This window comes from Poecile atricapillus, chromosome 2 (genome assembly GCF_030490865.1).
Source record: "Poecile atricapillus isolate bPoeAtr1 chromosome 2, bPoeAtr1.hap1, whole genome shotgun sequence".
NCBI classification, from domain to species: Eukaryota; Metazoa; Chordata; class Aves; order Passeriformes; family Paridae; genus Poecile; species Poecile atricapillus.
In genome coordinates, this window is record NC_081250.1 from 42,856,263 (window position 1) to 42,912,989 (window position 56,727).

At 44.6% G+C, this 56,727-nt stretch overlaps 1 protein-coding gene across 4 annotated transcripts; it reads right to left on the minus strand.

Annotated features, from left to right (window-relative positions):
- Positions 1-20,661: 20,661 nt before the first annotated feature.
- On the minus strand, positions 20,662-49,927 carry MTURN (maturin, neural progenitor differentiation regulator homolog). Of its 4 annotated transcripts, none has more exons than XM_058832005.1 (4): positions 49,710-49,927; positions 43,786-43,908; positions 24,691-24,739; positions 20,662-21,933 (listed from the first exon to the last, which is right to left on the minus strand). In XM_058832005.1, the coding sequence occupies exons 1-3, from the start codon at positions 49,869-49,871 to the stop codon at positions 24,692-24,694; spliced, it is 333 nt and encodes a 110-aa protein (XP_058687988.1). In that variant the 5' UTR covers positions 49,872-49,927; the 3' UTR covers positions 20,662-21,933; position 24,691. The 4 variants fall into 4 exon arrangements, with proteins under 4 accessions (XP_058687988.1, XP_058687987.1, XP_058687986.1 ...); XM_058832004.1 differs by lacking the exon at positions 20,662-21,933 and adding an exon at positions 37,271-37,425 and having other exon boundaries at positions 24,721-24,739; XM_058832003.1 differs by lacking the exons at positions 20,662-21,933; positions 24,691-24,739 and adding exons at positions 29,956-30,256; positions 37,271-37,425.
- Between the last annotated feature and the right edge of the window lie 6,800 nt (positions 49,928-56,727).

Consider the following 56,727-nt stretch of genomic DNA (forward strand, 5'->3'; position numbering starts at 1 on the left):
TACAGATTTATTTGATTTATGTTTATGGGATGCCTATATCTGACTGGATATGAACTCCATATACACCAGAATAATCTGATTGCACGTGCCATAGGTCTTCCAATTACAAGATGCTACAATCAGATGGAGGCAAAATATGAAATAGGATCAGGCACAGCACCAGTCAATGCTTACTTTTGCCAAAATGCATTTTTTTTTTCTATTTCACCTAATGAAAGGTTTAGCACTTAAAAGAAATGGAAAAAAATATGATAGAAATCCTTAGGTGTGATTTCCTCTTGGTAAAAACAACTGAAAGAAACTGAAATTCAGCTTTTCATTAACACGATAAAACAAAGAAAGAAGTAGGCAAGGTAGACTAACAAGTACATGGCTGAATCTGGAAGGAGCAGAAGTGAAAAGAGGTTATAAGTGAGAAGAGAAAAAAAATTTGTTTTCTGAATGCCTCAGTTAGTCAAAGCCCTGCACAAATGCCCAGCTAGGTGAACTGTGTCCCCTTTACTCTCTGATTTTGGTCTGCAAATGATACAGGACATTCACTGATCCACTACACCAGCTTGCCAGCAGTTATTAGGGAATCACAGCTTTTCCTTTTTGCATTCCATCCTTGCTTTTACTTCATTCAGTTCATCTCTCAGTGGTGTATTTGCAAGTGTGAAAGAAGCAGCAGTGAAATGCAGAAGAACTCTCTCTCCCTCTCTCTCTGTATGGCCCTTCTGCCACCCTGCCTTTGTGTTTAAATGTTTTATCTTGTGTTTGGTTCTTGCTGCTCCTGGTCTTTTAAAATAGATCTCATTTTCTCTAATCATTTTACAAACACAGACTCAACCAAAGGACACCCTCCAGGGAAGAAAAAGTTCTGCTTTATTTGCTCTTAGAGATCACCTACCCTGAATATTCACAATTTATTTTAAAATTGTTGTTTATCCATTCTAAGTGGTTCAACCCATACATAATACCTAAAAAAAAAACAAAAAACCTGACCTTGAAACATTCTGAGCACCACCCAAGAATTGCTGATCACTTTCCACTTGAATGAGAACTGAAGGCTCAAAGTAACCCCCTGTGCTGTGCCTTAACTCTTTTGGCAGAGCAGGATTGCGAGGCTTCACTCTGATGCTTCTGATTCCCACCTTTCCTGTTTGCTAGGGTGACAGGTACCAACCAGTACCCGTGGTTGCATTTCTTCAGGTGTGTCTCAAAGAGAGAAGAGCTCAGCAGCACTTTTTCATGCTTAGAGCAACCTCTTGTAGCTATCCAGTCAAAGGAAATTAGATGTGGGAATATTTGCAAGAAAATTCAGTAGGTGAGCACAAGCCTTTTTGGGAGAACATGTTTTGTATCAATCACAAAGAGTTTTCGGTTTAACTGTGTCATTCTGGTGTATGTGACATCCATAACTTTTCATCCAGTACAGGATGATCCTGTGCCATCACAGGACGATCCCTCTCTGCCCTAAAATGGAAGGCAGACCTTCTTCTCTCAGGAGGTGAATTCCAAAATGGAGCCAATCTACATGTGACTTACAGGAAGTAGTGCATTATTTAGTTTCCCTTTATTATTTATAGTCACCAGGACCCATTAAAGCCGTGAAGCTGCACAAATGTTTGCCAAGCTGGAGCTGTATTCTTTTAACTCATAGTGCACCTGGCAACACATTCTGACATCTCATAATAGATACTTGAGGGTATTGTCAGGGGGAGAAAAGTGATGTTGTGAAGTGATTTCAAAAGGAATCAGAAGTGTTCAGTCATGAAGCCAATATTTGGCAAGGGAAAAGTGACAGCCTATAGAGAACACAAAATATATTTTCAGAGGATAGTGAATGGAGAAGGATATAAGAAAGCTTTGCCAGATGGCAGAACCAACAAATGAGAAAATAAACTGTACCACTCACCAGAATACATTATCTAATGGGCTATAATCTCAGCTAGGTAGGCTGGAATAACTCCATTAAAATCGATGAACTCAGCAAGTCCAGCTGGGGACATGGAGAAAGACAAATCTTTAGCAAACCTTTTTGTTTAAGCCACACTTTGGTACTTTCTATGCTGTTTGTTTTCCTCTTGTAACACACTAAGGGCCAAATTTATTTTCCAAGGCTGTCCAGCACCCAACCCTACGAGCATCATTGCCGCTCCTGTCAGAACCAGCCCATGGAGAAGTGCAGCAGATTGGAGCAACATGCCCATGCTGGGCAATGGTAACAAATGGTAGCCAGACAGGAACAGAGTAGAGCCTCAAAGCAGCCTCTGAGCTGGCCTGGCCTCGCCAGGACTGGCAGGGCCAGGGGTGCTTGGGCAGGCGGTGCTCCCAGGGAGATGTTACGCCTCATCTCCTCTGCAGACCAGCTGCTTCTGCTCCTCCATTGTTTCCAGAGGAGCCAGGAACAGGCAATTACAAACCTGCACACACGCTGGCCAATCTGTTGCCCCATTATGTCCCTTGATCTGCCCTCTTGATGTCTGATGGAGTAGTGAAGTCAGACACAGGGCACTCTGCATTCAAAGCACGTGAGCAATTTTAAAACAAAACCAAAGCTTTTGACAAGAAAGAACTTTGAGGGAGCTAAAAATTTTATTTTATGGCATGTAAAAAACATGCTTGTGATGAAATGACCTAGTCATATGCAACATACAATTTGCAGAAAAACACCAATGCTAAGCACAGAGCAATTCAAAGGGAAACAAGTCTCCTGAGAGTTTTTGCATGTTTTGCTTATATTTTCCTTTGGCAGCATGAATGCAAGAGAGGAAAACCGCCTGATTTGTTTTTCCCTTCAACTTATTTTCCTAGCCCTCTGCAAGTCAGAACCCACCACAGACAAAATACTGGAGCAAAGATCAGCTACATCAGACCTCCTTGGCTCAGAAAGCTCACTGTTCTCAAAATGAGCCACTCTTCTTATTCCCTCCCTCAGACTGCAAATGACATTTATTCAGATTTTCTCTCTATCTTTTACCCATCATCAAATGACCTTTAACTGTGTGGGCAACACCAGATAAATATGACCTTGTCATATTATGGGTTAAGAGGAAAACCCTAGAAGAAAAGCAAGGGTTGACATAAGTACACTGCCAAGCAGCCCATGTATTCATCAAACAATCTCAGGCAAGCCTCCTGAGATGTTTATCAAGTTAAATGCACAGTTCTTTCCTTATTTTCCCATTTTTCCTGTTGCCTTTGGATTTACTACCAATCCAGAATAGTTGTTGTGGTGAATAGGAGTACTTTGGAACCATATGCTGGCTCTTCTGGCTGACTTTTCCAGAACTGTTCCATTCCTGAGCACTGCAGTACAGGAGCAAAGCATTATGAATTGAAGCTTAATGAGTCCATTGTTCAAATCCTCTCTAGATACAAGATGTTCTAATTTATGAAAAATGTGGAACAGTTGCTGAGTTTTTTTGGCATAGTGAGGGCCTCTCTCTGGTCCTCCTCACCATGATTATAACCATAAGGACACAAATATTAAGGACCTGTTAGTTTTCTAACATTTTTCTGCAACACCCTCAGAAGTCAGCTGGAGCATCTTTTCCAATGAAAAGTCACTTCTTGTGACTGTCAGTAGGGAACCAATGAATTGTTTCTCTGACTTGGCAGTGAAGAGAGACACAGGAATAACTTTGAAAGCAATTTTAGGTATTTATTCCATACTTTTTAGGGCAGTATAGATATGTGTCCTAAATGTTCTCTTCAGGTTCGCTATGCCCATCTGTGCTGAAATGGCTAAAGCAGTACAGCTTGTGGGCACAAGCAGTTATTAACCTGAGAGAATGTAGAAGAAGAGCCTGTGATGGCAAGTTGCAGCTGGAACCTCCTGCCACCTGCCTGTGCCTGCTGGACCAGAAGGAACCTCGAGAGAAGGACAGAAGGCATCTGGGTTTCAATAAGTCACTTTCCTGTCACTGTGGAAGTCCTTTTTCAGAGCCTGTAGAGAAGAATAGACTTGAACAGGCTGTGCAGCTCTCCTTCCTCACTCCACAGGTACCTGGGGACCTCATCAAAACTGGGAAGTTTGAGAACAAACCATGGTTCAAGTGATTTTGAAAAGCTCCAGGCAAGGCAGACTCTTTTGCAATGTACTCTGTTTTCTCTGTATTCTCTACATATGCGTTTATCTTGTGGTACAGGCTGGAATTATAAATCTTAGCCAGAAAGGTAGTCTTCTGAATGAAAATCAGTCCTGAGACTAAGGGGGAAAAGGCTGGCATCCTCTACTTACTAATGGTTGATGATAGGTATCTTCCAAAAGCCTTTCAGCCCACCAAGCTTACACTCCTTTTTTAGGATGTCTTAATTGTCCCCAGTGATGGACAGGACTCCAGGCTATAGAAATAAACTCTGTGTCAATGTTTGTGTATATTCTTGGTACTTGGCTAGAAGACTAAATTCGGGTAAAATGAATGTTCTCCTACATGATAAGATTTTGTTAGCACTTTAAACTTGATCACCACAGATTGCACCCAACTTGGTCACTGTAACCCCTCATTTGGTATTGCAGCCCCCATTTTTGGGCATTGCCTTTCTCCAATGACGTTGAAAGAAGCCTAAGGTTGGCCATTTTGGATTACAGAAGTCAAAACCTGTCTTTCCTTTCTCTCCTTCAAATGACCAGGGCTGTCAAACCTTGTGTTGGAGATAGCATTTTAACCCCAAAATCGTTTTCATTTTTCATTTAAACATACATTTCTTTGCCTTCTCTCAAGCTGCCTGTATATCAGATTTTGGCAATCATGACATGAAAAGAGCTGTGTGGGACTTGGACTAGAAGAAGTTGCTGTGCCACAAGAGAACTCATGAGTGTCTCAGGGACAAGTCAAGCTCCTTGGAGGTAACTGGGTTCACCATTTCTGCTGGAACATGGTAAGACAGGAATGGGTGTTACCAGCACTTGGAGCCAGATCTGTGATACATATTTAGTTGCATGACCCCCAGGCTTAATTTGCCACTGAGAGGTATCCTATCCATGCCTACATTATTTGTGAGTTTAATCTTTATAGCCTAATTTCCAAAGATAGCTGTCTCCTCCTGCCCCAGTGACTAAAATTGTACTTTGGGGGATTTACTTCCTGTGAATTCTTAAATAACCGCTCTATTGATTACACAAGGGAGAAATATTGCTGCTGTATGTAAGAGCTGTGGGATTGGACTCTTGAGGGTTGAGATTCTCCTGGCTGTGATCATCTTCCCTGTTTGGTCAGCTCCAACAAATTGAAGACAAGCAGAGCATCAGTACCCACTACACAATTACATTTCTGACACGTTGCATCTTGCTGGGCTGTCTCTTCTTAAATCAGAACCTGTTTTCACTCTTATAATTTAATAGAGCATGATATGCTTGAAAACCTTGAATGGAATGCATTTCTTTAAAATTTGACTAAGAATAGCTTTTCTTCCACAGTGAGCTCGTGTCTTTTTGCTTTGTTTTATGGTCAGTTGACTACCATTTCACGCATACACATATATTTATGAAGTGGATTCATACAAATGAGATCTCTGAATTATTAATTTACTTTTAATAGTTTTCTTATATGAGTTCTCAGAAAAAGAGTTGGCTGTTTGTAAATGGACATTTTGCAGGTATAGAACCTCTTCTTGTATATAAACATAGTCAAGTATATTCTTTTATGCTTTTCATTTGAATAGCAGTAGAGTTGGTGGCTGCTGAGGAAGAGTTTAATTTACATACTTTGTCACCTCTGGGCTTTGTTAATCTCTGTGACTGTAGGTTTGCAAAATAAGATGTATAAATTTTTTTACCAGACATAAGGCCCTGCACAAAGGAAAAAACTGGGTTCTGTTCCTCCTGAGTTAGGTACTTGGAGTGAAGCTGTGGGAAAAACTCTATTTTTAATTTCTTCAGCCATCTAAGACAACAGGGCTTCAAGGCTTAGCTACATTATCTTCTGTTTCCCAAGGTTCTTAACTCTGGGAAATGAACATCTGCTGGGAACTTTCTGTATAATTCCTGGTCAGATGGTTGGCCCCTTCATGCTCCACTTATGTCTGAAATCCCTTTTACTGTGTACAGTGCAATTGGGTTTCCCAACATGGACTGTCCATTTTTATGACCACATTTTGCAGCACAAAACCTGGGCATTCTTGCAGGCAAATGTTCATGATAATATAAAGGTATTTAAAGAGAGCTGTGTCTCTCCAGAGTTTCTCTGCCATATCTGTCAAAAACCAAATTTCTTATGGAGGGTGAGAAGGGAATTTGCATTCCCAAAGTTCAATCAAAGAAAAAAGCCCTGCTCATGCTGCCTCATTAGCTGGGCATTAGTTTGTGGACCAAGTACCAGCAGGGCCCATGTTTGTTCAGGGGAGCTGTGACTGATTATCAACAATGATGAGCCTGATCACTGCTAAGGCCTGAGGAGACCTGCAAGGGGATTAACACTGGAGGACAGAAAATGCTCTTGGCACAAATGATCTCATTAGAGTATTTATTGGTGTAAAGAAGAAAAATTTGAAGGTGTCAGTTATATTCCAAGGAAAACCCCTTTGTGACAGGATGCTTCAAAAGTACAAGACCTTTAATGTATTTACTCTGTTAAGGATATTCAGGACCAATGCATTAAATATGGTGGTGAAAACAAATAAGGAGATTTGAAAAAAAGAAAAGGAGGACTAGGAGCCAAGCTTAGGTTTCATGTGTGTTAGAAGCTGTGCCAATTGACTCAAAAAATTGTAACATCAGTTAAAGGGATTCTGAGCTTGTTTGCAGAAGGATACACTTTCAACAGACTTGCAGAAATATGAAATATTAGAGTGACATTAAGACCACTTGACTACACCTCACTGTATCAATATGACTTTTCATGAAGTATTTGTTAGAATGTCCAGAAATCTGCTGAAAAACAGGGTTCAAATATTTCCTCTCACTATTAGGCCACTATGACTGAAAAAAAAAAAGAAGAAAAAACAAGAGGAAGCAAATCAAATCACAGTGTTCTGTGCAGTTTAGCAGAGTAGCCAAAAGGACATCTGACAAGTGGCAGAAGTTCAGCCATGGGTTCCTTTGTCTCTTAAAGGGAAAACAATGGAAAGAGACATCCCGTTAGTTTTTTTGTACTTTGCACTTGAAAGGAGACCTGATACTGATCTTCACTGTAAATCTAATCTCCAAAGAGACCTCCACAGAAGTTATAGGCACTGAGCACTTCAAAACTCTAAATCCTGCACGACAATTAAGATGCCTGATTTCATCACAGGTGAGAGAGCCAGTCTGTCAGCACTACAGTCAGCAGTATGTAAGTGCCAAAACAAGAGTCTCTGGGAAGCCACCCCTGATCATGGACATAGTCAGAGATACCTCAGGAGGTAGGAACATTCCAGTTGACTCAACAGCTTGACGCTTTCTTCAAGTTCCAGCAGGGACTTCAGAAGGTAAAGTCCTGGGTACATTGAACTTTTGCTAAGAGCGTGGTTCTAGTCTAAAGGAAAACCCTACGGAAACATAACAGAAGAGCAGTATTTCATGGAAACATCCCACCTAACATTGAGAAAATGGTATGGAGCACCATGACTGAGCACTAGAATTGTCAGTGTTACAACCTTAACTCTGTCCCTTGGTCCATCACAGTACCAGTCTGGCAGGGCATACTTTAGGCAGGCTGAAAGGAAATTTCAAACAGTCTGTAGCTTCCATTATTGTGTATCTTAACCTATTTCTCCCAGCATTTCTGAAGTCCCTCCAAAGCCAGTGGTCTTTTGTGTGTCCCATCCCATCATCATTCTCCCCTCCCTCCCAACTGCCTAAAGCAAGGCTCTTTCTTTTCTGATAACTCTTTCCTGTGGAGTCTGAGGGAGAAGAAATTCTGCTCCTTCTCTGTAAATCCCCCATTTACTCTGAGAAAGACTTATCAAATTTGCTATCATCTAAGCATTGCCTGGTTCAGGTGATTCCTGAAGACTATGGGAGGTGACAGTTTAGAGAACAACCATAGCTCTAGCACCATACCTGGATTATATCTTTTACCTGCTCCAACAGGCAGCAGGAATGTGACACAAATGTTCTCTTTTCACTGTTGTTAAATTGTGGCCAAGAAAGCTACAACTGCAAGTTCGTCAGCTTAATCAATATAAACAGTAATCATAAGAAAATTTCTTCAGGTTAAATGAGAAATACTTTCATTTCAAATGAAGACCTTCAACCAGCACTTCAACCATGATGTGCTGGTTGCACATCATTTTGTCTTGTCATATTTTAATTCTCATTTATAACTGGGTTGTGGTTTTTTTGTAAAGAAAAAAAAACAAAACAGAATATAAAATTCTCCAGTTTTTGGTGGTGAATATTTTGCTGTATGGCTCATGACACTGGAACATACAAATATCCTACCTGAACAGAAAAACTATTTCCAGTTCCTCATCATCCATTAATAATATTGTTGTTAACCAATACCCGAGTACTGTATCACAAACTGCGCTGGTTTTTACTCCTTGCAGACTGCAGATCCCCGTTACATGGGTAAAAAAAAGGGGGTTATGTAGGTGACTGTCTCCATTAATTAAGCTATTCAAATCCAATTAGCCTTTTCTAGAGGGTACTTTATCTCATTACAGTTCTCTTAACTTAAACAATAAAACAAACAAGCAGAAACTACAAACGCAATCTCGCTGTTCCCCATGTCACGATCAATTAATGTCCTGCTCGCCAGAAAGTGAGCAGTGATGCTAACACATCCAGTCAGGCATGCTCTTGCCTTCATCTAAGATGGGGAGCAGCTCTGATGTTCATTAGAGACACTCATCACTGTCACAAGAGAACGGCAACTCACACCACAGCAGCAGTGGCCCACCGTGGTCCTCATATTCCAGCAGCAGGAAGCTTTTGGATGTAACTTGCTTTTGTAGGCAATCCAAGCCTGGCTACTGCATTTAAAGCTGAGGCCAAGGTTCTGTTCTTGATTCAAAAGGCACTGCCTGTATGGTGAGAGTGTAGCACGTGTGAGGATTTCCAGGACTAAGGCTCAACATGGCTGTTTCTCACACAGGATTTCACCCAGTCATGTGGAAGTGAAATGCTACCACACACCAAGTTGTTTTGCCATCTGGACACTGCGGGAAGCATTTTGCTTCTCATAAACAGACTGAGATCATCTTTCCTCATTAGCTAGGTCATTCAATGGCTAGTTATCATGCCATGTTATAACATGCACACTCCAATGCCTAATCACTTTAGACCAGAAGCCTCCAAAATACAAAAATAAGGACAGATCCACAATTTTACATTTCTTTGCTGAAAGATACCCCAAACTCATGTTCAGTGCTACTTGGCAGTGTGAATGAGCGCTATTCAGATCTTTTACTCAGCAGTGGCAGTGATTGGCAGCTCTAAGAGAAATACCCAGATGTTCCTGTTCATTTCTTGCCACCTTGCAGGACTCTGGCAGCTGATTGTAATCCAAGCGAGGACTCATAAAAGCAGAAAGAGGGGGTAATAAAGGCCATATATGCTGGGAAGCCCATGAGAACAGGGAACAAGCTGTTCTGTCAGTGACTCAGAAGCAACCTCCTCCCTTAGGAGTCATTTTATAGTTTTTTTGTTAGAGGGCAGAATTCGAATTAATGAGAGACTTGCTGGATATAAGTGATAATATTCTATTTGGGAACTTGCATAGTCAAGAAAAACAATCTAAAAAAATCTGTGAGTGCTCATAAAAATGGGTAGAACTAGAACAATGTAGGCAAGTTGGATCTTTGGCCCATAGCAGGTGCAATTGCTGGCATGCAGGTAGAACTCAGTAGTTGCCAGGGATGGAGCAAACTGAGAATTGGTTTCAACACTGAACATCACCAACAAGCCTGAGAGAGAAAAGAAAAATGCTAAAACAGTTCCAAATTAGTGGATTTCAAAACACTTGTCATTGATATCAAAAAGGACAATTTGGCACACAAATCCTTTCTTCCTCAGTCTCTGAGGCAAAACCTTTGTGTCTGCAGTGCTGTTTTGTACCATATCAGATTCTGCAGTAGTGTAAAATTGCATGTGTTGGCCCTTCCTTTTGTCCTGCCCTTCTTCCCCAAGTGGTGAAATTGCAAAGTATATGGATAAACAGCAATTCAGAGATCAGCTCTCTGTAATCCTAGTTTCCTTCAGCATGGACTCAGAAGGAACAGCATCATAGACCTTGTTACTTTATCAGATGACCTGGGCAGAAGCACAGCAGCATGCTGTGGAGGGCATCACTAGAGGCATATATGGGGAAATAGGACAAAAATTCTGTAAGAATTCAATATCTGTTTGTTCTGCTTTTGACAGAGCAACGTGTTTGTGCAAGACAACACTTGCAGCAAACTTCAGATTTGTAATGCTGGTGAGCCCTAACAGCAGAATTTCCCTGTATGGTTCAACAGGTTTTGTTTCAGAAACTAGAGGAAGTATTACAATTATTACTATGATTAATGGATGGCATTATATTGCCCATTTCCTAGACGTGTTGTAGCTAATTTTAGACTCCTTTGTGGAGTCACAAAGTCATTGGTTGTGAAAACACACCAATCTCTAAGGAATGTGCAGAGCTACAAGATGGGCACATGAACTTAAGATGCTTGAGACAGAGTCTCAGTGTCGATGACATGTCCATGCAAAACATACCTAGAATCCAGTATGGGCAGCATTTGAGAGAGCTGAGTTGGTCATTTCTACAGAGCCCAAAATAACCATCCAGGGAGGAGAGCAGAAATAACATGAATCAGACATGCAGTCATTTTGGCTGAGTCCTGAATCCTTCATCCATTCCAAAGAAAACTTTGTAGATGACCAAATGACAGGTTTGCTTCTGGAATGCAGCATTTACTGCTGATTTGAAGGGATGGTGCCACAACTGATAAACTTGACAACTGCTAGTTAGCTGGCCCCTCAGGGAGATTGTGACACTGGGGGCAGATGGTCTTTCTTGATACTTAGGATTAGGTTGAACTCCTGGGTGATGCTACAGAGGTTGCGTCCTAAGCATGTGATGGTGTTACAGTCACCAACAAACAGGCGTTTCTGGATGATCTCTCCAGTGACCCTTGCATGATCTCAGTTGCTGTGGATAAACCAGTGACCACTGTCACCGTTTGTCACAGTCTGAGGAGGACAAGGCCCAATGACTGAAGACAGGGGGGTTGAAAAAGGGAACAACTACTTGGTCCTGTCTTAATTCTGGAAACCTTTGACATTTGTGTTCCTAAACCATATACTGTGTGAATGTTGGCATGGTTCTTGCAGATGCTCAGACTAAAATTAACCACTACAGCCACCAATTGTTATGTATATCAACAATGGCATAATCTGAGCCACACGTTTAACCCATAACTTGCCTCTCTACTAAACTGATCCGGGAAGTCACTCCTGTAAGGTAGAAGCATAGTAGGAGAGATCTGAGTGGATAGTGACTTTCTTCTCTAGCTGATATACACTGAGGTGAGAAAGCAATCAGACACAAGATTTCTCATCAAGTCCCCAGTTTGGGTAACATAAACCGGTGCTGAGCAGTCTGTGTCTCTTGTTCTTTGTCTAACTTCAGGTTTTGCATCAGTAATGTCCCAAGTCAAGGTGAGAGTCATCTCATCTGACATCAGAAGTCTCCATCTGAGCTGGCCTTTATCATCAATGAAGTAGGTACTTGTAGGCATGAGTCATCTGCCCTCTTTGAAACGTCTGCATTGGGCTGAGATGACTCACTGCTCTTCCCATTTACTACACAGCTATGCCTAGTTAAGTGGGCCTCTCAAACTGGAAATAGCCCAGTTTCAAGTAAAGTGTAAATATCATAGAAATACCTCCTGTCCCTGGCTTCTATATAGCCAGCTGATAGCGATCCAGGGAACTATATTTTTATTGATATTTTTCAGTCACATGTTGCTGTTATATTTTAAATTATATTTCTACAGCCACCTTCTACTCCTGACAAGTTACTACTAAGAGACCAAAGCACACAAAGAGTGGACACAGCAAAGAGAGAAACTAAGACATACAACTAATTCTGCCAGCTGTATGAAAAAAAAAAAATGATTGCCCATAGGATTTTTTCACTCCTGTCCCTTTTCTTTAAAAAAAAAAAAAATTAAAAAAAAAATTGTTACTTATGACAGCAATAGAGACTTCTCCAACAGAGTGAACTTAGTGGGCACTGTCCATTTAAATTAAATTTTTCTAATCAAATAGTTAACTTCATCAAGCAGCCAAAATCAATGCTTTGTATTAGACACGGACTCAAACTCATTAAGGCTTTATTATTCAAGCATGCACCTCCCTTCAGCTTTTATCTTCCCCCAAGGGTTTTCATAGTAAAGCAGGCTTTTTTTTTTTTAATTAGCCCTTCTGCCCTGGAGTCTTCTATTTGATTTTGCAGTATCCAGGGAAGTATTGTTTTTTTTAACTACTCAATCCTTGAATAGAAAATTTTGCCTCTTAGTTCTACATTATCAGTGATAATAAAACTTCGTGGAAGACATTTTGATAATGCAGAGACAGAAGTGCACAAAGGCAAAGCGACACTTCAAAGGAGCATTAGCTCTGATATTGGAATCTCATTTATCTAACTCACTCCTAAAGGACAAGTTAGCAATTCGCGAGGGTGCAGTTCGCACGCACACATGAAGTGGCATGAAAGGCCTTTTGCTTCAGCAGAGCTGCCTGATCCCAGTGCCCTTGAACGTGTGGAGCTTTATGAATGCCGTTGTTGTATTTTTATTTTTCCTCAGCTTTCTTTATTTTCATATGGAGAACCAACTGCTTGCTTAGCTGTTTCTGCATGTCCTGTGTGGGACCCAGAAATGGTTGTATAAGGGTTATGGTTATTGTATGAGGTGTAATCTGCAGGTTTGCTGCTTTCCCATGTATGCTGAGCAGCTTGTGACTGCTCACTGGCCCATGACTATCCATCCAGATACATGTCTCAGTGTCAATGATGCTGTGCCTTTGCTGCTTAACCATGGTGTATCTCATCAACAGGATAACCAATGCACACATAACAGGGCGTTATTAATCAATGTTTGTGTATTCAGTGGGGATGAGTATATGTCTTATCCACTGGAAATACCACATGCACCTATTCAAAAACTATAATTTTATTAATAAGGGCATTAGAGCATGTTGTCCAAGGGACTCCTCAAAGCTCAATCCACATGCTGGACCAGATTGCTGTCAGTGACTGGTGAGACTGTAGGGTGGGTACCACCCTGTAGGAGCATCAGTGAACCTGGAGCTGCTCACAGGGGCGCATGCCAGCATCATCAAGACAGAAGGGCTCATCTGTTGTAGCAGCCAGGGCTCCCAGAAGACAAAGAGGTCTAAAACTGCTGTCATCTTTTCTATTATTTCCATCCTTTGCACAATGCGTGCCAGCCTTGAGTGCCAAGGCAGACATTGCACATCTGTAGCACAAAACAACCTGAGCTGGGTCAGACAGACACACCCCTGGTAAATTTCCATTCTGGCAGGTAGCTAATGCTTCTGTCTCCTTCCCTTTACCAAAGGCTTACACTTACCTTACTTCCATGCTTTAAAACTGCCAACATCTCCATACCTTGCTGAAAAACTGGGATATCAAAACTGAGACCAAGAAGCGAAAGCTTTCAGCAAGAGACAAGCTCAGGAGAAAGTGTGATGGGAAACAAGATATTTGATGAAGTTTTATCTCAGTTATTTTCAAACTAACCATTGTCACATGAAGTAAACTCAATGTGAACTGTCAGCAAATTGTTCTCCAAAGCACAAGACGGTTTCAGGCACTAACTTCGAAAGGAAACTGTTCTCCCCCTTTCAGTGGAAGAAATGTCTGCAAGCAGACATTTAAATGTCTATGCAAATTAATTCATTCCGTGATCATTTTTCTCTTGCTAATGAGTTTATCCATATTCTCCCCAAATCCCCAAGGCCTGGGGAATTTAAGGTTGTGCACTGTTTTGGAGAAAACCACAAAATAGCAGATGAAAAATGGAATTTTTAGAATAGTGTCAAAGAACTGAAATTGGCCTGAAATGGCTGCCAGACTGAAAATTTTTGCCTCACTTTCTTGGTCCAATCAGCTCATTTTCAAAGTCAGTTGCTTCTTAGAGTAAGCTTGTCAGAAGCAAGTCCCAGCCCAGCACAGAGGGCTCTGAACCGTGCATTAATTTTCATATGTACTCTGTATGTTTTCATATTTAAATTGGGTTGCCACAGATTTCATGATCCATCCTGCCAGGACTTTCCCAACAAAAGAAGACTTAAGGCAGAGCTTAGCACCATCCTACTCCCCACATGGGTTTGGAGATAGAGTTTTCTTCATTCTGCATCACCAGTATGGGAGATAATTTCCTCTACGGTTGTACATGCTTCTCTGCCTTGCATTCCTGCAGGATCCACACATGAAGGGAGAGGGCTGGCAGCCGGTGGCTGGCTTTGCTGTGCCCCATGTGTACTTACTTCTCTTTGTTCTTCTGTCTTTTTGTTCTCAATTTTTCCATGGGTGTCAGTTTAGCAGTGGATTTTGGTATGTTGCCCCATCTGAACCTGTGTGATTTTGCTGAGCACAGTAAGCCAAGCCAGGCTAGCTCATGCTCTTCTGGAAAGTTCCATACCGTACTGGACAGTAACTAGAAGTCTCCAGACTGTAGTGTCCCTTGTGCTTGTTCCAGCCTGTGATGGGGATTCCCAGCCCCTCTGACTTGACACATTACTTGGATGTGTAAGAACTTCTAATCCTGGCTGCTTCTTGTCATTAATCACAGATCCTTGGTAACTTAAGGAGCCCATGGAGGCACAGGTTTCATAAATGTGTGACCCAAGGATTTCATGTGCTCCCTGTTCAGAAGGTGGCTGGCTGGAAAACTGAAGAATATGCTGCTTTTAAAATGCATGCCATGAATAGCATTTTTAATACAGAACATTTGCTTGGAACATTGCTAGCTGACTGAAAAGGAAGCTTCTCTTTTTAGCCAGACCATGATTAAGACCATGCCAAATATACCAGCTATGCCTGGTATCAAAAACAAATACTTAGCTCTCAGGAAATCTTTAGATAATTAGCATATCTAAAAGTGCCTCAGGAAACAGGACTGCTTCAGGCCTTTAGTATCCACCTAGTCTACCCTTCTGCTCCATGGTAGAATCAATTAGATGCAAACTAGATTTTTGACAAGAGTTTTTTTAAATCTGCTCTTAGAAACCTTTAGGGACAGAGACTCAATAACACCCCAGTGTCTCACAATGCCCAGAGTTAGGAAACTTAATTCTCTGGTCTAAGTCTCCCTTGCTGAAACTTAAGTTCAATTTTCTTTGTCCTGCCTGTGGTGGAAAGACCATTTCCTGCCCATCAGCAACAGCATGTTTGAGGGCTGCAGTCCTCATTCTAAATCTTCTGTTTTCCTTTCTGGTCTTACTGAGCACTACCCATTTGTACAGTCTTTTCTTACTGGTAGTGTTATTTAGACACTCCTGCTCCCCTGGGTCATTGCTTTCCTTTGAATACTGAAATACATCAAGTGCTTTTGTTTTCGTGTGCTGGTAGATGCCAAATACAGGTTGCCAACAGAGCTGTGGTGCTCCCAGTGTCTTATGGATAACACTTACCTGAGTGAATCAAGTGTCTCCCACACATTTTCACCACAGTGTGTTATCATCCATGCATGTTAAATTGGAAACTGTCACCCTGAGGTCTTTCTGCAGAGCTTCTGGTGGCTAGGAACACCAAGAGCTACAGAAGTAAAATGGCTCAAGCAGTGCCCTCCAGATCAGAGGCAGGTGTGGGAAAAGGCAAGAGGAGGTTGGTTTTAGAGAACTGTGTGAAAAGTAGGGAAAGAACAGGATGTGGGAAAGCAAGTGTCAAGGGTTCACAGGGAAGCCCTCATCAGAGTTGCAGCCAGTTCCCAAACCACTCTCCTGCATTCCAGCCCATCTTGGAGTTTTCTCTGTTTGGTCCAGACAAACCAAAGCACTCACAACCTTAAAGAGGTCCATGAGGTGGTGAAGGTCATTCAATATCAAATTCAGATACACACCTGGAGTCCTCCATGAAGGTTATTCTGCTGTGCCAGAGCAGGGTTCAGAAGTGAAACCAGCCAGCAAAGCGAGCACTCGGTGCTGTAAGGGTGTGCCAGGCTCGTTCACAGTCTTCACAGCACTGTGGCTCCTCTGTGCTGAGCGCAGCCCCCTCCCTCTCTTCCATCTCTGACAGCAGTGGGTCAGGGGGGTACAGTGCTGCATTCAGAGGTCACAGCACAGCGTGGTGACAGCATCAATGCAGGGTCAGAGCACAGTAAGGATGACTGATGGGTCATCCTTAGGTGGGGAGTGAGAACACAGAACCTGCAAAGCTCTGAGCATATTATGCTCTCTTGTTACCAATTTTCATTTGCATTGAGAAGTTAGCTTTTTTTTCTAATCATTGCCAGCACAGAGCATATTTCCTGGCAATTTGGAGTGATCCAGTTAGATAAGATGTTCTCATTGAAAGCTATATTGCTTGGAAATGAGGAAGTCTGTGTTTGAAGAAAGCCACCTTTTTGTTTTTCCTTGATGCCCTATTGTTTGTCAGGCACTGACAATGCTCGATGCCATGTGCGCAGCATCCATGCCTGGAAGGAAGGCGTACACCCGGTGAAGAGCGGCACAAGGCTGTCATCCTGGCTGCAGAGAAACAAAAGCTCCAGGAGGCACTGCTGTCAGGAGCAGAGGGGACAGAGGGCCTCGCAGCTGTTACCCTCCGAGTGAAGCTCCCTATTCACTCACCTCCTGCCATCCATGCTGATCTCGGCTCCAGATATTGCCCCCTCCCTCTACTTGTCACTCATGAGCCCCCAGGGATGCTAGTGCCACACCCTCTCCCCTGCAGCAGCAACAAGAAACTCTGTTCTGAACTCGGTTTAGTAGGAAGCCTCACAGCAATAATTAGAAAAGATTCAGGATTTGGTTGGGGTTTTGTTGTCTGTCTTGTTGTGGGTCTGCAGCAATGAGCCAGCTCCCGTGCCCCCAGCATAATTATTTATGAATGTTCCATAGAGACCAGGTCCTGTCAAGAAGTGATTAAGCCAAATGCTCGCTGGCTGCACCCCTTGGCTGTTGTGGCAGTCATCCTCACTGATCACTGGCAGAACAGGATACTGCCCTTATTAAAACAGACTAGCTAATTGACTCCTCTGGGAAGGAAAGAGTTCCAAATCCTCATCTGCCTGGAAAGCAGCAGACCCAAAATCCCTGTTTGTATCTCTATAAAAATACACGCATAGGTGTTCACATGACTGTAGTTAGTGCATACACACTGGCATGTGCACACAGGCATCAGAGAAAGGTGATAATGACATCTTGAGATCTCCTGCATTGTGTGAGGCAGTGGGCAGCTGATACGGTGGTAGGTGGATCTCACCAGGCATCACAGAGATGACAGCTCAGTACAGCTGTTTAGGGAAAGAGAGACAAATAGCTGAGCCCCTTCACACTGGCCCCTGATGGACAGTCCCTGCCTTGCTGCCCTCTTTGCTATGCCACAGTGTCATAGACCTTCTCCCAGTTTGTGGTCTCACAGGCCATCAGCAGGACAGAGGCTCTGTATTTACAATATTCTGTATTATTTGCACTCTTAGAAAAGCAGGAGCACAGTTTATCCCATGTCTTGGAGCACTGCTATCAGTACTTGGCCCACTGATCCATATTTCTGCAGAGTGCTGGGACTTGTGAGTGATGTGGCCACCTCAAACCTATATCTCCTATCAGTCATATATCCTAGACATCTGGTGTGGTGTGATCAGTGCTCTGATGAGGATATGAGAGGATAAGGATGGATGAGGAGGAGACACTGACCTGTGATTTGTCTTCTGTTGTGCAGTAAGTGCTAACACCAGAAGTTTCAGTATGTGATGGAGATGTGTGTTTTCTCATATGAAACTAAGTTTTGTTTCCCTTTTTTTTTGTTTCCCAGGGGAGGAAGGTTTCTACAGCTATTTCTGGTCCCCTCCATACATGTTCTTCCATAAGTACTAACTAGTTGAGTGAGATTTTGGACATCCACATCCTGTGTTAAGTAACACATTCCAGCACTTGAGTACGTTTTGGTGAAGAACTTAATTGAACTTGCCTTCTGCTACTTTTATTTAATTTTCTCATCCTCTTGTATTGGAGGAGAAAGTTAAAACCTTTTTCCTGTTCTCCACAGTCACATCACTTATGACTTCACAGACCTTTAGTATCTCCCCTCTGCATTTTCTCCTTTACAAGAAAGAGTCCCAGAAACATTTATCAATGTTAAGTTTTAGCTGCCATTTTATTGCCTGCTCCCCTTGCAACTCTTTGCATTTGGTTTTGATTTTATTACACCTATTAATTCATTTTCCTACAGCTATTAACTTGAACTTTCACAGATGAAGAATGGGTATATCCTGGAGCCATGGCTCACGTACATCACAGGTGAGAGTCCTTCTGCTGTGTTGGAAGGACCCTTCAAAGCAGGAAGTCTCGGATCTGATTTATGATGTCTCCAAGGAGAGCTTAATTTGTAACTCCTGAACAGAAATTCCTAAAGATTTCAGGAGCAGTTAGCCCCACTCTTCTGGCTGAGCCTCATGCCTTGAAACAGAGAGGACACACTCCTGGTAGCTGATGCCTTTGGGAGAGGTGCAGGGCACTGATTGATGTAACTGGATATATGTTCTACTCTGCTACAGTGGAAGGATAGAGCTTGCTGAGGCATGCAGGGTCTTGTTTTAACCCAGTTTTCAGAGGGAAGAGGCAGCTTGCTGTTCTGCCACCAGTCTGTGGTTGTTAAAAGCCTTAAAACACTGGTAGCAAAGGGCAGCTGTCCATGGGTTAGATACAAAAATAATTTCTTTTGACCTGGAACGAAGTTCCTCTCTTCCTACTTTCACAGTATCATGTGCCACCAGAGCAAAAGGATTTGTAAAAGCCTATAAATAAAACATTTACCAAAAAAAATTCAAAAATGGGGCAGCTGCACTTCCATAAGCCTCTGCTTCTCTCTGCCATAGACACATCCCTTACGTGCCCAAAAGATGGGTGAGGTGAATGAAGTAAATGCTGAGCTGTGAATTCCTGAGCCACCCAGCCTGTTACTAATTACCATGATTAAATATTGACACAGTGACTGCACACAGGGCTCCCAGGCAGAGATCAGCCTCTGTGGTGGCAGCAGAGAAATCCAGACAAAGAAATAGTTCCCCAAGCACTTATACTGCAAGACCCCATCCTACAATTATCATCCCCTGGGAACTGACAGCATGTGTGAGAGCCTGAAGAGCTCTAGCAAGAGGCAGATGGGGCTCAGGAGGTTTCTGACCCCAAACCATTGCCTTTGGGACTCCCTTTGCTGCAGTCTCCAGCAGCTGGGTAGGGTGAGCAGGATGAGGCAGCACAGAGGGATCTGCTTCCCTGCAGCAAACACAGGCTGTTACTCAAAAGAATAATAGGGCCCTGCTGCTCTGGCTGCCAACCCCAGGGCATCCTCAGGGAAGCTCCCAGACTGACCTCCCAGTCCCACCGGGCTGCCTCCCTGTAGGCCTGCCCAGGCTGGCAAGCCTGGTAATTGCATCCCCCCACAGGCTCCCTCAAGCATCTTATGCCTTGTCCTTTTGTGGGTCCCAGTTAGAGATCAGGACAAAAGCTTGTGAATCTTCACTTGACATTGCTCCTATTCAGGAAAATGTCTAATATATGTCTAAGAATATCCTGCACAAGGATGCACAAACACACCCAAAACAGGAAGATTGTGCCCTAGGGACACTTGCTGCCAGAACACAAAAGACACTGGGGGCTGTAGCTCCTTCTTCTCTCTCCTCCTCTTCCCCAACACTTCTGGTTCACTTGCTGGGCTGTGTGCCAGGGGAGCAGATGTACTACAGCATGGTTTTTACTCCCATATCGTAGCCGTGTCCAGTGCTGATTTTGACCATGGTCATTTTTTAATACAGCAGCTGACTTGGCCATAAGCAAAAAATAAAATATGACCCTTCACAATTGCAAACTGCCCAAAGCCATCTGAGCTCCTTCTCCTCTGGGAACAAGAAGCAGTATCTGTGACACTCCTCTGTATCCAGTGCATCTACTAGCCCAAACTCCCTTCCTTCCTCATTAGATTTTCCCTCTTCATCTTTTAAAATCATACTGGGCAGCTGCAGAAGCCAAGATGAATTTGTGCCAGGTTAGTACTTGCAAAGCAACAGAATATTAAGTTTCTCAGCTTAACCCTGCTCCAGTGCTAAGGTTTTTAATGAATGCTGCCTGTTGCTTGTGTTCAGAACAATCACTTCTAAGTCTGAAGCTCTAAGGAGCATTTGCTTTGTGGCTGAGCTTTCTCATCCTGATGCCAGAGAGAAAAGTATATTTATTTCAAAAGTGATGATGACAGAGGTAGATTTTGAGATTATATTTGCAGGGAAACAACTAAGACACAGCTTGTATATTGATACAAAAAGTTGCAAAGCACAAATTTCTCCATTCCCCCCATTTCACACTGCAGCATCCAGCAGCTTTGCCCCGTAGGGTGAAGGGCTGCAGCAGCTGCAGCTGCTGTGAGGTTGGATGGGACCACCCTGGCTCCAGCTTCCCTCCTTGCTCTCCCAGGGGCAGTGAGGATGGGGGGAAAGAGGGAGGAAATTATGCTGCAGCTTCTTTCCCCATGGAGTATCAGAGGCTGCAAAGACAGGTGGAGGGAAGGGGCCAGAGAGGGGACTAAGGTACTGGCTTCGGGTTGTTGCTTATCCCCTTTCAATGTACCTTCCACTAAGGATAGCTCATGCTCAGAGCCAATGGCAGCCCTGAAAAGTACTCACAGTACCTACTTACTTGGGATGGGGAGAGGAAGAGGAGAAGACAGGACACAATATATTTTATTATTCACCCCAGACATGAACAAGCTGTTAATTACCAGACTGTAGCACACACAGCTGTAGCACACATGGTTTATACTGGAAACTGTTGTTTAAAGAAAATATCAAGGATGATATTCCTTTGGCTTCTGGTTTGCCTGTAGTGAGCATGTTGCTTGGTACTTTAGTACAAGCCTGGTACATTTCCAGTTAACCAGAACTTAGCTGGGAAGAAGCCTGAGCCATCCTCCAGGTTTGCAGATGGGCTGGGACAGGGGCCAGGGAAGCTCGATTTTGTTCCACTCCGCCTCAGACCTTCCCCTGTTTTCAGGGAAGATGCTGGGGCTGAGGGGGTCATTTAACTCAGGTGTAGGCCCCATACATCTGGCCTGGTTGAATTGGTTTTTAGCAGCTGAGAGCTGCTCAGTGTCCAGCAGTAGGAGAAGTGCTTATCCAGTGGGAATGAAGGGGAGGGTGATGTGGGAATTTGTAGAGAAGGAAACATACTTTGTCCTGATTTCTTCAGGTACTTTTGTAACCTTGAGATGAGTGAAAGGACCTTCAGTCTGTTCTCCCACTTCTGATGATATTTTAATAGTCATTAATTAACACAGTGGTGCATTCAAGTACTTGAACACTCGTGGTTTAGGTGTAACTTCAACCAGCACTTGAGGATTGGGGATGAACATTGTGGTCCACAGCCAAACAGCTGTGAAGCACCTACACAAGAAGTGACACACCACCATCTCAGGCAGTCATTTGACTCACATTGCTTTCAGCTGTAGCTTCTTGTCTTGCTATTCCTCACCCCTTAAGAATCCACACTTGTTACTTCATTGTCTCCTGATTTGGGGCCAAAAGGTGAACCAGCCTGGGTTAGAAATAACTTAATCTGTATGGAGGTTGTTTTCAACACAAGTCAAGTCTTCAGTCTCTTCATTGTGTGTCCTGACAAATAGTCTCACTGACACAACTGAGAGAACAGGGCTGGAGAGAAATGAATGTGCAAATGCAGAATGAAGTCTCACTTGAGCCAGACCTCCTCCAGAAGTGTGCATGCCATCCAGGTGCTGCGTCCTGCTCATGCTGCTGCTGCTGTGCATACAGAGGCTGCCTATTGCTCATGCTCTTCAGAACCTGCGTGGGCAGCGCAGTGGTAAATGCACTCTAAATATGAGTATCAGTAACTGCTTCATATCTACTGAGGAGCTGAATGTGTAACGAGAAGGCAGAAGTTCAAGTGGTAGTCCCAAGTCTTGCTGCTGTTGGCTCCTCAGTGACTCTTCCCTAGTTCCCATTTTTTCTAGCTCTACTTCCATTTCATACATTAAAACACATAACAAAGAATTTCTATCCTTGTTTATGCAAATCTGTAGCCAGAACTTTAGTTATTGAAAGAATAGCATGGGCTTAAGTACAATTTGTCTAATTTTCTCATTAAATTAATCCAGATTTTACTCCCTTCTTGAGAACAACTAAATACATGGTGGTAAACTTATATCTCTACAAATCAAGTACTTATTGTCCACCTAAATTTTTTCAGCCTTCTTTCAAGTTGCTTTGTCTCCTGCTTTCCAGAAGAGAAAACTTCAAACACTTAAGTTCAGCCTGTAAAAGTTGTTCATGGGTTGGCACAGAGTGTGAGCTGAGACAAATGTTATCCCACACTATCTGTCACTTCAAAAGCCATCAGTCCAGAAAAAACAGACTGATGATTTTACAGTAAGGCATCCATGGCACATCTGGTCCTATAAATACATCATAGTGGAGACTTCTATAGGTTGTCAAGGGGCAGATCTGTATTTATGGCACCCAATGAAGAAAAAGAGGGAAAATTCATTTCCTGTTTTGAAATGAGTCTCAATTTTATCATAGGGAAAACTACATCATGAAGCTGACTGCAATTTAATGTACACAGCTTTCCTATTTAGTCATTAAGCAGATTATTCTCTGCTGGATGGATGTGTCATTCCTTTTAATGTTAATGATAGTCCCACATATGCCATGACAGAATAAATGTCAAACTATGTGAACCATTTAATCCCTAAAGTAAAATGGAGTAAATCCTTCAAGCAATGCAGGATCTGCCAGCAAAGTGATGGGAGCCTGTGAAGGGTATAGAGAACTTCTAACAGAGCTGAAATGTAGGGATGTTGCTTTGCCAGCTTTGGCAGCAAAGCCTACTGAAGATGTTCCCATCCATCCTGTCCCCATCCCTGTCCCCTTGTGCTGTCATCCCCGAGTTGATGCAACTGTAAAAATGAGCTGCCTACAGGACTGAGGTTTAAATCACCCCTTCAGAAGAAACCAGAAACCCAGTTGCCCTTGTTGGTCTTTAACCCAGCTCATTTCACAGTTCTGCAGACAGTCATAGCAGAGGCTCTGGGAGCAGCAAACAGTGGCCAGAGTCCAGGAATAAGCAATTAGGGAAGGACTGAAGAGAAAACTTTCTACACTAGTGTAGGACGGAGCAGGCGAGCTAAAGGATGTGGAGTTATGCCAGGGTGCCTGCCTTGGAACACAGAGCATGGTTGTGCCACCTCTGCACAGGGACACTGTCCCACAGAGCTGTGGCTCGCCCAGCTGATGACTCCAGCATGGTTTGGTCAGCACCTGGCTTTTCACCTGTGCCTTTGCCCAGGCTTTGAGGTGGACTGTCCAGTTCTTCTGGATCACAGCCAGGTTATTCAAGGTCCATCCCTGTTGTCTGCTCTCTGAGGCACCTGTAGAAGTCATGGACACATGCCAGGCCAGCATGACTCCATGAGCCAGAAAAACCTGAAGTTGCATGGAAAAGGAAACACCAAAACATCCTTTAGAGTTCTCTATGCAGCAATAAAGCAATTGTTTAGATGGACAAAAAGCAGGAGCTGGATGAAAACCAGCTCTAAGATTCACTGATTAAGCTGAAGAGGAAACTGGGATTTTACTCTTTCAGGAGGCTCTTGTAACCACTGAGCTACATCAGTAAAATCAGCTTTAGCTGTGTATTTTCACACTGATTTTACAACTTAAGGAGTTTATCAATAAACAAACCCAGTGGCATTACTTAATATCTTGAGTGCTAACTTGTCAGGTCAGAGCCACTGCAGAGGAACTAAGCTGGTCCTGCCCAGTCTATTCCCATAGGATGAAAATCCAGTGGGTATCCCCAGTAACAGCCTACCTGCAGACCTGGGATACTTTCATTCCCTGCACTTTGTCACAAACATGTATTTCTTTAAGAAATGAAGAAGATTCTTGTCTTTGGAGTTGAGAATCTTAAAGGTCTTTTCCAACTGTAGTGATTCTATAATTCTGTGATTTCTGAGGTAACCCTCATGGTGTTAATGCAAGATTATATCACATGGAGTTAAAGGAATGCAGTCAATCACAGCAGAGGCTGGGAATTAAACCAGACTTCTGATGCTTCAAACAGAGCGGGTCATCAGATGAAGTTGTTTCCTCCCCACATAGGTTTTTCTTCCCTGGATGAGTCAGTCTGGATTCACATGGTAATGCATACGAGTTTCCCATATGGTACCAACAGGATATGAAAGAGAAAATAGCCAGGAAGGTCCACTCTGCAGGTCTGGCACGTCAGCCTCTGCGAGCCCCATTTGCCACCCCACCTTCTCTTGCCCTCCAAGACTGATGGGGACTTTGCCAAGTCCTGATGTGTTGTTGTGGTCAAGACAGCTCCACATGCAAGGCTGCTGCTCAGTGGCTGCTGACAGTGGCTCCTGCTCATGTGTTTGACCTGCTCTTCTGGCTGGCTGTGGTTTGGTGAACTGCATCCTTGCTCCCACACTCCCTGCATTGGATACTCTTTGCTGCAGTAGTATCAGCAACAGAAGACAGAAGGAGGGAAGAGGACAGAGGACCTTTCAAAGGATACTTGAAAGAAATACTCACCTTAGCTAGGAAGGCTTAGCTGTTCATCAGAGAGGCTGTGAACGGTGACCTGTTTTGGGGGTGACAGGGGAGATGCCAGTAGAGATGTAATTCTGAGCATGGTTGCCCATTAGGAAACCCACCATCTCCATTGCCAGAATAGCTAATATGAACACTGATTATTTCACCAGTCTTCTCCTTCCTCTTGGAAGCTCTACTCCTCTGCTATCACAGCCAATGAATCATTTTTATGGGATATTGAGAATGCAGATTGAGACTATTTAAGTACCACTGCTGGAAAAGAGTGCATGCATTCTGAGAAATGACAGGTGACAGGTACTGACTGGAAGGTTTACTCTGCCAAAGGCAAAGGAGAACAGGGGTTGAGGAACCTGCAAGACCACATGAGCTGCCCAACAGATGTGGGGGCATCAGTAGCAGTACTCAGAAGCATGCTATTTACTTCTTCTGTGTAATTTGCTTGCGTGTCTAAATGCCTGATACACAACAGCAAGCATCAGGCCACTGCAGATGACTGAATGTCTAAACTCGGTCACTTTGCTTTGATTGTAGTAACTCTCAGCATCATCATCCTGTAGGCCTGGGCAGGTCCCTTCTCCATGGGTAAGGCTTGCCATACAGCATGAAAACAGCCCTGTTGCAGGGCCAGTGGGAGGAAGGAGACTGTTAGGGAGGAAAGCATGGGTTTTATTGTTCTGAAAGAACAGTTGGTGGTGAAAGCTCTAACGTGTGATAACATGTTCATGCAAACAGACATGGTGACAAGCTGTGCCAAGGGTGCAGAGGACTTTAGCCTCAGAGCTGCAGCAGTACCTCCCTCACAAATCAGCAGATAGCCCTGTCTGTCCAGTGTGGTTGCTGGCTAGGTGTGGAGCACTGTGGCAGCAGGACAGCCCATAGTTGTAAGGATTTGGGGTCCTGATAATACTCTTTTTGCAAAGGTTGGAGAAACTGAGTGACAGGGGAAGGGGACAGAGGCTGGCTGCAGCTCCTGGAGCAGGACCAGGTACAGAGCACCTCCTCCTGTGGAGGAGGAGGAAGAGGGGCAGTGGCTGCCATTCATTGTTTGCGTTCCACATTGAGGACTTTTCTTCTCTCCAGAAACACTCCAGTTTTGAGATATTATCTCCACCACTTCTTACATGCTTTTGAAGACTGCTTAGTGGTGGATCTGGCAGTGTTAGGTAAAAGGCTGGATGATTAATTAGAAGCCTTTTTGAACCTTAATGATTCTAACCCAGAGATGGCAAGTCTATCCCCAGTTTCCCTCTTGAGCTCTTTTATGTGCTGATAGACGAAAGCATGTTCCTGGGGCCTTTGGTGATCTGCTGCTCCAATCTATCTTTTAGCAGGGATGCTTCACAGGGACAGTTACCTACCTGATTGCTCATCTCTGCCTGGGAGGGTTCAAGGAGTGCTGATGAACCCTGGTTAGTGATCACATTACCGGTTCTGCAGGTACTGTCCTCCCTTTTTTTGTATGACATAACAAGAAAACTGTACATTGACAAAACCTAAAGGAATTTAGCAAGAGCCTTGCTCTGGTGATTCCCAGAAAGGTGCCTCCTGCTATCCTGCAGAGCTGGAAAAACACACACTAATGCATTGGTCCTGATGCACAGTTGGAGAGGTCTCAGAAAACGTTTCATTATCCCACTTTATATCTGCAGCTCATGGACTGCTGCATCCATAAAACTGTCATGCCCTCAGTCTCAGATATTTTGCAATGGCAAGAAAGGCTCCATGGTCTGTGCTTTGTAATTTAGCTTTTGCATAGATAATTTTATTGCAGCCTGCTACACTGACTTCAGAAGGCTCAAAAACCAGAGCTGAATTTATCATGGTTAAGGCATTCACTTTCTATAGCCAGAGGCACACGGAGGAGGAGATATGTGACCAGCACCCAGTTGACCACTCTAGGCATGGCAGCCAAGGGGGCCATTGACAGCTGGGTGACACAGCAGCAGCCTTTTTCATAAGATGATGTGAGCTGGGCACAAACTCACAGGCTCAGTTCCCAGAGCTGCCACTCCCCATCGCTGCTACATGACTCACAGGCAGCTTGAAACCTTCCCTGATAAGGGGCTTGCAGAAACAAAAAGAAATGCAGTAAACAGGGAGTAATAGGATAATAAAAAAGAAAGACCTCCAAGAGGAGCCAAAATAAAAAATTCCAAACTTTTATTAACCAAACAAGACAGTGTGAAGGCATAAAAACTGGCACTGATTTTCTGTGTGAATCGCTGCATTTCTAGCACTATGTGTCCTCCTAAACCAAGACTGCAAATCTATGCTCTTCGCTAAAGCTGAGCATATGATCCTTAAGGATGCAAAGGAAAATGGAGAGCTGTGCTTGGAGGGTTTCCAGCTGATCAATAGGGAAAAGGGCAGCCATAGACCTGAGTATGCTGACCAGGAGAAAAGCTAGGGAGAAAGAGGCATATTTTGCCAGTTGCACTCCCAGTTATTTAGCCCCCAGCTGTAGCTGGGGAGAGGGTGAGCAGCGTGTAAGGTGAATGCAAGCTCACATCCACTCAAGGTAACTCATTTTCTCATTACTGAGAAATGTGCTGCACATGTTGGCAACATCCTGCAGGCACTGGTTTCAGGCCTCCCCCGTGACAGGGCTGCTTGCTGCAAGGCAAAAACATGGAATGCATGGACAACGTCCATGCTGACTGGACATGGAATGACTGTCTGTGACCTACTTGTCAGCCTCAAGTTATTTCAGTGTGACAGAGATTGGGTCCTTCACAATGCTGTTCCAACCTCAGAAGCTGAAAAAGTCCAGGGAAAACTCAACTCTGCCTCCAGTCCTGGGCTGGGGTCGCAGGTAAAATGAGTGCCTGCATGAAGCAGGCTGGGATTGCAAGGATCTGGGCAAGCAGAGGTAACATCTGACCAGCAGCTGCAGCATGGCTGAGGCCAGCATGGCACTGTGCACACAGGTGAATGCTGAGAGCAGAGCAGTGTGACCAGCAGCCACACCACTTTGGCACTGGAGTGCAGATGCACACACACAAAGCACGGCTGGGGCAGAGCTTGCTCTGCTGGGACGTTGTTTCTAATGCTGTACAGTCCAGCCATGATCCCAGAAGGAATGGGTACCATTGGAGCCAAGAAGTGTAGGCACCAGCTGCCACTGCCCCGTGGAGCTTTGACAATGTTGGCACCCGTCTTCCAGCTGCTTCTCCCCGCTGCTTCAGGTTCTCAACCTGTTTGTCTGCAAAGAAAAAGCCTGTCTCCAAAGCAGGACTTCCTGCCCCATGAGCTCATTCTTTTCTTCCCTGAAAGAAAAAGGCCTGATCACTTCGCTAGCAACAGCCAAAATCACCAGAGAGAAAAAACAGGGTCTCACAGGCCAGCAGCAAACTTGCTTTTATCATTCCTGCAAAGCTACCATCAGCTAGAGCTGTTTCAAAATACAGGCTTTGCTGACCTCTAGGGGACTGCTACAAACCCAAAACCATAAAGGCTTCAAAGCACATGCCATATTACAGCCCTTCTTCACGGCTCCTCAGGAGCCCTGCGGTGGGGATAACACAGCTGACACAATCCACTCCTGGTCTCTTTAGCACTACTAGGAGCTGTAAATAAAACCCTGGCTCCAACACTGCCTCTTCCATCTCACCTTTATGGCAGCAATACCTCAAGAAATGTGTACAAGCAAGGTTAGGTTGTTGGGGAGATATTGCCTGCTATCAGACAGCCTCATTGCTGCTTTTCAGCATGGGGAAGCATACTGGGAGTTTCGGGCTTTCAGTATCAGTTTGTCTAATAAAAGGTATAAAAGCCTTGCCTTGGTGTCACAAGCACAGTAGTACTCAATGAAAAGCATGGATGCATACACCTAAGCATTGTAAAGGAAGTTAAATGTGCTTTTTTACGGCATTTCATCACTCAGTAAATAAGTGGCAGAAGCAAGAACCTTGTCACAGAGTAGAAGGAACATGGAGAAAACATAAAATCTGATGTGGTCCTTAAAACAGCACATGGTGCTGCCAAGGGCAGCAACAGCATTTCCCAGCTGGCTGATTGAGGACAGAGGTGGGGAACAGAGCATTAGGTAGGAGCCAACAGAGGCAGCACATACTGCATACCTTGAATGAACCTGTTCTTGATACTAAGCCAAAGCCTATCATAGCCCTAAAGAATCCTAATTCCTTGATCTGGGCAAGGTGTGATATAACTTTGGAGAGCTGGAGCGTGGACAGACTTGAGCTGGGAAAAAAAACCTGTGCACATGGCAGTGCCCCTGGCTGCAGCCACCACCTTGTAGGGCAGCTCCCCACCTCAGCAGGGCAGATGGCTGTCCCTGGGCTGAGGTTCATGTTAGCAGACAGCTGATGTCTCAACCATTTAAATTCACTTGACCTTCTGATGCAGGAAGAAGCCCATCCAGCAGACCTGAGAGGGCAGCAGGCTCCAAGCAGCTGAAGAGGTGTTTGGGAACAGCACTGCTTCCGCAAGGGCAGCTGTATCTGTAGCTGGAGCCTAATTGCCCCAGTGGCTTCCACCATATGCAAAGGTCTCTCAAGAGGCTCTGGGGCCCCTGCTGTTGGGATCATGTTCCAACTCGAGGGAGGCAGTCCTGGCAGGCACTCCACCAGATGCAGGAATGACTTTATAGGCAGCACTTGGGGTTCTGAGCACGTCAGAGGGTATGTAACTGATGTGCTCCTACTCAGTGCTCATGCCCTGGGAAGTGCCAAAAATACAAGGCAAGTGCTAAGTTAAAGCACTTCCTCTTCCATGGGCTGGAAGATGTCAACCCACAGAGGCTCATGACAACAGGTAATGACTGACTTGACTCTTTCAATTAAATCAGGGTGAGAAGATGTCAAAGCGGCAATTAGGAGTGAAGTGTTTAAAGAAAAGAGACAATTTGAACAGAATCACCATATTCATCTCAGCATCATTACATGTCCCTTATTTAGAACAGATGTCTCCTCATTCTGTGCAAAACAGAAAAGGACCTATGAGGTCTAAAATACTGGCTCATACACAACAATTTCTGGCTTCTGACAGCAAATCCACTGCCTCAGACTGTGCCAAACCAAACCACCTGATAATTCTGGGTCCATCAAGGCTGGCTTTGCAGTGCCCAAATCTCAGATGACATAATTTTCTCCTTACACCTGCAAACACTGTTTTATCCCATTGAAGTCAAGCCTGTGCCACATGCATTGTAGCTGTGTTTTAACCCCTCAGATTCACAATTGAGTTGATTCTGTTCACAGAGAAAAGACACCATCAGTCATCAAAGTTTGGTAAGCTCTTTAATGGGAAGCTCATGGTGTAATGACACTGCTGGATTTAACACCTTGGTGGTAGATGAGGATCAGAGGAAGGAGAATCAGAAGGCAGGCAGTGCTCCACTGAAGGCTTACACCTTTCAAAGTGCTGAACAAAAGGGCAACTTCTTTTGCTGACTCCTTTCACAGCTTTATAGTCCCAAAGACAGATAGGTCTTCCAGCCAGAAAAATGGTGGAAACCAAACCAAAGACAGCCTTGGCACGGTGTGGCACATGACTTCTGCTTGATGTGTGGAGGGCTGACTAGTCCCTGAATTAGTAAAGGAAAACTTGACAAAAGAATTGCATTGACTGAAATCCAGAGCTGACATTTCTACCACCACCACCCCTGAAGATGAAAGCTTCTTTTACATGCAGTGTTACCACAGATCTTTGCCTACATGAGCAACAGCATGTTGGTACAGAAAGGGAATTTCAAAGTTCAATGTATTTTACATGAAACCAGTAAGCTTCACTGTAGTCAGCAATAACTAGTTCAAAGAAGTTTGGGGTTTTTTTCTTGTAGACAAATGAAGGCCCTTTTCATTAATCTGTATTTTTTTTTACATCCAAGCTCATACTGACAGTGCAGTGCTACTCAGCTCTGTATAAATTGGGGTTTGCAATAATGTGGGTGTGTCTTTAGGGACTGTCTTTCTTGAAAAAAAAAAAATCAGCAATGATAAAAAAAAAAATCAAACACAGATCATGTAAAAGACTATTTGGCTCACTGAACAAGTAAATGTGGTTAAGTGAAGAGGTTTCCCCTGCCCACCTGCCACAGACATCAGACACCAACAGTGCAACTAAGTCTCAGAAGTTCAATAAAAACCCAGTGACAGGGTCTGCCCTCTATGGACCAAATTTATGGACTCTATTTAAATACCTGCATTGGAAGTGATGTGCCCTGAGCCTTCAGCTCCATTGTTACCCTGCAACGATGACCCCAAGTCCAGCCTGTTACAGGGTCTAGGAGCTGCTGCCCTGAGTCACTCCTGCCTGGCTCTCACACAAAGCTTTCCCAGCTGCAGCTGTCTGCAGAGACAGGCTGCTGGGGAGGAGGGGAGGTCCTGCCAGAATTAAACACATAAAACAAAGCATTTGCCTCTGCTCAGCAATTTACAGAAAAGGGCATCCAGCTAATGCCCCTGAAGGGATCTTTCCCAATTTCCCATGTCCTCTGGCCAGACCAAAACCAGCCAGCATTGAGAAAGAGACCTCCCAGTGCCCAAGGCAACCAGACAAGTCTCATTTTCTGGATGCCCAACCTGGAGAGCCTCAATGGGTTATGATTTTCAGACACTGGATTATCTGGCTAGACATAACTGCCTGTGAAAAGGTACTAGGTTTGGCACCTAAAATGACTGCTGTTTTCTGCATAACCCCTGTCTGGCATGGACCACCCACAGGTCCTCAAGGGACAACACATCTCCCATGCTATCTAATCCCCCTGTACAGAAAGGACAGTGTGACTCACACTGTTCTGAACTGCAGCTCCACTGATACACCTGCCTACAAGCTGTGAGAGGTAAAGAGGTGTTTCTCTCCTCCTTCCTATGCTTCCCTTCTTCTGAGAGTAAGAACTCCTGAGAAGACCACAACGCTAAGGAGGGAAGGATGGACACAGGGTAAAGATGCATCCTCACCTCCTGCCACTGCTAAAGCTAATACTGAGTGAAACAGTCATTGACATCAGCTCTGGATCCCAAAGATCAGGAAAGATGCTGAAAGAGGCTGGGAATATGTCCTGAATGGCAGCTTTCCAAAATAATGTCCACAATGGTATTGCAATTGTTTTTACTGTCACAGTCTCATGTCCCACCTTGCAGAGGGGTAAATGGCAGGGATCTACTCAGCAATGTTGCAGCAGACACTCCTCCCCGCTGCCCCCAGCCACCATCTCATACAGCACCTTCCATGGGACACAGTGACAAGATGCAGCAGCAGACATGCATGTCACTGATGCAGGAAAACTAACTATGGCTATTCCCAGAAAAAGTGTCATTCTTAAAAGAATGAGACTTTCAAAGGCACAGCACTATGCATGGAGGGAAACTGCCAAGAAAAGAGACAGAAGCAGGGCAGGAGATGGAGCTGAAGTCTGGTAAGTGCTCAGGTCATCATGCACATGGTTCACTATGCAGATACTTGGCAGGATGGCTTTGGCTGTCTCAGAAATCTCAGCATCTCCCTCTCTGAAGGGGCTTTGTTCACTCTTGCCCCTGCACTCATAACAGTTCTGAAATCTGCCTTTCCATCTGGCATCCCATGTATTTCTCATTGCCCAAGCAGCGCTCTGCTGTTTGCATTCATGCAACTCACATTCAGAAGCACCAGTTCTGCAAGAGGCTCTGCTCTGCTGTATTTATATTTAGTTGGAGCATGAAATGCCTATGAGGAAGGCCAAAGGAAAAGGGAGACCCTTCTGTGTCCTTTCATTACTGGTTTGCTCTGAGGATAGGCAATGACAGTGGTATCTCTGTTCACCCACAGACCTAAAGCACTATATATGCTACTGGACAAATAATAGTAACAGTCCCTTCTACAAAGTTGGGACTCTCAAAGGACTTATCCTGCTCCTGCTCAATTTTCCAGAGGCCTGCATGCAGAACTGAAAGCCTGCCCTGAATTCTCAGAGACTGAGACCCACCTAAAGCTCAGGGCAAGGCAATGGCAGAGCTACAAACCCACGTATCACCAAGTATCCAGGTCTGTAAGCATTTATGCATGTGTTGGCAAATCTTGTGTCTCAGTCTGGCAGCCTAGTCACTGGGTCATGCTACTCCTGATTAATTATTGAATGGCTACTAACTGCAATATGTGGTAGGAGGGAGGGAAAAATAAAATACAAATGAAATACAAAAACATTTTGTAGTACAACCAAACCAGTTCCACACCTCTTGCATCATTTGGCAAGTATGAAAAAGTAACACAGTAATACAGAAATGTATTTGGTCAAAGTAAGGAATCAATATTTTTTGATAAAATACATTCTATATTAATGCTCATTCACATTTATTACATGTAAATTAAATTTTTTATGTATAAAATTCCAGTTTATTCTCAGTGCTGCCTGGTCATGCTTCAGTTCAGCAGCAGGGCTCAACACATTCGGCTCCTAGCAAAGTGGGAGGAAATGAGAGCACTGATTTTTCTGCAGGACCAAGCCTCACACATCCTCTCGTCCTGCAGGTCCTGTCTGAACAAAATCTCACTGGCTTCAGTGGGAGTTTTGCAGGGGAGAGTGCTGCATAAGGGCTGGCTGTCCAGCACTTGCAGTCTGTGTGGAAGTCACTCAAATGGCATATGACATTCCAAAGCAAAAATGAGTTAGTGAATACAGAAAATAATAATAATAATAATAATAATAATAATAATATATCTACATAATTTACAGCGTTGTTTGCTTGCAACTGTATTAATGCTCAACCGCTCACTAACAATTCAATCAATATGCAGGGAAAGGTAGCAGAATGCAGTACACATTACAACCTCCTGCATGCAATTACAAGCACTGGATCTTAGTCTTTCCTCATTTCATTAACTTCTACCTATCCCACTGCCACCAGTGCCCAGTTCCCACTGAGCCTTGTGGAGTCAACCCCTCACAGCATTTAGGCCGGTCCACACCTCTGCCACAGGCCCCTGACACCGTGCAAGGCACATTTAGCAGCAGGTCCTCTGCTACTACCCATGTCCACCCTGCACCCTCCCCTCTGCTGTGCCAGCACTCATCTGTGCAGCCACACGCTGAGCCAGATGGTGGGACCGATCCATCTGGAAGCCTGACTGTCTGTAAAAAGCAGAGGGCTGTGTCCTGGTCAGGCTGGGCTCACAGCCCAGCTCACCATGCAAGTGTGTGGGGGGTGCCTGCACCTGCACACTGGTGCCAGCCACCTGCCCCTCAAACAAATGGCCTAGCAAACCTGAGCAAAGCAGGACTTTGTCTCCAGCCTGCACTACTGTGAATTGCTCACTTGTCGTTACACTAGAGCAGACAGAGGAAAATCAGCCCCATAAAATCTACTTCTGTGAGCCATAACCCAAGGGCTGGATGCTATGAAGAGAAAGGTTCTTCCAAAGGAAGGCTCTGTTTAAGGTTATAGCATCTATCCAAGCTGGAGAAGAAAGAAATATTTAGGGGCTTAAAGCAGGGATGGAAACCACTGGTCTTACATTTTATTTCAGTAAGCAAAAAGCCTATTGCTGCTGTACAGTGTTATAGAGTGAATTGCCACAGTTCTCAAGTCACTAGTCCATAGAAAATGTGCTGCAACTACCACGCCTATGCCTGCATGCTGAAAGAATGTACAAAGTTGCATTAAGCTCTGTTTCTCTTCCTTTTTTTTTTTTTTTTAATATTCTTAAACTCTTTTACAGTGTTGCAGACACTTCTGTGCAGACTCAGGTAACAAACATAAGTCCCAGTTATGGAAGATCTTTGTCTCTGACAGAAAAAATCATGCGCTATGCGTCTCTCAAGCCACCATCATAATTGTAAACCATCAAGAAAACTTGCTCTCTTTAGTAACCCTGGAAAAAGAGTCTCTAAAAAATCTATTGAAAAGGAGTTATCATTAACAACGGGGTTTTCAAAATGATGCAAGTTGTTTATAGGAGTTGTCCAAGCATATTCTCTTCACTCACTCTTTGTTTTTATAAAGCTAATTCTGTATAAAAGGGCTTTTAAAGCCTGTGACCTTCGTTTCACAATTTTTAAAAAATTGGAAAAAAAAGGAGGAAATTTAGAAACATTTTTCTTGATTGTGGAAAACAGCTGTATTACAACAGAATTACTTTTGCTTCTTATATTTTCAGTACAAAAGGCAAGTAGATAAAGAAACCCTGCATGTTCACAGCCTGGCACTCATCTGAGTTACTTGCAACTATGTAAAACAGGTAAAAAATATGAGGGGTTGTCCTCTTCATACTAAGACCCTCACCAAACCCTTTGGGGAGCAAGTCCCCTGATAAGTAAAACCTCACCAGATTTTATAGCAGCTGAAGCAGTATTTCAGCTCCCCTCCAATAAGGTGGAAATGCCCAGACTAGCTCAAAGGCCCAGGAAGAGGTCCAGCATAATTTTAAGAACCAGGTGCTGGCTGATACCCTTATGGCTTCAGTGTTAAGTTGCATTCAAGTTGCACTCAAGGAAGACCTCGGAAACTACAGGCCTGTCAGTCTCACCTCAGTGCCCAGTAAGATAATGGAAAATATTATTCTGGAATGATATATATGTATCTGGAGTACAATGCAGTCACTGGTCACAGCCAGCATGGCTTCATGAAGGGAAAGTCCTGCTTGTCAAAGCTGATTTCCTTTTATGACAAGGTAATTCACCTAGCTGATCAAGGGAAGCAAGTTGAAGTAATATATTTGGCATTCAGTAAAGCTTTTGATACTGTATCAAAAATACCCTTCTGACCAAAATTTCCAGCATATAGCTGGATAAACATGTCATGAGATGGGTGAGGAACTGGTTCACAGGCTGGGCACAAAGGGTTACAGCGAATGCGTGACATCAGACTGGCAATCTGTCACCAGTGGGGTACCACAGGGCTCCATCCTCGGCCCTGTGCTCTTCAACATCTCATTAACAACCAGGATGCAGGACTTGAAGGAATATTAAGTTCACTGACAACACTAAATTGGGAGGACCTGTCAACTCTCTGGAGGGCAGAGAGGCCCTGCAGAGAGACCTCGATAAATTAGAGATGGGCATCACCAACTGTATGAAGTTTTAACAGGGACAAGTGTCGGATTCTGCACCTGGGACAGGGAAACCCTGGTTGTGTGTAAAGATCAGGGAATGAGAGGCTGGAGAGCAATGCAGTGGAAAGGGACCTGGGAGTCCTGGTTGATGGCAAGTTGAATGTGTGTCAACAGTGCCCTGGCAGTCAGGAGGGACAAGCATCTCCTGGGGGCAACAGGCATAGCCAGGCAAGAGGGGGAATTGTCCCACTCTGCTCTGCACCGGGGCAGCCTCACCTCAAGTGCTGGGGGCAGTTTTGGCAGCCACAATGTAAAGAAGATATTTAACTATTAGAGAGTGTCCAGAGGAGGGCAACAAGGATGGTGAAGGGTCTGGAAGGGAAGCCTGGTGAGGAGTGGTCTGTTCAGCCTGGAGGAGACTGAGGGGAGACCTCATTGTGGTCTTCAGCATCCTCAGGAGCAGAACAAAGGCAGCTACAGATCTCTTCACTCATTACCAAGCCAGGACCTGAGAGAATGGCCTGAAACTGAGAGGTTTAGGTTGGATATCAGGAGAAGGTTCCACACCCAGAGGGTAGTTGGGCACCAGAACAGGCTCCCCAGGGAAGTGGCCACAGCACAAGCCTCACAGAGCTCAAGATGGATTTGAACAATGCTCTCAGGAACACTGTGTTGGCCACACTCTGTGGCTCTTGGGGTATCCTGTGCAGGGCCAGGAGCTGCACTCAAGGATCCTGATGGGTCTCTTCCAACTCAGCATATTCTATGATTCTATGGTTCTAATGCATGATGCCACAAGGTTTGAGTAGTAATTTGGCAGTGTATCAAAACCGGCAAAGCTTAAAGTTAGTTGTCATGCAGAAGTGGGATAGGCAATAGCTATTTTTAACTGGAGTTGTAAGAAAGCAGCACTTGCCTTTGGATCACATGGTGTTGGAATATCAGTTGGTTATAATGTGTGCTGCTGGTGCCAGTTACTCCCAGTTATTAATTCAGCACTTGGAAACTCAGGTGTCAGTGAAATGACATCAATATGTCTGAGACCTCCTGGATTTCCTGCTTCCCATTATTTTTGTTAAGCCTTCATATGTACTTCTGCAGCACCAACAACTACTAAACTACTGTTTTTCAGGAGAAGTCGTTCCATGTTTGGTACTTTGTCAAAAACCTAGAGCTGTTGAACTAAAAAGAGAAGCGCAGGATATGTTTGCTCTCTGCGCTGGTTTCCTTGGAAAGGTCACTGGTGAGGACTGGGCACTCTTCCCACACGCCTCCTACATTCTCAGTACTCTACATTCATGTCAGCAAACACTACTCTCGAACACAAATCGAAGAGACAAGTCAGCGACAAAACTACTTCTAGACTGATAACGGCAGAATGCTACCAAGACAACTCCATAGAAAACCCACTGAAGCAGGAGCAAAATTCAGGTCACTTCTTAGCAAAGCTCATCACGGATTATTATTATTATTTTTTTGGAACCATTTTTTGTAAAACTTTTATCTTGGCAGCCAGATATCCCCTTGTGATGTGCTAATTCAAACAGGCTAACGTGGGACCACCTGACCCCACCTGGTACCAAAGGCTTCCGAATTTTTTTATAGCTTCTCAGAAAATCACTGCTGACTGACACCCATCTGTTGGTGATCGGCTTCTGGTTCCTCTTCTTCCACATCTGCGTTATATTCTTCAAATGCATCATCATCAACATCTGGAAGCCCAAGTAACTACAAAGAAGAGAAAATACTGTGTAACAGTGAATTACCCACTCGTGCAGCTTTGCTGCAAATCTTCACACAAATCCTATGTGCACTTCTTAAAAACCTCAAAGACTGGAATAACAGTACTGAATAATGATCTTGATTCTCTTTCTCTCCCTTCTGGGATAAAGAAAGATTTGAAAATGCATCCTCACACCAAATTAAGTGCTCAGAGACCGGAAGATAAATAAAACCAAAACAAAGCACTTGCAAAAAGCTCTACATTCTTCCCTGAGGTCACATTATGAATTGTTGAGTGTTTAGACTTGGCAGTGATTTAACTTCAGAAAGAACCATGATAATACTGTAGTAGTAATAGTTGTCTTGGTTTAAGTTTGTATTCCATCAGCCCTATAAAAGCCAAAGAAGAAAGCATCCTTGAGAAGGACCGGCTAGTGTGGAGTAGGCAAGGAGTCCCTAAAATTCTAAAGAATCCACCATGTCAAGTGCTTCTCTTGAACACTTCATTCCATCGCAACAGACAAAGTTTTGCATGCTGTGTGAAGCCCTTGCAGTAAAAAATACTGCGTATTCCACTGAAATATTGTCCCATTAAACTTCTGCAAATTAGATTTGGGCTTCCAAGGAACTGCCAGCCCCTCTTCCTTGGACAATGTTTGGATGCCTCCACCTGATGGATCTGACCACTGCAACATCACCTCTTCAGTACAGGAAAAGGAGCAAACAGCCATGTTTAAACTTCTCCCCTCTCCCCCAAAAGGTTGCCAAGCCAACAGAAGTCAGGAAGACAGATAAACCAAATAACAGTCAAAATAATGCATCTGTTGTGGAAATCTCAGATTCCTACACTAACAGCTATTAATAGCCACAAAGCAAAATCACAGGCAGGCATTACTGAGAATATCATGTGTTTAGCTTGCCAGGGCTGGAAGAGCAGCACAGATGCATGTAACACCCTCTTTGGAGAGTGATGCAGCTGTTAGCTCTTGAAAGAGGCAAAGCCCAGAAAAACTGTGAGGAGAGTGACACTCTTTAGGTGAGAGCATGGAAATGAGAAGGCTGCAATGAGGCAGATTTTCAGGGACCTAAACTAATTCAGTCTGTGATCGACATTCAAAATTATTCAGTGGACATAAATACAAGGCATAGAATTAGCTTCTAAGTGCAATGAAGCTTGTATTCCTCCCTGTCACTGGGAGAAAATCAGATTTTTAGTTACAGGATTGCTTTGGCAGGGAAACGGAAGGAGAATTTGCTGACTAAATCCCCTCCTTCGCATTTTAAAAATACTTATGGAGAGACCCCAAATGGAAAACGTTCTTGTTTTCCGAGCAGAATAAAGGAATTGTCCCTATGCATACATATTTTTCAAATCAAATGCTTAACTGAACATGAACTGCTCAGTTCATTTTCAAGATGCGGGGGTTTTATTTCACGTTGAAGCTAAAATTAAAATACTCAGTTTTCCAAAGGCAAAATCAAGGACTCTTTCTAGACTTTCTTATAAAACAGTATTATTTTTGCTAAACTAATCTGGTATATTCAAATTAAATGTGAGTGTTGTACTCCTGTTTGCATCACCTGGCAGAAAGAGTTTTGACTGCATTTTTTTTCCCCACTTCTGGTCATAATTCCTCTCTGATTTGCAAAGAAATGAGTCACATGAATCTTCATTTTATAGGATACTGTATTACAAAATCAGCATGGAAAACACAAGATACACCACCAGAACTGCAAAGACATACACAATCTCCAAGGATGGGGTGTACATCCTGCTTTTCACACATCCCCTCTCTTCACCATCAGGAAATCCAGCTCCTCGTTCTCTGGAGCAGCATAAATCAGAGGGAGCAGTGTAAATCAGAATGATGCTGTAGACTTTAGTGGTTTTACAGAGGAAGAATGGAGGTGGGATGGGGTGGGATGGGATGGGATGGGATGGAATGGAATGGAATGGAATGGAATGGAATGGAATGGAGTGGGAGACTCCTCCAAAGAGAGATGCAGTTTTATTCTCTTGAAGACACTTTATGACCCTCCAAGCCACCAAGGACCTTGACCATGCAGGTCTTGCTTTTAGGTGTCACATCCTGTTGCTTCCCAGAGGACTATGGTGGTCCCTCATTGCTGTTAAGCCCTTACTGCTCTCTGGACTGCAGTGACAAATTAGCCCACACCTTCAATACAAAGGACAATCAGGGTCCAAAATGCAGAGAGCTCTACAAACATTGGGACAAAATAGAAGGCGGGTGTACAAAAGGTAAGGACAAAGTAAGATGATGAAGATGGCCTGGGCTGATCCTGGATTGACTCCCACCTTGTCTTTCCTACACACTAGTTTCTGCTTCTAGTCCACAGCTGCTTCATATATTAAAGTATCAGCTATGCAGCAGACTTCAAAGGACTTAACTGGAGAGGAAAACAAGGAGAAAAGATATAAACCAGAAAACTGTTGTAGAAAGAGAGAACTGATCCATCAGCAGAAAAGCCAAGGGGAACAAAACTGCCAGGCAAGGATGCATGGCTAGGAGGAGGTCAGGGGCATGGTAAGAAGGAAAGGAGGGAGGATAACAATCAGTAGCATTGCCTGAACTACAGCTATTTATTTCTGCTGGCTAAACTACCCATCTGGAGGTAAAGGAGAGGTCACTGGGACATGCATGAATACAGTGAATATGGAACAAATGGCTTGTACACTGCAGACTCCCCACTTCAGAGGTAGGCTTTCTTCCTTTGAAGATGAGCTCAGTGTAGGACCCCTGGAATTTGCTGCTGATTTGTATGACTTAAGCCTTGGTTTCCTGCAAACTTTGTCAGTTGGTGTGAAGTCCCTCAGGCATTTCTTACATTTGTCTTTCTTAACCCTTTCAAAGTGCCCTGATTTAAAAAATAACCTTGCAGTTACTAATGCACGGAAGCAGAGTGACACCGTCTCCTACTAAAAGCTGGCACACAAGCACACTGAAAAATAAACCAGATACAAGACTGAGCTCTAGCAGTCCATGTGATGCTACAGTAGGGATAACACAGTTCTGCTGAATCCCTATGGGAAGGACTATGTCTCCAGGCAGATATGCTTAAAAGCACCAGCAGGGCACCTCCTAGCACCAGAGCATGGCACCTCTGACACCAGAGACACCAAGGCAACAGGAGGAGATAGGATGCTCTGAGGCAAGTAACAGTATTTGAGCCCAGTGCTGTTGGTTGGTATCATGTATCTTCGTGGTGTCTGGCACTTCTGGATGCTCCTCCCTGAAGAAGTGGATAATAAGGCAAATCACAGAGTTCTGTGGAAAACGACCCAGGAAGGCAGTAATGGGTAGAGACAACATGCCCCTTGCTGTCTCTAAAAACAGAGATGAAAAGATACAACCCTAACCCTCACCACCTTCAGTAAAGAAACACCTTGACCTTGTCTACAGCAGGACTTCGAAGTGTGGTTTAGTTGTTGCAGGCAAACCAACACTTTTAAAAAGCCTCATCTAATTAAATATCCTGCTTGGCACTGTGCTTAGGCCTATAAAACATTAGGGAGAGATGCCTGAGAGCAGTGAGGGACAGTGAGCAGACCTAGACCACCCTCATTGCCTTCTGTGCCCAAGGAAGACTGGTGAGCAGAGGGAATTCTCTGTCTCTCACTGAGATGGATGCCAACCACTGGCCATTTATGTTCTCACTGTCTCCAGAACAGGGCCCAGCAGCATGAGAAGCCAGTCCCTTCCCACTCCACAGCCCCAGGGCAAGCTCGTGGAGACATGTCTGGGCTGTTATCATGAACATGCAGAGCAGGACTGAGCTGAGTTACTGATAAAAGTTGGTTTTGGAGCCCTCAGTTAAGGGAAGGCAGATGCTCATGCTGTGCACAAGGGCATGGAAAGCTACAGATGCACTGCCACTGTTTTCTTCTAAATGTTTCCCTTCAAAGGACCCAAAGAATTTCAGAACTGTCTAATCATGAATGTCTGCTGGGAATACCAAAATGGAGAAGACTTTCAGAAGGTGCTTAGCAAGCACCAGCTAAAAACCTGGTGCCCAATGTCCCAGACTGAGAGCTAGGGCCACCAGATACTTCAGAGAAGCCCATCTGGACCTTCAGTTGCAGTTTTTTCCTAAACTGCCATTTTTTAAACTGGAGTTTGCCAGACTGGTCTCTATCAGATTATTTGCTAGGATAGAGGAGAAGAAATGCCCTGCAAATAACTGTTGCCTTGAAGCTGACAGCAAGGTGGCCTCGTAAGTAAAATGGGTCCAGCAGAGAAAGAACAGGAGACAGTATGAAGTGATGCCAAGGAAATAATTTCCCCAATACTGAAGAAAAGTAGTTTTGTTCTGGCAAAGGCCTGAGGGTGCAAAATAACTGTTTCCATACATCTACTGTAACGTCATTCAATTTTTAAAATCTTTCCTCCCATGTATGTGCTATTTTTTAATAGTTACTATGAGGGAAAAATGTCAGTACATTCCTTAATTAGACTTGTCTACACACAGCCATACCTCAAATGATAATCCCAGTTTTGTTATGCTGATGCAAATCTCTCAATACTGGGTCAAAGGAGAATCTGAGAAACTTAGTGTCTGTGGTACAAGTACAACAATGAGAAAACTAAGAGGTACTTGATTACAGTCTGCAAGATGTCTCTGGCAATTGAGGACACCATTTTTGAGCAAACAAAAGCCAAATGAAATTTAACAGCTAGGAAGCAGAACTAGAAAAGTGCAGATTATAAACAAAAGGGTTATTCAGTGCATGGTAACTAGCCATAGGAATAAAAAGTGTCCAGCAGTGTTGTATCCTTTAAGTCACCTGAAGACTAGATCAAGAGTGAGTGTCTTTGGAAAAGACTCATTCTAGTTCAACCTCAATTTGTATGGTCAGCTGTGGGAATCATGAGGTGAAATGGGACATACTAATGAAGAGCTCAGGCTACATGAGTATAATGGTTCCCTTTGCTTTCAACCTTTTTACTGTGAAGAGTAGCTCAACTTGGTTTGACGTGGTTGACTTCAATTGGTTTGAAGTCAATTTCTGAGCAACTTAAAATATGCTGGAATAAATGTGGTTTAAATGAAACAAGTAATCTGCACCAATTTAATGAAGTCTTTCTGAAGTTCTCCTCAGTTAAACCAATGGAAGCTTCTCATCAAAGGCACAGCTTCCCTGAGCAGGTGAAGACAGCTATGAGGATCCTAGAGCCCAATATTGTTCTGGGAAACATACTTGTATTTTTTGCATGTTTTCACAATTACAAGCAGCTGTAGTGACAGATCAGATTTCCAGTCCTTTCTAAGAAAAGTGTGCATCTGTTCTATTTATTTCTAGCCTCTCAAAGGATTCTTTAAAACGATGCTCTTTTATGTCAACCAGCTGTGGTGATCTGTGCAAGGGTAACACAGGGAGGGCCAGTGTTTTCATATCGGTGCTCCAGGCCCTCCTTTTCACACTAAATACTTGGGATACATTTCCAGTCTTCTCAATTAGTCAGCCAGAAAAAGACAGGAGAGAAAAAGTCTACATTCTCAGTTGAGTATAAAAACATCCATTGGTGAACTTTCTCATGGACATCATGGGAGGATGGCTCTGGCTACAAACCTTTGCCCTGCTTTGCACCAAGCCCTTAGCCAGCCCCAAACATTCAAAAGGAGAGGCTGTGTAAAGGGAGCATTTGGTAAAAATGAAGGGCAACAGCCAGCCTAAGATACCTCACCCTGATGAAATCCAGGCACTTTGAACCAAATCTCGGTGTTAAACAAGGAGAGAGAAAGCTGAGTAACAGCAAAACAGAAAAATACAGGCCCCCTCTCCACAAAACCCAGCTTCTCTTCTAACTTCTTCTCAAGAAGACCAAACCAGTATGTGCAAACACCAAGTGCCAACCATCCTAATATCTGCATCACCTGGGGGGAAAAAACCCAACCACAAAATAAAACAAACCACCCTAAGGAGAGACTGTACTTCCTGTTCCCAGAGGTTTACTCTTGCTGTTCATGTCCTTGCAAAACTCCCCAATTCCAGTGCCAGGAAACAACTCTGCCACAGAGTCCTGTGGCGCTGACTCGTATCCCGTTCCTAGGAGTCAGCACTGCATCAGCAGGACATAAGCCCCTGCCCGCTGCTACCGGCTGACACACCAGTTGGCCTCCCACCTCACATGGGAATCTCATCCTCTCAAATATAGAGATGGAAATAAAAAGGCAGTTGACTTCCAGGAAACAATTGCCTATTACCCAATGCCAGCTCATGTACCCAGGCAGCTAACTGAAGATGTAAATCTCTGGAGAAGAAAAAACACCTTGCTCTATCCAGTGCTGTCCTATTAAAAGTCACAGGTAATGTGTCAATGTTTAGAAGGAAAAAAACACACTTACGGGCCTGAAGGATTTGAAGACTTTTTCCAATATTTCATGGAGTGTCTTTTTCCCACAGGAGGAAATGTAGTCCTGTGCAAGCTGCAGAAAAGGCAAGCAGTCCTCACTTTCGCTCCACACGTGCTGAAAGCCAACAGCAACACAAGAAAGGAAAGGCATTAACAGGAATTCACGCCAACCTTTCCATGTGATTTTATAAGGTGACATGTTGTAAACATCTGCCAAAGTACACCCAGCCTCCTGCAGTTCAGACCCGCCCTGGGGACAGGCATTGCAGGCTCTTTCAGAAGCCATGTTTCTGAGGAGGAACCTGGATTTTATTAACATGATGCATCAGAAAACAGGGAAATTGATCCAGAAGCAGTAATGCCTCATGGCTGCATCAGCCATGAAGGGTACACGCACTTGGCACACATACATTTTACCTATAAAGGTGCTTTTGTTTGACATCAGCCCTGCTCAGACCTGGAACTCATGTCGGGTTTTCTCTTTTTCTGCATCATCTGCTGCAGTGAAGCCCTCAGGAAGAGCTAAAGCATCTCTTTGTCTTCCTGGCGTTAGTGCAAATATGATGCGACCCTGGAGGTGGAACTTGATGTGTAATTCTCTCGACGATGCAGAAGAAAAGATGCAAAATCTGCCTGCAGGCTAGACACAGAGCCAAGGAGAGATGTTTGGGCACTTACAGCATCCTGACACTTCGAGCCTCCCACCCTGTTTTTAGATTTACTTCTCCTGAAACCCAATCTTCTCTTCCCAGGCAGGGACATTCCAACCCATTTGAGATCCTTCTGAATTACTCCTGCTCTGGAAATGCTGGTTCCCCAGCCTTACACTGTGAAGCCTCTCTCAAATCTGATGTTTATTCTGCTGCTAGGACGTTGTTCAAAACAGAGCTGGCAAGCGATGGAGGGAGCATCCAGGCAACAATGCTTCCTGTGCCCAAGGGCACAAGCTAATGCATCATTTTAAACACCTTCTCTTTCAAGACTTGTTGCATGGGACTGTCTTAGGCAGCCTGCCACACAGAGAAGTGCAATACTGCCTAACTGGTTTGAGACTTGCACCTCTTTTTTAACACAGCAGCTCTTTTCCCCAAAGTACCTTTTCTCTTGCTATTAACAGCAGGTTATGCTTAAACAAGGGAAGAGGACAATCTCTCCAAAGCTGAACTAACATTCAGGGAAAAACTCAAAACGACAGATGTTTCAATTCCTAGCATAAGGCTCGCATGTTGCCTTCCTCTTCAGCGGCGAGTACCTGCCAGGGATACAGTTTTGCACTTAATGAAAGAAAACAGTACTTAACATTGCCTAAACTGCATCTTTAAGATAAAACCTGTAACTGCTTTGCTATGAACTTCACTTGACCTACATTTTCTTTACTGCTTGTTGCACTTTACAAGCATAAACATAGTGAAATGTTGTTATGAAAAGAGCCCTGCATTACTGAGTAGGTTCTGCTCTTTCCATACAACCAGAGTCACAGCTTAACCATTCTGGCAATAAAAATAAGTTCTTTACAGTCTTGCCAACTCTCAAACGCACATACCACAAGTCTCATGATACTTCATGCCATCTTAAGAGTCATGGGCCTTGTAATCCTATAAATACACAACTAAATCTCAGCTTCTGTTTACAACAACAACAACAAAAAAAAAAAGCAGGAAAGAAGTCTGCCCTTTGTCATTTCTATGGCCTAAAAAGGCAGAATGTACATGAAGTGAACTCATGTACACTCATATCAAATGAACACTTCCAAATCACATTTTAAAAACAGCCTTTGGAGAAGGTTTTGGAGGCCTGGCCCATGATTTCTTCATACTTGGGGTTAGCAATAACTGTTTAGTTACTGCTGAACTTCAGAGCTGAATGTTGCAGCTTGGCAATTCCTGGCTGGTGCTAAACCTGTTGCAATTTTTTATATATATAAAACAATTATGACTGCTGAGATCCTCATTCTTGTTTAAATTGTGGTTTTTTGACTACCAGAGGTACACAGGAGGTTCCACATAAATGAAAATCAGACCTTGCCCTTTAATATAGCATAGCTGGTTCGTTCCCCAGGGAAAGTTAACCCCGTGTTGTCCTATCATGTTTTTACAGTCTCTTTTCAAGCTGCACCACATTTTAGACGCCAGCGTGAATTCATCAGCAGTAGGCAGAGTAAGATGATCTAGCATAAGGGGAAAACCTAAGAGAAAAATCTGATCACTGAGCTTTTGAGGAGATTTTTTTGCATAGCATCATACGACAATTAGGAAGTAACAGTTCCAAAAATCTCCCCATCTGCAAAAGACTTAAAATACTGACTGCAGCAACAAACACACTACGAAAAGTTTCATGTGCCATGTGCACACATCTTATTCGGAAATGGGTGGATTTAATCTTTTCCCTCAAAAACCTCAACCATTATAAAGACCAGGGTTGAAATGCCTGTAGGTTCAGCTGCATCTACAGCTCTCTGTGGTGGTTCAGTGCTGCACTCAGGCAGTGCAGGAACGGTCTCAGCACTGATTCACGCATCTCCAGAGGAACCTGCAAAAGGAATTTCGGCCTTTCAAAATAAAAACAAACGTAATTTCAGGATTCAGCTCCTGCTTAGAAAGTTCAGTAAGGCTGCATATATGGAGATGCTTTTCCTGGAAAACCTGATGCCTGAGGATCTCTCTGCAGTGGGAGAAGGTGGCTGCTGGCAAACTGGTGGACCACAGTATATGGCTGTGGCTGTGCAATTAAAAAAATATTAACCTCATCATCAGAGTATGTGTTTTCCGAGCTTGCCCAGTTTTGCTCACAGTCGCTTTGTGTCACTACAAAAGCACACAGCCACTAATTTCCACCTCAGCTGACCTAAGGTCATGGCTGAATTATTTAGTTCAGCATCTACACAGCACATAGCTGAGGAAATCAATAGGGCTGCATCTGGAGGGGTTTGCTTTCCCTCACACCTTTAGATGACTCAGTATAGCTGGATGATAGAATCACTTGCTGGCCCACCTTCTTCTAAGCAGCCCACTTGTTGTGCGTGACAGCAAAACTTTTTATTTATGGGCATAATTTGACTTGCATAAAATATTCAGACTTGCTGACTCTGTTCTGAAATATTTTCAGGAAATCTAGCAGCAAGATGGCATCATATTTTTATTTATTTTATCAGTTACTATGAATACCAGGAATAACATCATGACTAAACAAATGACAGACTGTAAGGAATAGCATCACAACCCTCACCGTCCTTGATTATGGCTACACTAGTCTAATTAATTTCTCAAGAACCTCAGGAGCATCAGGAGCTGAATTATACACTGTTCAGCTATCAAAAATGCTGATTCAGAGTTTCAGTGTCCAAGTGGTACTGAAAATGCCAATAAGCATCTACATGGGTCTCCTGCATCCCTAGCATGTTAAAAGCCTAACCTAAATATATCTTTTTAGGAAATGTAAAGTATCAGATTGTTGTGATCTGTGATGTTAGACAAAATTCAGTGTTTTTCTCCCCCAGACTGCATCTTGGCAACCTTTCCATGTTTTTTTCCTCTCCTCTTTCCTTTTAAGTTCATCATGCTCATCATTTCCTCCTTACAAGTGGGTTATCATGAAATTCTCTGGCACCTCCTACATAGCTTTTTAAGTCGCATCATTATGAAATGAAGACGTAAAGAAAGAACAAGAATACCAGACACCAGATGCTTATTAAATGTGAGGCTCCTTTATAAGAGACACAGGGTGCAAGAAGGCTGTAAAGTGTGTCACTGTGAATTCTGTTTATACTTACTCACTCTCACACTCCACACTGTGTTAAAGGAGCCATGCAACAAGGCTTAAAGTGCAAATGATAATTAGTCCCTTGGCTTGTATTAAGTCTCCTTAAAATAAACTTTAGCCTGTTATTGCACATAGAAAGCAAAGTTATATTCTGGAACATTAAAAAAAAAGGAAAGAGACTGCAAAAAAACAAGATAATCAAGCTGGGAGCAGAAATTAAATCCCACAGTGCACTAGGAGAAGGAAACAGGATGCTGGAGAATCTAATCATTAGTGGGTCTTAATCAAATTAAAGAAACACCATCTCTTTAAAGAAAAAGACTTAAGAATGACACTTACATGCCTGTCTTAAAAGTATTATCATTACAAGAAGTGACTCAACTAATAAGGCTAGAAAAGACAGAAGAAAACACCACTTCTAGTTTTCCACTGCTTATGTTCCAAATTTGACACAAGCTAGCCCTTTGCTCTTGTTTTACTAGTGGTGACTATTAAGAGAAGAGCAGGGAGCTCTTCTCACACCAACCCTGGAATGAAAATATTTTCAAAATAAAGGGGAAATGTGACTTCAAATGCAAAAAAAAGAAAAAAAGAAAAAAAGAAAAAAAAAAGTGCCAGCATTGGAATAGGGTCTGAAGCTGCTTATGATTTTTTTTTTGAAGTTGACTAGACTTTGTATGAAAGAGTTCACTCAATTATTGAGCAGTGTATAAAGAAATACATGTCTAAGGAAAATAAATGGACTTTCTTTGCAATTTCCAGTATTGTTAGTGTTCAACCACAGTTTTAGCCTAGTGCTGCACTGGATTCATACATATTCCTGTTTAGGAGTGCTGCAGGCATGACCCTTTCTGGGCACAGGCATCTCCAGAGAGGAATGAGCACCAGGGTCTGCCAGGTTCAGAGGTGCTGGGAAGATGGACATGCAGAGCTATCTGCACAGAGGACTGAGAGAATCCACATCCTGAGGCGCCCCTGAAGAGATACATCTGAATGTCTCATGAATCTCTGGACAGATGTGTAACTAAACTCCAGATAACTTCTTTCATAATTCAGCATCACCATCTACTTGACACAATAAATAAATAAATAAATGTCCTGCTCGCTGGCATCTGTGGTCCTGGAGAAGTCACTCCACTGCTCTTTGTTTCCATAGACCCATCTGTCAAATGGGTTCACTCTGCACTTACCTGTTGGAAAGGGAATTAGGGAACATTTTGTCAAGCAAGAGGAGGGATGAAACTTGTTCCGCGAAAGGAAGAACCTACAACATTCCTACAATAATGATACTAGGAGCTGTTCTGTTAAAATAAGCAAACCAAAATCCTTTCATTGAAGTTAACTGGCACTAGGCAGCTGACAAACCCCGTGGCCAGGTGCCGCTTTTCCACGACTCTTCCTGCACTTCTGCCCGCCACCGGGAGGGTCTGGCCGAGGGGAAAAGCACCCCCTGACCCTTCCCAAAGCCAGGTGGTTGTGGTGCCGGAGCGTTTCCCGCACAAACTCGGCGCTGAACTCCGCGAGGGGCGGCGGGGCGGGGGCGCCCGGCCGGCACCTGCACGGATCCCGCGGCGGGCCCGGGGGAGCGGCGGGGGGGGCGCGGCCCTCCTGTCATCCTGACTCCATTTTATTCCTGCCCATTCTCCATTTCCCGTGACAGCCCTGCCAGTCCTCCCGTCCCCGCGCCGTGCCCCAGCCCCGGCACCCCGGGAGGATGGAGGGGCCGCGGGGGGAGAGGCAGCTGCTACGCCCGCGGGGCGCGGGGCAGGCGGGGGGGCCCCGCACCGCTCCTCCCCGCCCGGCCGGAGCCCGCAGCCACCCCGGGCCGGGTGATGGGGAAGAGGGGGGTGGGGTGTCCCTGCCCGCAGCCCTGCCCGCGGGGCCGCCCCCCACCGGCAGCGGACTCCATTTTGCAGATCGTGGGAGGATCCCCCCGGCCCCCGGCCCCACCGCCCTCCATCACCGCATCCCTCCCTCCGGGGCACGGCCGCGTCCTCCGCCCCCCCGGCGCTCCCCCTCGGGTGCTCCAGCCGGGCTCCGGGGATCCGCACGGACGGAGCGTCCCGGAGAGGCGCGAGGGCTCCCCGCGCGTCCACGCACGGGCGCGGGGGCTGCCCCGCACGCCCGCGACCCCCGATCCCCTCACGGGGCACTCACGAAATTGTCGCCGCAGGCGGCCTCGGGGCACAGCACGTAGAAAGAGACGCCGGGCTCGGCGTAGAAGTCCATGCGCCGCTCCGTCTCCTCGGCGGCGATGAGCTGGAAGGGCGTGCGGGCGCACCATCGCTCCGCCGCCTCCGCCAGCGCCTCGAAAGCCATCGCCGACCCCGCCGCCGCCGCCGCCGCCGCCGCCTCCCGCCCGCGTCCTCCGCACCGCCCGCGCCTCGCGCCGCCCCGCGCCCGCCCCGCGCGCCGCCCCTCCCGCCCCCCGCGCCGCGCCTCGCGACCCGCGCGCGGCGCCCGGCACCGGCCCCGCTGGAATTCGCCGCAGACAATTGACTCGACGCCTTCTGGCAACTTGGGGGAGAGGGGGGGAAAAAAGAAAGAAAAAATAAAAAAGGAAAAAAAGGAAAGCCCCACGCATGAAGGCGCTGTCGGCGAGACCGTGCCTCGCCTCGCCGCTTCCCATCCCTCTTCCCAGAACTGGGCCGGAATCTCTGCAGCACCCATTGTGCTGAGCACACGGGTACCCCCTGCACCGAGTTCCGTGGGAGCCACCCCGATGTGGGCTGTTGGGCTGTCCAAATACAGACAGAATCACCCCGTGGCGTCGAAAAGCTTTACGGAGGTTCCCCCTGACCCAGTGTCCCGTTACCGTGGATCTGTGGCTTTGCAGTGAGGTTCACTACTCTGAGCTGCTCTTCCAAGCTCATCCCAAGTGATAATCTATATGTCCAGCCAAGGCATAGGGGATATAAGAGCTGATCTGCATTTATAAAGGGCTTGAGATTTTAACTGGTGTGCACTGTGCTTCAAAAGAAAACAAATCCTTACAGGCCTGGGTGGGTTTTCAGTGGGAAGCCCAGGGATTCATAGAGGTGAGCCGGAAGCATAGATCCCGTACCTGGCAGTGGGCAGAAAAATTTGCAAGGACAAAGAGAACATTGACCTCTGAAACAGCCCAGCAGCTGTTTCTGGTCTCCTGAGTGGGGTTCTGCTGCATTCCCAGGGCAGGTACCAAAAGCCCAGCTGACTGGGTCAGTGTCACACATCAAACACTCCCGTCCTATGTATCAGTTGATGCGTAAATCATTCCACCACTGCAAAGTAATGGTGAGGTCACCAGAGGTCTTTTCCGACCTTAATGACCCTGAGGTTGGCTCGGTTACAGCACGGTGGCAATAACGATTCTGTGATGCTAAGCTGCAGAGAAAATGTGACTGAGCATGGCAGCACCAGCAAAGCTGCGGCAAGGACACATTCCCACTGCCTCCGGCTGACCTGGGGCACCCTCGCTGCTGTGCTCAGCCCCACGGTCACTGTCTCCTGCCGCTGGCTTGTCGCAGATGTGGGTGTGGGTGCAGCAGAACTCGGTGCTGATGGTACCACAGAGAAAATCCTCCACTGGTGTTGCAGCTGAGCACTGAGGTATCAGGAAACCCCAACAACAAGAATGCTTGTGCAACTGTAACTCAGCTCCTTTATGCATGGTGGGATGTCAGTGCTTGCTGGTTTTCCCACCAAAGGATTTTTCATTTATTCTGCACAGGTATTTTGGATAATGCCCTTATTCGTGGGGTGCTCTTGGAGTGGCAAATGCTGAATACTCCTCATTATACTTGGAGCTGTGCTCTGAATGTGCAAAACATGGTAAAAATTACCAGTGTTACAAAACTCCTGGTCTAGGTGCCTCGAATCTCAGAATCTGAGTATGCTCTTGTAGGTACTTATCCTGGTCCTGGCACATGTCTCTTTTCCAAGGCAAAATGAGGCAACATCAGTCTCCTACCTACTGCTTAAGTCTGGGGAGGTGAATGCAGTAATACCTGCAAAACACTCGCTGTGTGGGATACCTGTGGAAGGCCTGCAGCTCTGCAGGCAGCCTGGGGCTGGAGCAGTGAGTCCTGAAAAGCTGGAAAGGAAGTCCTAAACCTCTTGCCAGTTCCTAAAGGAGACAGGGGTCCTGCAGAAAACCAAATGTTTCCGCAGGCTGTCAGGGTTCCAGGTGTTGGCAGAGCTGTGGGTGCCATGAAGGACTTTTCAACTTTAATATTCTTTCATCATTGGGTATTTGGTGTTTTCCTTTCCAAATGCATTTAAGTAGTTAGCATAAAAATAGGACATGGAATAATCTTTCCTCCTAATATGTGACATTTATAGCTTGCCTGCAACCACTTGGGCAGGTATCTCCCCTGCCACAGGGCTCAGCTACCAAGGTCAATCCCAATCCCACTGTCCCTTTGTGTTTCCTGGAGATCTGGCTTTGTTTTGTATTCTCTCCAAAGAGCATGCTTTGGGTATTGGGCATTGGGTATTTGGTTATTGGGCATTGGGTGAGGACATGGTGGTGGGAGTGAAGCCTTGGCCTTTCCTGTCGCTGCTGGGACCATTGGGTTTGGGGCCTCCCAAGGTGGGCAGCCAGGCAGCCGCGTCCTCCTCTCCAGCAGTGCCCTGGCCCATAGCAGCAAGGGGAGGTCAAGGCTGCATTGCAAATAGGCACAATTTCAAATAAATAGGGTCTCAGTGTTAACTGAGTGCATTACGTGCATTTTCAAAGCCCCACATGAAGATCTTTTCAGTCCTTAGAACATCACTTTGAAGTATGTGGTGTTTGTTATCTCCCTTCTGTGGAGTAGGGAAGCTGACAGGTTTCAAATGAGACTTTAAATATCTTATTGCAGCATGCACTGCAAAATCCTTTGTCACATTTGAGGGTGCAGCCTTTCAAACCAGACAGATGTGATTATTTGTTTATTTACATGTGATGAGTCTCTTTGCTCTAACACCTGTACCCCAAAAGCAGGTTATAAAAACAGTCTGGTAAAGGGTAGTGATTTTGGCAATGCAGAAGTGCTGTTTGCAGAGCAAGCCAGGCTCGGTGGCCCTGACTACTGTGCTGATGCTGGGGGCTGAGGGATGGACACATGGATGTGAGGCAGGTGCAATGCTCATGACACCCTTATGCCTCTCTGCAAGTCAAAATCAGAAGCACCCACTGCTACTTTGATGAGATGAGGAGATGGCCAACAGTGCTGTACAATGCCTGAGCTTTTCTGGAATAGCGTATACTGAAAACACACACATGGTTTTTCTTCCTACTTGTTTCAAATACTCATGATCATCCATGCCCCACAAAAGGGAGGCAAGTACCTTCTAGGGAGATAAGGGGGGGGCGGGTCAGGGAGCTGTCTGTTGTGGCAAAGATGGTTTACAGAAGAAAAACCAGAGGGAAAGTAGTTTCCCCCTATCCTGAGGGGATCCACTTCTGTTTCCATCTCCTTCTGGAACACAGCAGCTCTGATGCTTTCCCCTGCCCTGATCCAAGCCATAGATAGGGCAGAGAAACATTGCTAGATCGTTTCAGAGGTTGTCAGTAGCCAGTAGCTATGACCAGCCAGAAAAGTCATTTCACTTTGAAGAGCATATGGAGAGCATTAGGAAGGGAGAGCACGTGCATTGCCATAGCCAAGCTAGTTGGAACAAAAATAAAAATATCAGCATTTTACAGATGACTGCTGGTTTTTGCAAGCTCTACACAGAATAGGTTTCTACCTCCACAGAAATTAAAGTGTCATGTGAGAGTGTCAACATGAGAGCTGAGTGGATAAACCAATTTTCTGCCATTTGCATGGACTTGCATTGCCTCTTGATTGGAGGAAGTGTGGAGGGGAAGGTTTTCAAAGTACCTGGCTGCCAGGTGTTACCTTTACAAAAGCCCTTGCCTCTGCAATGGCTGGTGATGAGTGTGGTCTAAAAGGCTAAGGAAGGGCAGAGTACCTTGCTAGGTTTTTACTATTTCTCTGCTCCCTCTGGACACAATGACACTGGGAAAAAACATGTAGGGAAGGCAAAGCGGGAAGCTGCGGAAGGTGGAATAGCAGAAGGATTTCTGAAATGTGTCAGACTAACACAACTTGCCCACAGCTGTGGTGTCTCTCTGAAACACTGTGCCACTGTTCTCCTCTACAGCGGGTTAGAAATCTGACAAATTCCGCTCATGGACTGGCCACCTTCAAGATTTTTTTTTTCTCCTTTTCTTCTGATGAAGTGCCCTCATTGGTCTGCTTTTGGTGAACTGCCAAGCAATTCGCATTAATTCGCCTGACCAGCTGTAAGAACCCGACTGCCCTTCTGCAGCCCTCATTACCCACCCTCCCTGCTGATCCAAATACAGAAAGGTCAGGAGGGTGAGCTCCAGTAAATTATAAGAGATACACCCTTAGCTGCTGTGCTGTGTCAGCTTGTTCTCTTGCATGTCTACACTGTATCTGCAGTTTGGTCTCCTAAGGAAGGACTAGTTTCCTTCCTCCAGAAAACAAAAGCATTGAGAAATCCTAGGGGAAATAAAATAGATAAGGGGGGTTGATCCCTTCATGAAGAACCCTTCATAGACCTTTATACCATGGACCTTTAAAAAGAAAATATTTCTTATTGCTATCAGTACTGGTTCATTCACAACATGATTTTCACACATCCGGAGTGTCCCTGACACTTGCACTTGCTTGAGAGAGGTGCTGAAAGAGCTGTCCCTGCAAAAGCCTGGTCTATGCAGGGCTTCCAGTGGTGCTTGCACCCTCACAGCATTTCCACTGAGCCTTTAACACCATTACATGTGCTGTTCCAGGGACTCAGGCTGAGTGACTGTTGGCCAACAGATCAGTTATAGGCTGGAGTCCAGGAGCCAACATGTTGGTATCTTGCAAATTGTTTCCCCACCTTACTTTCCTGCTCCTGAGGATACTCAGTTCCAGACAGCAGTCTGTGTTTATCTTGTCTATCATGAGGAGCACAGCTGTGGCTGTCCTCTTTTGGTTTGGGTTCCCTTGCTTATTTTTTTTTTTAACCCAATGGTAAATGGAGTTGAAGAAAGAGCAAGAAAACTTTGAGGAATAATCCAAGCCAAGAACATGTTGTAAAGGGAAAGTGAGTTAGAAATGCACAGTTTCTCAATTAAATTATAATGTTAGTTAAAAATCTATATAGAATAAAGACCCTGCTGCTCCCACAAATCCTCCTTTTGAAGTCAGTGGTTGAACACCCTATTGTTTTGGCAGTAGGAACTTTAACACATAAATATGATGAAGATCTGGGCTATGAAAAATCCACTTGCTTAATTAGCAGCTTTCCCTGGTGGCATTGCCAGCTCCAAAATATGAGCTTAAATTTTTAAAAGGCATCAAACAACCCCTGCATCAGTTCTCCTCCTAGTCCCTGCTTTTTAGGAATAGGAAGATCATGTGTTAAATGTGAGGGAGAATATACTGATGCACCGTCATCTTCTTGGTCTTGCAGGCAGGTGTTTTTGAAATCTATGGTACTGTTGACATCCAGGCCAGCAGTATCACACCACATCGCTAGGTGCTGTGCAGGAACAGCACAGTGTCCCTCCACTGGTTTGATAGTGCCATGCACTTATTAGCAATGTTACATTTGTGAACAGTGCGCTAAAAAAGGATGAAAATATTTGATGGCTCAGTAAGTGGAGGCTGATACGAGGCTGGATTAACTGTGGATCCCTTCACCTGAAGCTTTCCATCCATCTTCCCTTTATTCTGACCCTCAAAGCCTGGTGGAAAGCCCTCACCCTGCCACATGCTGGTAAAACCAACACCAGCTGATGTTGAATGAAGTTGATTTTCTTTGAAGATTTCTGAAGCTTAGGCTGCATACACATTTAACATTCTGCGTCCTTTTGGAAACAGTATATTTCAGACACAGACACAATGGTAGGAATGAGGAGCTGTGAACTTTGTTTAGGGCTTGCTCAGCAAGCAGCCAGCCAACATGGCCAGACATGAGGCTTAGTGAGCCCAGACTGGATACAGGGATGGAAGAAATCAGGAGCAGAGCACTGGATAGCTTCTGCTCTTGCATCTTTTTTGGACACAGAAGCTGGTACACCACAGTTCCTGCCTTTTTCACCATGAAGTATCTGCCAACACTCTTGTTTATTGCTGGATCTGCGTATTCATGAGCAGACCGTAGCCAGGAAAGCCAGGTGGGGGAGACATTATGAATTGGCTTATTAAGAGCCGAAAGGTGACTTTTTAAAGACCTGAATGTCATAAGGCATAATCTCTTCAGGCAAACAAACAGGATTTTTTTGTCAGTTTGTGATCCTTTATGATATTGAGAGGGCACAGAGCTGCAGACTGTCCCTGATTTTCAGATGAATTGCTCTACTAATATAAAAGATATTCTCATAATAGTCGCAAATTAGTTGATTGCTTGAAGTGCCAGAATCCTTAATGCTCTGCTATTTTAACATATGGAAATTGATTCAACACTTATCATCTATTTAGAGATGTAAATTTATTGAAAAAGATGCCATTTCTTCTTAAGCTTTAGGCAAGCTCTGATACTTAGCTTTCTGGGCACAAGCGAGTTTTTACGAGGACTTATGATTTTAACTGCAGCGATTTACTTTCCTTCTAAAGGAGGGGAGAAGCAGAAGAAAATTGACTGTATTGTCTACGAGGGGAAAAAAGAAGATACTGGTACAAGCACTGGTGTGTACTGACACAGATAGGGCAGTATCTGGCACATCCTACCCTGAGGGTCTTTTCCCAAGCACAGCACTGGCCCAGACCTTGCCCTAACTTCTGCTGCAATTGCTCTGTAAAGTCCACAGTGATGTTGGAAGCATCCCTTATTTCTGACACAGTCACTTGCTTTAGGAGAAGAGTAGTGAAAAACGGAGCACAGGCAGTGACAGCAATGACATTGGCCAGGTCAACACCCCATGGAAAAGAAAGCTGCCCTCCTTTCCAAGGTTAGCCTAAGCTTCTAAAAGCAAACAGCCTCCGTCTCTTGGGACGTCTTCCTGCATGGGCAAGCCCTGTGCTGATGTCATGGGCATTAGGCTGCTGATAGGATTAGATGGGAAAGTCTGGAGCCTGGTCCTAGCTGTGCTGCTGACAGCCATTCTTTTGATTTGGCATAGTCACTTAGCACCTTATAAGATGGAGATTTGTGTGTATTAATTAGAAATACTGTCCATGCCTTAGAGCTTGTG

What these genes read in the sequence shown, in the direction of transcription:
- MTURN (XM_058832004.1), bottom strand. Translation starts at nt 49,871, where the DNA reads ATGGCTTTCGAGGCGCTGGCGGAGGCGGCGGAGCGATGGTGCGCCCGC. An exon ending in CCGCCTGCGGCGACAATTTC is followed by an intron (nt 43,909 to 49,709) that starts GTGAGTGCCCCG and finishes GTTGGCTTTCAG; the next exon opens with CACGTGTGGAGCGAAAGTGA. An exon ending in TCTTCAAATCCTTCAGGCCC is followed by an intron (nt 37,426 to 43,785) that starts GTAAGTGTGTTT and finishes TCTTCTTTGTAG; the next exon opens with TTACTTGGGCTTCCAGATGT.